The sequence below is a fragment of the Malania oleifera genome, chromosome 12 (genome assembly GCF_029873635.1).
Source record: "Malania oleifera isolate guangnan ecotype guangnan chromosome 12, ASM2987363v1, whole genome shotgun sequence".
In the NCBI taxonomy this organism is placed as follows: domain Eukaryota; kingdom Viridiplantae; phylum Streptophyta; class Magnoliopsida; order Santalales; family Ximeniaceae; genus Malania; species Malania oleifera.
In genome coordinates, this window is record NC_080428.1 from 42,225,319 (window position 1) to 42,297,407 (window position 72,089).

Sequence of the window (72,089 nt, forward strand, 5' to 3'; positions counted from 1 at the left end):
GCAAGCAACCTCTTGGTCACTTGATTTATTATCGGAATTACTTGTACTCATATTGTTCCAAGTAGTAGCTTTTATTGCCTTTTTCTTTTTCTTTTTAGAATCTTTTTTAAGTTTTGGAAAATCTGGTTTTAGATTTCCAACTTCTTACAATTATAGCATGTGTGGATTTTATTCTTTGATTTCTTTTTGATTGGTTTCTTCTTCATCTGAACTTGGGTTTTGAATTTTTCTTTTGAATTTATTTTTCCTTCTAAGAATTCTTGCTGGCTTCTTGTATATGTAGGCTAATTCATTTTCCCTCATTGCCATTTCATCTTCATCACTAAAGTTTTTATTTGAGGCTTTAAATGCAACAGATTTTTGGGCTTTAGATTTTCCACTTCTTTCGTTCATAGCCATTTCATATGTGAGGAGAGAACCTATGAGTTCATCTAAGGAGGTGTTTTTCAAATTTCTTCCTTCAGTTATTGCAGTGGCTTTTAGTTCCCATATAGGTGGTAGCCCTTTAAGAATTTTTCGGATCATCTCATAAGTGGTGTAAGTTTTTCCTAATGCATTTAGGGAGTTTATTATATCAGTGAACCTAGTGTACATACTAGTGATGGATTCATTCGGGTTCATTCTAAAAGCTTCATACTCTCTAGTGACCATATCGAATTGATTGTCCCTTACATCAATAGTACCTTTATAGGTTACTTCTAATTTATCCCAAATTTCTTTTGCAGATTTACATCCCATGACTCTATTGAATTCATTCATATCAAGGGCACAATACAATACATTCATAGCACTTGAATTTACTTGTAACATCCTATGGTCATTGTCGGTCCATTCTTTTTCTTGTTTGGGTACTTCTTTGCCATTTACAAGTTTAGTGGGGATTAAGTCACCATGTGTGACTACCTTCCATACTTTCCAATTCATGGTTTGTAGATAATTCTCATCATTTGTTTTTAAAATGTATAGTTTAAGCCACAAAAGATGGGAGGCCTAGTAGAGGATTGACCCTCTCCAAAGGGAGCTACTCTTAGGTATGTCATCTAGATCTTTATATAACTATTTGTTAGGATTTGTTATAACCCCTCTTTGATACCAATTGAAAACTAAGGTGTAGTCTCAAGAGCGGGGGTGAATTGGGTTATTAAAATTTCTTCTAAATCTTTTTATGAATTCTTAACCTTTTTTAAATTCTTTCAAAGATTTCTTGACTTCTTGTTGATTTAGCAATCACACAAAATTCAATGTTCTTTTATTCAATTCTCAAAAACAATATTCAATCCACAACCATTCACCAACAAAGTAACCAATTGATCAACCAAACTTTAAACCATTCAACTACAATATATTCAATCAATCAAATATTCAATTAAGAAAGCTTTATAGAAATTCTTAGCTTTTGTTAATAGCCCCGTGTATATAAATTTGATTTAAGCCTTATAGTAATGAAATTTGTTTCTTTAATGCAAACCACAACTCAAATTCCTAATATCTCAGAATTTAAATAAACTCTTAGTTAATTTGTCGTTGGGTGTTAACCAATCAACGTACTCCCTTTGAGGTTTCTGCAAAGTATTGATAAACCAACGTACTCCCTTTCGGTTTCCACAATCCCAAAACCAAATTAAACTTAAGTTTGTTTAAAATCCAAATTACGTAGTATATATGGTTAAGAAATTAAATCATTCATGTAGTTTACACGTTTGTTGGAATTTAAAGAAAGTAAGGGAAAGAGAGTGACATCGGGTTTTTACGAGGTTCGGCTTATCCCCAGCCTACGTCCTCGCCTTAGGAAAACCACCTAAGGATTCACTAAACCACTTCCTTTCCGAGCAAAATAAAACCGTTACACACTCCTTCAATAGGCTAGAGCACCGCCTCTCCAAGTGATACCCCACACTCGTTCACTCCTTCAATAGGCTAGAGCTGCACCTCTCCAAGCGATACCCCATGCTTGGTTAACAATCCAAACACCTTGAATCATCCAAGAATTACAAGAAATATGAAATAAATGATGCGTACAAGAATACTCTCAAACAGAGCAGATTAGTACAAATTCAATACTATGTACTTCAAGAATTTAAATATCAAGATGAAATAGAATTGAAATTCAAGTATAGAATTCCCTAATTCCTTCTCTAGATGAGAATCAGAAGTAAAGACAAGAGTAGGATGGGTTCAGCACTTTAGATTATCTCAGAAAATATGTTTTGCAATGAGTGAGCAAGAGAAGATTGAATTTAGAGAGCTTGAATGCTGATATTATTCTTGGGTAATTAATTCCTTGGGTTAAAGGAGTATTTATAGACTTTTTTTAGTGAGTTTCCTTCTTTCCCAAGTTACTTTGAGTGTCCACCAAGTTTTTATAACGCTCACATTTGAAAAACTAATTTTTAGAATTTTCCCGTTAAAGTTCAAAATTTGAATTCCCGTAGGGTGGTCAGTCGGCTGGACAGGCGACTGGGTAAGCATTTTTTACAGGGTCAGTAGGCTGGACAGGCGGCTGAGACCTTTCTATCTGCCAGAAATTAATTTCATTATTTTGTCAGTCGGTTGGCTTTGTCAGTCGGCTGATTGATCATAGTTCAAAAATGGTCAGTCGGCTGGGCAGTTATACAATTGTTATATTTTTGTCAGTCGGCTGAGAAATTTCAGAGCATTCTGGTCAGTTGGCTGACCAGTCAATTTTTTCAAAAATTCTATTTTTTTTAAGCTTTTAAACCTTTTGTTATTTGAAAAACTTAAATGTGGCTTTTCAAAAATATTTTCCAGGGTTTTAAAAACTGGTGTCTAAGTCGTTGTTGCATCCTAATTAGCTTCAACATATTTCAAAAGATATTTAAAATATAAAGTACTTACATAAAGATTTCTAGGACTTTGGATATTCTTGGCATTTGAGTCTTCATGCTTGTTTTTCTTTGAGCTTTCTTGCTTTTCTTTTCTTTGGCTCTCTTGCTTTTCTTCAAGCTTTCGTATATTTTAAAATTTTAGCAAGTCCTTATGTAACATCCATGCTTTCATGTTCTTCAAGCTTTATTTGATCAGCTTTGAATCCATGCTTTGACTCTTCATTGTGATCTTTGTATTCTCTTTTGTAAATCCTGAAATATCATTACTCAACCAAATATGTTAAGTTTCTCTTGTTTGTTAGCATCAAAACAGGATGTTAAGCCTTGTAAGGCCAACAAGCTCTATCTGAGAGAATCTTTTGTACACAAGAATCTTTTTTTGTTTCCTTGTTTTCTTTGACGGTTCAGGGTTATTCAATCGTTGTACCGAGCATGGGTTATCACTCGGAGAGGGGGCTTCACCCTAATTGAAGGAGGGATTGTAACAGTTTGTTCCGCCCGTAAAGGAACGCTATAGTGGAATCCTTAGGTGGTCTTGCCTAAGGCGAGGACGTAGGCTGGATATAAGCTGAATCTCGTAAAAACTTGGTCTCACTCTCTACCCTTACTCTTTAATTTTTTCTGCATTTATAAATTGTGTGGTTGTGTATATAAGTGCAGGAAGCTGAAAGATTGAGAAAACTTTTAATTTAAGAGAGTATGTTGATTAATCTTTGCGGAAACCTTAAAGGGAGTATGTTGATTAATCGTTTGCGGAAATCTTGATTAAAAGGAAGTGCACCAATATTCATATATACAGGGCTTTATTTAAACTCTAAGCTGGGTTTTGCAAATGCTGAATCAAGGAAGTGCTGCAGCTCATATAATTGGTTAAGTATCTTGTGGTTGATTGGTTAATTGATAAACATTGTTGAAAGTATTTGGTTTGTATTGATATTAAGTGTGGATTATGGTTGGTTTAATTAAGCATTAAAAAAATTATTCTTGTGTGTTTGCTAAACTTACAAAAGGTTGTGAATTTGTAAAAAGATTTAAAAGAAAATTTTAAGAACCCAATTCACTCCCCTCCTGGGACTACACCTTTGTTTTCATTGTGTTTGATTCAATCCTTAAGAGAGTAGTGTGAAGAATTTTTTGGAATTCATATTTGCTTATTGTGAGGAGCATACTTTTGTATTTACATCATCTTTTGAAAGGTTCATATTGAACCAAGTTGTAAGGTTCTTTGTGAACCGAATTGGTGAAGGCTCTTTGTGAGCGTGTAGGGATTTATTCTCGAGTGTAGGGTTGTGTACTTGAGTTGTAAGGCTTGCTCCACTGGGGAAGGAGCATTTATAGTGGATTTTGGAATCCTTGGCTTGGTGTTAAGGCGTGGACGTAGGCTTGATGCCAAACCATGTTAAATCCTGGTGTTGATCTTCTCACCGTATACTCTTTACTGTAAGTCTTGTGCATGATTTACTTTTACTTATATTGTGATATAATTACTTCAAATCTTAACAAGAGTTTTATTTTTGTAGAGAAATTTAATATACGCAAAAAGAGCTAGTCACCCCCCTCTGACTCTATATTGCATATCCGTTGTGGGGCATATCGTATATATATATACTCCCGGGTGGGACGTTTAACAAAAAATTGCAAACTTGAAAACACTTTCAAAAATCATATTTAGAATGAAAAACTTGGTTTTTTATAGAAAAATCATGAAAACCTCTAATAATTTAGCAATCAGACTCGACCAATCACACTTTAAAGAGTGTTTAGACTCAAAGAACCATGAAATCCTAAAGAAAATCCAGAACAAAAAAATGTAAAAATGTTCATTATTGGATTCAACAATCGAGTGTCTATAGAAAACTTGTCGACCATCTTATAGCCCAACAACTACTTTTTTAAATTTTTTTTTAAAAAATGCAAATTAATGATCCAAAGAGCACAAACCCAACATGTACAAGCTTAGCACACAATCAAGACTTCAAATATCAAACCAAAAAAAAAATCAAAAGAAAATAAAGAAAAAATAGAACACGTAGTACTCTAAATTAGAAATTGACTTACTACCGTAACTGGATCAGCGACAACAACGCCAAAATTTGGTAGGCTAGCCAAGGCTTGGGTCCTTAACTGCAAAAAATAATATTTATAATCTAACTAAGCCCAAGTTCAATAGAACAAGGAGTGAGTTGGGTGTCGAACTTCATGGACTCAGTGTCGTTGTTTACCAATTCTAGCCTAATTTACTACGCTTTGTACAAAAGGTAAAAAGATGAGTTTGTTGATGTTTCTATTAACTACAAAAGAAAATAAATTATATTAACACTACTCCTAGAAAGCAAATCTCAAATCATGAATCCAACTTAGAGGGTCATTTGAGATAGCTATGTCCAATCAGTTATCCGTACTAGGTTAGACAGTCAAGTGAACCATTCGAGTGACATAGGGTAGCGAAGGTGCACCAATCATCCAGAGCACAATCGGGAACAAGAGTATACCCTATCTAACGAGCACGAGAACACCTTATAGGAACCATAACCTATTACGTATAAGTGACTGAATCCCTAGCTATGTTATCCTATCCCCTAGGGTTTCATCACAATCAGAGAAGTAAAAGTGCATGGAAATTAAAGACAGGGTATTTAAAGTTCCGAATTGAAATCAAAGTAGAGTAAAAGAACATGTATTGAAAACGACTTCAATTGCAGCTCGAAGGACTGTCACTAGCAATCGGGATTACAATCAAGAACCAACTATCTACGTGGCAGGACTCAGATTTCGAAGGTTGTCACAGGCCTTTGAAGAATCCAAGCACAAACCAAACATGGAATTGAAAAGAAAGCTGTAAATCTAATCTAAGTGGATCCCAAAGACACTCTAAGTCTGTCATTAACCAAATAGGGGCCAAAGGGGAACCCTAATCATATATTTGAAGCTAGGTTTTATGCCCAAAAGGGTTTACAAGAATTTGAATTCAAATCATGAAAGTTTTAGCAAAAATCTCGTGAAGAAGTTTACTGGGCTCGCGCCTAGGTCGACCTAGTCGCACCCTAGATGAGGCTCTTAGAAACTCTAAGGTTCAAACTTCAGGCTTCCTTGACCTAGTTGAGCCCTTGGTCGAAACTTGCAGGATCTTTGCTTTAGTTAGCCTCATGTTCAGCGACTTGGTTGCCCCTCAAGGTCTCTTGGTTGTGCCAATGGTCGAACCTCTTAGCATCTCAATTTTAGTTTGAACTTTGGAGTCTATATTTTGTGACCTGGTCGCCCCTTGTGCTTACTGGTCACACCACATGGTCGAGCAAGGTCTTGTTTGCTTTGATGAGCTAAGGCTTTAGGGGCTTGGTTGAGCATCTGATTGAGTCTTGTGCTTCCCAATTACTTCGTTGGCTTCTTACATTGTTTAACTCCTGGGTTTTGATTTCATTTTCCTGAAACATGAACAAACCATGCATAACTCCGAACTATGATAAGAAGGGGTAAATAAAAGATAAATGAGAACAAAACATAGGTAAATAAGGGCTTAAAATAGTGCATTTTAGGAACACATCAACATCATATCATGGAATAATATCACCATGACTCTCAGATAAGTAACTCCAATAGTCTTTAACCCAAAAGGAGTTACTTTGTAGCAAAACGTGCCCCATTAAAGATACCAATAAACTTGTTGCAACGAGCCACCTTTGTATAGGGTCGATACACTACTTCTAAAAAAAGTACTTATTTTCCTTAGAAAAAAAAGTTTGGAAAAGTAATTTTTTGAAATAAGTACTTGTTTCAATGTAAATCAAATATTACTTATTGATGCAAGTACTTAATCTAAGTATTTTTCATAATAAGTACATATTTTGAAAGTTATGCCAAATAAAGGTTTAACATTGCCTCTACACTAGAATATGCCGGAGATGGTGGTTTTCGCTTACTAAAATTGTTGATTTTTCCAAAAGATTTCATGGTTTATTTAAAAGCTTTAAAATTTCTTTAAAATAAATTTTTAAAGTATTTTTGGGAACTACATACAAGTGGCTTGATCCTTTTTTTCAAAGGGTATGTAAGCAGTCTATCCCATATACATGCAACAACTTTGAAAAACAAAAAAAACACAAAAACAAAAAGATGTCTTTCTTTTTTCTTTGTTTATGCGTCTACGTGTTTTTGTGTTTTTTTGTAAGGTTTTCCTTAAAAGCACCAAGTACTGAGATCTCTACGGGCTCTAACCTCTGCATAGACAGCATGAAAATTTTTTCCAAGGGTTGGGTTGACTTAATATTTTTCTAAAATTAATAAAGTAGAAGAGTGGTAGCCGTGATTGACTACCCATAAGGGAATAGTTGAATGATCTAATTCGAGAGTAATATAGGTCGATCAATCTCTTAGTGTGTTTGACAGGTCTCTGCCTTCTCTAAATTTTTTTCTTTGTAAAAATATTTAAAATCTCAATTTTAAAATGTAAAATATTTTTAAGGGAGCATACACACAGGGTAAGGGCAATAAACATTTTTGAAAAAAAGAGTATATTAGCCTTGCACTTTTAAATATACCAGGAGTAAATGAACAGACTCATAAAGATTTGTTTAAACTTTCTCACATTCTAAAATTTACTAGAATATGATAGGGAGTTAGGAAGATAATGAGATGTTATAAATTTTTTTTTAGATTTAAAAATAAAAGATAATTTACTAAATTACTTAAAAGCAAATGATTTACAAATATTGTAGTTATAAGATAGCTTGTAGATTAAGGGCATTTTTGAAAGATGATTGAAGGGGGAAAAAGATGATTGAAATAGCTTAAACTTCTCCTATTTAATAGTAGATGTCAACACGAGATCTAAATGACTCGTTTATTATCTACATGTTTGGTGATCATTAAAAAAAAAAAAAAAAACAAGTGAAATAGATCAATCGAACCATCAGTTCGCTAATTCACCTTTTTTTTTTTTTTTTTTGAAAATGGATGCCATTTTATTTTATTTTTAAAAAGGTAAATAAGAAAAATATTTTTGGAACGAGATTAGGTTCGAAAGTCCCTTTATGAAAAAAGAAGGTATCCCTTTAATTCATTAAAACAAGTATTAATATATTAGTGCCTTACAGTGGTATATTTAATAACATGAGGCACACATGTAGGGTGTGATAGAAACTTGAACTAGAAGACACCCATAAATATACATATGCAATTATTTAGCAAATACCAAATAATTTAAAATCATATCTCTAGAAAAAACAACTTCGAAATACTACATGCTTTAAAATAATAATCACTACATCGAAATAAGGATAAATATGTGAATTTATCTTTTTATATTTTCGAATAAAACATTTTCATCATTTCTCATTTTTTTCTAAAAAATAGAAAATTGCCCCTACAACATGGCATAGTGGAAAGACATCAGTAAGTAAGAAGGAACATCGGGAGTTCAATTTCAAGTAAATACACTCACGGAATCAGCAGTGCCTGTGGATGATGAGAGTTTACTCTGTGAGCCAACAAAGACCGTGGATGGTGAGAGTTTGCTTTGTGAGCCAACGGGGACCGTTGATGGTGAGAGTTCTTTATGAGCTAGCGGGGATCGTAGATGGTAATGCAGATGTGTTCCGGGGGTTGAGTTGGCCGAACATCCAATTGATGCATAAAAGTCGTGTCCGCATCCAGACTTTACCCTGATCAGCGAGACCTGGGGGCGAATAATGCTGATCCGTAGATTTGGTGCTGCACTAGGGGGTTCAAAGGGTTCGTTGGTGGCCGAAATTCCTATGTAATAAAAAAATTAAAAAAAAAAAAAAGAAAAGAAAATTGATAAACTAGTTATAGATTTGAATTTGTAAAGTATCTTGCCTATAAGTCAAGTTTATATGAAGCATTTATTAATGTTAAATTATTAATTTTTTAAAATATCACTTGCTATCTTATTAAAAAGTTTACAACTATTAAAACAAAGATTTGGAACTGAACAAATAGGAATTTAGCATTATGTTAATTGAGGAATATGCTATCTTTAATTAGTAATAATTTTTAAATTAGAAAATATCGAACCATTTTTTGATTACTTAACCTAAATAACAAATAGTCAAGATCGTCTAAAATTAGCAATTCAATAATGAAAAATGAGTGGTAGGTGGTCACCTTCTAGCGCTGGCACGCGAACCCTAGGCCGCAGAAAGTAAAGAGTAGGGAGTTGGGTCAAATGCTTGGTGGCCACGGCTAATGTTGGCCCTTTGGGTTGTCTTACGTCTATAAAAGGCAATGAGCCATGAACAGAGTCGCAACCATAATAGCTCATTTCCTTGCTCAACTGTCAGTTCTCCATTCCATCTTTCTTCGCTGCTTATATAATCATCTTGCTCCTCCAACAACTCATTTTGTCATCTTCTTGAAACCGCGTCACCCCCCTTCCCCCCGATTCCCCCTCCTCACTCCTATTTTCTCTCTCTCTCTCTCTCTCTCTCCCTACCCTGTACGTCTCTCTCTCTCTCTCTCTCTCTCTCTCTCTCTCTCTCTCTTTCAAATCATGGTGATTGATTGATTAATTTATAAATGCAAATGATTTGTATTGGTTTTGATTTTTTGTGGGTAATTTCTGATTGATCAATGCGGGGAGTTGTTTATTGGGTTGATTTGTGTGAATGATAGATTGGACAGTTTCGGAGGGAGACATCGATCGGAGCGGATTGAGAATGGGAGAGGAAGGAGAAGGAGGACCCAAGATCGACCAAGCCAGAGAAGGGAAATCATCCGCGGTCAAGAAAGGAGATGTTCAGAAGGTGCCGTTTTACAAGCTTTTCGCCTTCGCCGACCGCCTCGACGTAGCGTTGATGGTCGTCGGAACCGCCTGCGGCGCCGCGAACGGGTTGGCGCAGCCTCTCATGACCGTCATTTTCGGCCAGCTCATCAACTCCTTCGGCGCCTCCGATCGCTCACATGTTGTTCATGAAGTTTCCAAGGTACGCACTCGATTGAACTTTCGTATCCGTATCTGATGCGCCAGGGAATATATTTTCTCTCTCCTCCTCCTCTCTCTCTCTCTCTCTCTCTCATTTAACCTTTTTTCCTCGGAAATTAGTTGGAGAGCTTGACGTTCCAACTGCAGAAACGTGACCAAATGATTATCCTTTAAGAGATGGAAAAATCGTTCGATTAATATATATATATATATATATATATATATTCCATTTATGAGTAATAAAGAAATCAAGAAGAAGCTAAGGAGGTGAATAATGTTATATATGCATGTTTTGTTTGGTTGTCGAGAAAGTGGATAAGGCTTGAAGAAATTTACAGTAGTAGGGTTTAGGCTGCAGGCTGTAATTGAACTCCCAAATTTTGATTTCTTTTTCTTCACTACCTCAGTCAAATGTAGCTTTAGCTTAATATGGAAACGCAAGATTGAGAATCAACTCATCTTTGGTACGGTATCATAGTCATAATTGTTTGTCTTTTAATTAATAATTAGTAAACTTTGTTTTCTTTTTCTTTCACTTTTTCACAATTAACGCTCTACACTTTTGTATTATAAGTTTCAAATTCATATCTTTAAACTTAAAAAAAGATGATAAAATATAAAATAGGAAATAAATTATTCTTGGTGTATAATTAATAATTGTGTTTTAGCTAACTTAGCTTTTTTTTCTTTTTATTTTTTATTTTTTATTACCTCGAGACCAATAAGGAGTAGCACAGAAATTTTCCTATATTGTCCATCAACTATGCCACCCAATCTTAGGTCCTACTCACCCTCCATAAATGAATCTTACCAAACAAACTAAGTATCTTTTACTAAATTTAAAGGGTTTTGAGTAGTATTAGACGGTAGAATGAATGCCTCAATCCAAATTTAATACATACCTCTAATAAATAGAGAAAACTCATCTATAAAATAGAAATTAATGAACATATTTAGTATTTATAAGGAAATACAAAATTACTTATTAATTTCGAAAGAAATATTTTACTTAATTACTTTTTAAATAATCTTTGTGCACTGACCTGTCATTTCTTTAAACTTAAAAAGAATGATAAAATATAAAATAGGAAATAAATTATTCTTGTTGTATAATTGATAATCGTCTTTCAACTAACTTAGCTTTTTTTGTACCTTGAGACCAGTAAGGAGCAGCACAGGAATGATAAATTATACAAGGGACCTTTTCCTCCATGCGTTTGTCTGTCTGTTTCCTTAATTATCTAGTTACTGAAAATGGATCCTTCTTTGGTGAGGCCAATTTGTCACATGTCCAATATTAAGAAAATAGATATAAGGACACGTGGAGGGAGTGATCCCTTTATAATTTCTCCACAAGAGTTTTCCTATGTTGTCCATCAACTATGCCTTTTGACTTCATCTTAGGTCTAGACTCACCCTCAATAAATAAGTCTTACAAAAGAAACTAAGCATCATCTACTAAATTTGAAGAGAGTCTCAAGTAGTATTAGACAGTAGAATGAAAAGAAAGAGGCACAAGCTAAATTACCTCAATCCAAACTTAATACATATCTCTAATAAATAGAGAAAACTCATCTAAAAACTGTATAGAAATTAATGAACATATTTAGTCTTTAAAAGGAAATACAAAATTACTTACTGAAATAGATAGAGTAATATTAACTTCGGAAGAACTATTTTACTTAATTATTTTTTAAATAATCTTTGTGCACCTCGCTACTTTTTTTTTTTTGGGGTACCATTGTAACAATGTTAACAGCATAGGAAAGTGAAAATTTCTTTCCAATTTCACTATGAGAGTTGAGGAAACCGGTGGAAGCTCTATCCACCCATGTTATGCTTTGTGCATTTTAAAAGAAAACAAAGTGCCAAAGTCGCAAATCAAAGCGTGACGACGCCTTCCTGTGCTTTTGCCATGACCAAGCTAGCTGTTAGGCACCGAAAGAGTGGTACCAGTGTGTCGGTAGCAGATGGGACAAGTTTTGATGCATGCCATGCGTAATTTGGGCCTCTGATTAAAGTATGAACTTTGGAGGATTGTTGATTAAACCATGAGAATTATATATATTATGGTATCTCTGCTTTGTCCTTTATTTGGGAGTATGGGTCTTTCTCAGTTATAATATTGCCCCCAACTCCCACTTTAATGGCCGACAATATTTGGAACGTCATTTTTGTTCTTTGGGGGATTTTTTGTAAAGTTGGTGGCTTGTATCATTACCCCTACCCATCAGATAGAAACTAATCAACCCAAGAATTAATGAACAACAGGAACAGACCCATTTTGGACTGTAGTCATGAGATCTCGCTTGGTGCTTAGCCCATCTATTTTATAAACTTTGATGTTCCATTTAATAAATCATGTGTGTGTTATTTTTCAGGTTGCCATAAAGTTTTTATACTTGGCTGTTGGCGCCGGCATAGCTTCTTTGTTGCGTAAGTACAAAATCATTCTTTAGTTTCTGCACACTACCATTTATGAGTTCTATATATATTTAAAAGTGGTGCACGTAAAATGTTAGCTGATGTAATATCCAGGTCTGGCGTCGTGGGCAGAACATAGAATTCGTCTTGTACGGTAGGTGTGGGAATTCATACTGTGAATATAAAACAAGACTGTCATAGTCAGAATTCTTTTCTATGGAATCTAAGGACCAAGCTAAAGGGCGCATGCAAAAGCCTTGGCCTTGGTCTAAACTTATAAAATCACAGATTCACGTTAAAAAATTAAAGAGGCATGCAGAGGCTTCGGCTCCACCATCAATCTAAAGCTGTGTATATATAATATGTGTGTGTGTGAATATATATATATATATATATATATATATATATATACACATATGTGATAATTTAATATTCATACATGTTTTATTGAACATTTTTATTATGTCTTTTATTTTGGCCCATTCAACCATAGAATCCATGCTTAGTCAATGTATAGATAGGCTCAACTGCGATTTTTTTTGAGGAGCAAAATAAAATATGTTGAAAATAATATGGAACTTTATATTAAAAAAAAATAAACTTGATTGCGACAAATAGAATTTTTAAATGTGATGGTTACTAACACACTTAACTCCTCTTGTGGTAAGATAGAATGAGAGAAGTTTTTTGAACTTAAAAGAAGTTGGGGTGGGGGGGGGGGGGGACCTTTCAAAATTTTAAAAATTATAAATAATGAATTAATTATTATAATAAAGAATATATAAAAGCATAAAAGAAAATATAATAATAACTACAGTAGATATAAAGTAAAATATGACAGTAATAAAATATCATAAATAATATAATGTAGTGTACAGTAATAAGAAATAATTACTGTTGCTATTACTAAGGGTAAGATAGCAACTTTAATATATTCCATCCATATTGATCTATGGAATAACACCCTTTCTACCCTATTTAATTCAATCCTTATGAATTGCTTATTTCATTTCACTTTATTTTATTACTATGGAATAACATTCTATTTTGCACTACATTTTTGCGAAATTTTTTATATTATACTATTTATACATCTAAAAAATTTATATGTATAGAAATTTTTATATCATACTACACACACAATTTAATATAAACAAGAGAAACACCAAAAGGAACAAAATATTTTTTTAGATATAAGATTAGAAAAGAACTTCGTGAAGGGGAAATTTTTTTTTTTTTCTCCAAACAAAGACAAAAAAAGTTGAGGACAATTGCTATTCTTCTTTAAAAATAATTTTCTTATCTTCTGTTGAAGAAGATACTTGGGCTAACGATTCTGTAAGAAATTGTATAAAATATGTAAAAAAAAAAAAAAAAAAGTTATTTGCATTGCTAGAAGATAATATGTTCCTAGGCCCGTGTCATGCAAATGCTAGTGAATGAATTTGTACAATTTAATATGAGAATGTTCACATTCTCATGTGTAATAGTCTAATTATCACTTAGTTTCAAGGAGTGGTGTGTCTTCTTGTTAGAACTAAGACAAGAATGCTGATCATTAGTTATGCACCATGCAGAGGTCGCATGTTGGATGGTTACAGGGGAGAGGCAGGCAGCTCGCATTCGAGGTTTGTATTTGAAAACAATATTAAGACAGGACATTACATTCTTTGACACTGAAACAACGACTGGAGAGGTCATTGGGAGAATGTCAGGGGACACTATTCTTATTCAAGATGCCATGGGTGAAAAGGTAAGACTTATTTTATTTGAATTGTAACACTTGTGTAATGCACCATTGTCATGGTGTGGTAATAATATTAAGGTTATGTTTGATTTCATATAATGGAATATATTATGAATAAGATGCGTACAAGGATAGTTCACTTTACCCAAATGAAATATTGAATGAACAGATATTTTTATTGGAATTGTATAAACTTAGTTGAAATCATCGACTTTTACCAATTTTATTTTACAAACTGTTGTACTCAAGTCATTAAAGTTGTTTGATTCCTATCCTGTTTCATTCCCTTGAATGAAATGTCACATAAAAGTTCAAATAACGAACCAAACATACCTAAAAAGTTGCTTTTGACAGGTTGGGAAGTTCATACAGCTCATGTCAACATTTTTTGGGGGTTTTATTATTGCCTTCACAAAAGGATGGCTGCTTGCACTTGTTCTACTTTCTTGCATTCCTGCTCTTGTCATTGCTGGTGGATGCATGTCAATGATTATGTCAAAAATGTCGAGTCGCGGACAAGTTGCGTATGCAGAAGCTGGAACTGTTGTAGAGCAAACGGTTGGAGCCATTAGAACGGTATTGCATCATGTTCATTTCACAACAGCTCCAAATATACATGTAGAAACTAGCTATTGTTAAAATCAATTAATCCTAACTTCAGTGATTCTCTATGGAAATTCAAGGTTGCAGCCTTCACAGGGGAGAAGCAAGCAATAAAAAGCTATTATGACAAGTTGGTAATAGCATATGCCTCCACAGTCCAACAGGGGCTTACCTCAGGCATGGGACTTGGTGTGGTTCTGTTAATTATCTTCAGCACTTATGGACTTGCCATATGGTACGGTTCTCAATTGATCATAGAGAAAGGATACAATGGTGGGCAAGTCATTAACGTCATCATGGCAATCATGACTGGTGGCATGTAAGTATGGAATTGAATTATACTGAAAGATACCATTATATTTTGCAACCTCAAACAGGTTACCATGTCTATTTTGTTGGGCTGGTTCGAAGCTTTATCTCACATTCTCTATGTTCTCTTGGGCTAGGTCACTGGGCCAAACATCCCCAAGTTTGAATGCATTTGCTGCTGGACAAGCTGCAGCATTTAAAATGTTCGAGACAATCAAAAGAAAGCCACAAATTGATGCCTATGAAACTAGTGGACTAGTATTAGAGGACATCAAGGGTGATATTGAACTCAAAGATGTGCACTTCAAATATCCAGCGAGGCCAGATGTGCAGATATTTTCAGGATTCTCATTGCAAGTCCCAAGTGGGTCAACTGCAGCCTTGGTTGGGCAGAGTGGAAGTGGGAAGTCTACAGTTATCAGCCTGTTGGAGAGATTCTATGATCCAGATGCAGGTGAAGTACTTATAGATGGTGTTAATTTGAAGAAGTTGCAACTCAGATGGATAAGGCAAAAGATTGGGCTAGTTAGTCAGGAACCTATTCTGTTCGCTACTACCATAAAGGAGAATATCCTATATGGGAAGGAAAATGCAACTGATGAGGAGATAAGGACGGCAATTGAGCTTGCTAATGCTGCACGATTCATTGACAAGTTGCCAAAGGTATTCCCACCTTTTTTTTTTTCGTCTTATAATTCAATCAGATGACATTCAATTCTACCAAGCTCTCAATGGCTCCTGTCATAACCACACCCTTAGGTTTTGCATACGTATACACAAAAAATCAAAAGAAAACAAAAGGAAAAATTGAGATGGTAATTTATGTCATTTGGCGATGTATTTATTTTAACAGAACCCCTGCAAAAATGTCAACTTATACCATCGACGAAAACTACTTAAGGTTTCGATCACCGAGACCTTCGAGGGGTCCCTCGCCCTCACCCTCACATGAAACCCCCTTAACTGCAAACTTTAGGGGACCGCCCTGGTCCCTTGCACACTTTAGCGACCACCCTTGTGAATTTTAGGTACAACTCAACATCTACTACATAAAAGTGCACCACCACTGGGCATTAGTCCATTTGAAACATGGCCTTCATACTTGTAAATGGCTTGTTGACAGAACAATTATTATTTTTTATTTCGGATTCTAAATTTTTATTGAGAAAATAGGACCTATTGCGGTGATTTTCAGGGGCTTGACACACAAGTAGGTGAGCATGGAACTCAATTGTCTGGTGGACAAAAGCAAAGAGTCGCAATTGCAAGGGCCATTTTGAAGGACCCAAGAATTCTTCTTCTTGATGAAGCAACAAGTGCACTGGATGCAGAATCAGAGCGCATTGTGCAGGATGCACTGGTGAAAATCATGTCAAATCGCACTACTGTTGTTGTTGCCCATCGTTTAACAACAATCAGGAATGCAGACATTATAGCAGTGGTGCAAAGTGGAAAGATTGTGGAGCAAGGTATATAGCACTAAGCATAGTATTTCCATTATTAAACTTTGAACTTCCTTGTCTAATTATTATTTTCTAAAATTAATTTTAGGAAATCATACGGAGTTGATCAACGATCACGAAGGGGCCTATTCACAGCTAATTCGTCTGCAGGAAGGATCTAAGCAAAGTGAAGATGGCCAAACAATGGACCCAGATAGAATAAGTAGTGCAAGTTTTGATATGGAGAAGAGCATGGGCAGGTCTGGGAGCCAGAGACTATCTATGAGGAGATCCATAAGCCGAGGTTCATCTAGTAGCCGGCGCTCCTTCACAGTCAGCTATGGTTTTCCCAGCTCAGTTGGTATCTATGAGGCTGAAGTAGATGGGAATGAGACCACAGAAAGAGGTGAAAAGGGCAATGAGAAGCGTCCTAAGGTTTCCATGAGGCGGCTAGCCTACCTGAACAAGCCTGAACTCCCAGTTTTGCTGCTTGGATCTGTTGCAGCCGCCATTCATGGTGTAATCTTCCCCATTTTTGGACTCCTACTTTCCACGGCCATCAAAATTTTCTATGAACCTCCACACGAGTTACGAAAAGATTCCAGGTTTTGGGCACTTATTTATGTCGGTTTGGGCATTGTTACTCTAGCCGCTATTCCAGTGCAGAACTACTTTTTTGGAGTTGCAGGTGGTAAATTGATACAAAGGATCCGTTCCTTGTCATTTGAGAAGGTTGTGCATCAAGAGATTGGCTGGTTTGATGACCCTGCAAATTCAAGGTATACTAACCAAATGCCATTCTCATATACTCCTATGCTATGATTCTAATTGTAAAGTTTGTTGCTCATTTCAGTGGTGCAGTTGGTGCACGGTTATCTACTGATGCTTCATCAGTGCGAAGTCTTGTGGGTGATGCTCTGGCACTAGTTGTGCAAAACATAGCAACGGTAATTGCGGGGCTTACCATTGCATTCACAGCAAACTGGATATTGGCTTTCATAATTCTGGCTGTCTTGCCCTTGGTGGGTTTGCAAGGATACCTTCAGATGAAATTTTTCAAGGGGTTCAGCGCAGATGCCAAGGTTGGTCCTAATCCTGTATAACACAAAGGTTTTGCATTTATAACCGTGTCATTTGAAGGATAGAATAAAAATTTTCAAATTGTTTGTAGGTGATGTATGAAGAAGCGAGTCAAGTTGCAAATGATGCTGTTGGTAGCATTAGAACTGTTGCATCATTCTGCTCCGAAAGTAAGGTGATGGATTTATACCAGAAAAAATGTGAGGCACCCATGAAAAACGGTGTCCGGCTTGGTCTTATAAGTGGAGCTGGTTTCGGCTTCTCTTTCTTTGCACTCTACTGCACAAATGCCTTCTGTTTCTACATAGGATCTATTCTTGTGGAGCATGGGAAAGCTTCATATGGAGAAGTGTTCAAGGTAAATTTTGAGTTAATTTATTTCTTTCTTGCATTTTTACCCTATAAATTTATGATTCCTTGCTCTAGTCATAACCTTTTCTATGCCAGGTCTTCTTTGCTTTGACAATATCTGCAATGGGGATTTCCCAAACTGGTGCACTGGCTCCAGATACCAACAAAGCCAAGGATTCAGCTGCTTCTATATTTGAACTCCTTGACAGCAAGCCGAAGATTGATTCAAGCAGCAATGAGGGCACAATACTCACAACCATAAAGGGCGACATTGAGTTGCAAAATGTCCACTTCAAATATGCAAGCCGACCTGACGTTCAAATTTTCAGAGACTTGTGTTTAAGCATCCCCTCTGGAAAGGTACTCTTGCCAGCCAATTTTTATGCAGCATATTATCGTTCCTTTTTCACCAGAAAAACTAAATATATGAACGGCAATTGGAAATGGGCAAAAGCTGAGCACATAAAAAAATTGAGAATGCCCTAGAAGCAGCACCCAACAGAGATATCGATACCCCAAAACCCATACAAATATCCCAGCTATAAGAAGTGCCCAGAAAAATACCCAAATACTTGAACCTTAGTAAATAGTATCTACTGAAATAAACAACACATACCCTTCATAAAGAATCCTACCAATAAAAAAAAAAAAAAAACAAAGACATGATTTAACCTACAAGACTGTCCTAGTTAGAACTTTGAAACCATGGAAAAATATTGTGTTTACGAGGCCAAAAATGTTGCTGATTCCAACAACTTGAGACTTAAACATCTCCCTCAAAAATCTACCTATTCTTCTTTGCCTTTTCTAACAATTACACCATTTAACATTTCTACACTTTAAACCCCAGGGTAGGATGCCCTCTGTCATTTGTGAAACTAGTGCAGATCCTTCCAGGTTGTCGTCCTCAGCATCCTCAAGGCAAACAACTCCACAACCATTATCTTGTTCTTCCTTGTCCTCTTGCCAGTAGATGATTCTTACATAAAAGCAATATAAAGACATGTATACTATCATCCTTGTGATTGCAATTGTTTCATGCACACATAAGAAACGCCCTCGATATGACCATGTTTAAGTGCATACCTTCACTATCATGGAATACAACATTTCTCAGACCCACCACACACAAGCTTCAAATTTGTCCCGTCACAAAGAAGGCCTGCGTTGGATTTACTGATTTCATGCTCTTCATCACGTGGGATCTCATTGCAATTCTAACATCTCCCAGTTTTCATCAAACTTTACTACGCCCACCAATCAAAGCTTCTTTCCGTGAAAAATTTACCCTGCCTGACGCTGGAAGAGAAAAAATAAAAAATAAAAAATAAAAAAATCTGAGAATATTTTCCAATGTTGAGGGAATTGCACATATAGAGATTCAAAAAAGAATTGACTTGATTCAGGTTATACTTCATATGGGATTCCAAAAGTTATTATAGAGGATAGAGGATGGGGAATCAAAGAATAACGAATGAGCATTCGAAAATAATTAAATTATGTGAACGAAAAACTAGAGTTGCTGAAAATTTTGCACTCCCTAAACCTGCTTGAAGGCTTCCATGAAAATTTTCCATTGATCTCTATTAACCTGCAGCAAAACTCTGTAAAAACAACAGAACAACAGTGGCGGAAAAGCAGAAAGTAAGGCTAATACACCGCTCGATCAAAAAGAAACAATGAGAACAGCAAAACCCGGCCGCGGTAACACCCATTTCGCCATAAATCCACCTTCGATCTGCTCAATCCAAGCCAGAATCGATCACATCCAGTGTCGAAAACTAACTCTCTCCCTCTCTCTCTTTCTCACACATTGATGTGGTTTTGTCTGCAGACAGTAGCTCTCGTCGGGGAAAGTGGGAGTGGGAAGTCAACGGTAATCAGCTTAATAGAGAGGTTCTACGATCCCGACTCCGGACGCGTACTGCTGGACGGAGTCGACATCCGAAGCTTCAAAATAAGCTGGCTGAGACAACAGATGGGTTTGGTGAGCCAAGAGCCCGTCCTCTTCAACGACACCATCCGCGCCAACATAGCCTACAGCAAGCAGGGCAGCGCGACCGAAGACGAGATCATCTCCGCCACGAAGGCGGCCAACGCCCACAACTTCATCTCCAGCTTGCCTCAGGGCTACGACACCTCCGTCGGCGAACGAGGGGTGCAGCTCTCCGGCGGCCAGAAGCAGCGGATCGCCATCGCCAGGGCCATTCTCAAGGACCCAAAAGTCCTGCTGCTCGACGAAGCCACCAGCGCTCTGGATGCAGAGTCGGAACGCGTGGTGCAGGACGCTCTGGACAGAGTCATGGTGAATAGAACCACGGTGGTGGTTGCCCACCGGCTTTCCACCATTAAAGGGGCTGATGTCATTGCGGTGGTGAAGAATGGTGTGGTTGCGGAGAAGGGGAGACATGAGGCGCTGTTGAAGATTACTGATGGTGCTTATGCTTCTCTGGTAGCACTTCACGCGACTTCTAATAAGTGAGGAAGGGGGTTGAGAAATTTTGGGCGCAAGAAAGCTCTGCTCTAGTCTCTAGGATTCTACGTAATTCTCAACTTTATGAATTTCTCCAGCCGCAGCCAGTCAACATGACGTTTGATTTGCAGGGAAGACTCCATGCCTTTTGCACAACAATAGCAGAGGGAGGGATCCATCGATGATTGATCTAACCGTTACAAGACAAGCTCAACATCTTTAATTTTTTTCCTTCTAAGTGCAATGTTATATAATCTTTTTCTTTTTTTTCGAAGATAATATGGCTATTTTGCAAATTTTTTTTATATATATATATATATATATATATATATACATATTTATATATACACATGTATTAATGGTTAGCTGCAATCCAGCAAATGCATGTGAATATATCACAAGTTATAGAAATTTATTTGGAAGTTGTAACTAGAGTTGTGGGATTGGGAAACTTTTATCTTGTTTAAATTTCACATTTATTGGCAAATGGAACCACCAAAATTGTTTCACTTGTTTTCTTGATTTCTATTTCACTTCTATTTCTTTTTCTTACTCATTTTAATATATATATATATATATATATATATATATATATATCCCCCACCCAACCCACTTTTATCTAATTTAATTTATTTTATGAAATAAACAAGTTAATTTTTTAAAATATAACATATTTGAATTTTGCATCAGATGTTTTTTATTTTCAAAAATTTATGATTTGAAAGTTTTCATTGAAGTTACTTTTTGGAGGGTATGAAAACATATAGGATTAGGAGTTACCAAACTATTTAGGACCCATAGTTTTCATTTTTCATTGTAATTTCATAAAAAAATTTATTAAAAAGTTAGCTAACTTTTTATTTTTACCACATTTATATGAAATAAATGAAAAATAATAAATAATTTTGACACTATTTACTCGTGAAAATAGTTTTATTTTTATTTTACAATTTTCAAATAATTACAAATATTTTATTTTATTTTTCAATTTTTCAAATTTATATTGAAAAGTTGGAAAATATGTTTGATTATTTTTTTAGATTTCAAAATCTTACTTTCTACATAAGAGTATGGAATTTGGATCTTGAACTTTGATTTGTATAGATTATGTATAGACTTTGTTTTTGAATTCTCCCAAATTCAAATTTAAATTTTAAAATTGATAACTCCAAATATTATCTCATGCAAATTTTGAAAAAAAAAAAAAAAGTTGTATTTTTGTGATTATATGAGATTTAGAAATAAAAAATAAAAAATTATTTTGCACATTTAAACAGATTCTTTATTTTCTATTTTTTAAGACAAAGCTTGAAAATTTTAAAAATAATCTAATATTTTTATAATTCTTTGAAAAACTAAAAATTAGAAAATAAAAAATAATTTTTTCACAATTAAAATGGCCCTTATTATATGTTTAAATTTTTTATAATAAGTCAGTTCACAACATATATATTGGTCCTGCACAAAAATATGCAACAACTATTTATGTTTTCTCTTTTTTTTTTTTTTCTAAAATTATAATTCTAATGAATAAAGATTTGGTACAGAATTACGAATTGCACAAATTTATAAATAATGAAATAGGTTCACTCAATTGTTGCAAAGTTTCAATAATGGGAGACTTTGCATTGGTCCCTCTCAATACCCATATGGCTTATTAATTTCAAGTGAAAGTAATGGAGCTGTCACACATTCCATTTATAATATAAGAATTTAATTGCAAGAATATAATTAACATTCATAAAATTTTTCAAGTTATATAAGAATGTAATCATTTATATAATAACAGTTATACTTTATATTTAATATAATGTCAATATTTATCTTTCTAATCAACGTCTATATTAAGGATGAAAAGTATTTGCATGCCGATAAAATGATTAGCATATCAAAACCTCACTATAAATTTATAATTTAGATTTTGTAACTTGTAATAATAATTAAATTAATATTTTTGTAACCATTTATATCAACTTATATATGTAATCGGTTTATTTTTCATTCATTGATTCTATCATATGTCACTAGATATTATTATTTTTGTTCTTAATTTTCTAAGAATTTCATGTTTAGGGGGTAATATATAATGTTAATAGTGCTTGTGAGTTTGTATGCATAGAAATACCTTCTATTAATAATTGAATTAGTAATCTCAACAAAAATAATAATTAAATTAAATTTTTGTTCACAGTTAAAGTTATAATTTAATGTTTTAACTGTTATTATTAATTTAATTGATGAATGACTAATGAAATAGTTTCTATAACCATTGTTAATAAAATAATTAAGAAACAATAACTAAAATAGCTAATATTTTAAAAACCCTCATGAATAAAATGACCAGCATTTTAAAAACTTCCCATTGTTTTTTAATCTAATTTTTGTAACCTCTAATAATAATTAAATTAATTTTTTTTGTATCCACTAATAAGAATTTAATTTATTAAATTTTTTATTCACTTATTGATGTTACCTTTCATTGGATATTATTTTTTTTTTATTTTCCTAAAATTTCATGTATAGACAATCATATCTTGTAGTGATCCTAAAAAGAAAAAGATTTAAATTAAATTAAGATTAATTATAATTAATTAATTAATTAAACATTATAAAATTGAATTAATTCAATATTACTAAATTGAATTCATAAAATAAATAATAGGGTAAGATATATATATATATATATATATATATATAAGAATTAAAGTAAAACATGTGTATATATATAATATAATATTATAATATAAATTATAATAAATTATATATTATATATAAGTTTAATATATATTACTTAAAGTAACTTGAAGCTTCACGAAGAAGAAATTTGTTTTCATTCAAACAAAGAGGCCACCCCCCTAATGTCTCCTTCGCCACTCCTCTCTCACCTCATTTTCTCGGCCAATATTTGGCCAATCGCAAAACGGAAGATACCATTGGGTTCCTATCTCCACCACTGACATTTCTACCGGAGTAGATTTATCGTAAGAGTAGTTAGAAATCACTCCTAGGAAAAGGTATACTTCATCTCTTTCCTCAATTTTTCCTTAAATTTTCAATTAAATCGACAATCGGGCATCATCACGAGGTTCTAGTCTCAATCATCGTCATTTTGGTTGGAGTAAATTTTCAATTTAGGGGTCTTAGACACCACTTCAAAGCGAGAGTGAGATTTAAGGAATTAAGAAAATTGGTTATTTTTTGGAGTTTAATTGTTATTTAAAATTTATGGGCCTAGGAAATGTTAAAATAGTATTTTATTTGGGGTTGATTTGATTAAATTAGGGTTATTGAATCAGGGTTCGGGTGAACACTACAAACATCGTTTTGGGGTCTCTGCTGGTGTAGTTCAGGAAACCAAGTAAGGGGAATATATTAAATCAAGATTTTTGAGGAAATAACTGGTGAAAAATAGAAATATTATATATATATATATATATGTATGTATGTATGTATGTACGTAAATGATTTTCATGTGGATTCTGAAATGCCAACCGTTTAAATTGTAAATTTCTAAGCCTAGGGCTGTGGTATTAGATATTATTTGTGAAAATGGAAAGTTAAATGACATATTTTCTAGTTAATTGAGTAAGAGATTAAATGTATATTTTCAGTATATGAACAATGAATATGGGTTGACTTATTTTCAGTAAACGTATGAAATATGTTGTTAAATTGTGTAGCATGAGTAAAATGAAATTTCTGTGTTAAACTATAATATATGAATGAGATGCATGAAATACTAGAAATGTATTGAAAATTAAAAGGTAATATGAATTATTTTGCATGTGTTTGATAATGTTAAATTACAATATATGGTTTAAGAACTCCGGTGGACCAAGAAAAAGGACATAGTACTGTTGCGGATATGCATGGAGTGCTAGTGCACCCACACGTCTTAGATAGAGTGTGGAGACGGGATGGTCGATTGTGCTAGGAAAGGATAGTGTCCCCCTGGAGTCTAGACCAGTGTGGGAACAGCCAATCATACCTACAGACTATAGAATGTGGTTGATTTAACTTTAGAGGGTCAACCAAGGTTAAATCCAGCCTTCGGGCCACACAACTCGTCATGGGGCGGAAGCATGATTAGGATTTATCACTGGTATAAAGGGTTCTAAACGTATAATTGTAAGTTAACCATGGATAATATGAGAACAATGGATATGAAAATAGCAGTTATGGATGTAATGGATATAAGATCAGAAGACGAAAATGACATGAAAATAGAATATGTAAAAACGAACATGAATATAGAAAGAAATAATGAATATGTGACACATGAATATAGAATATGAAAGTGAATGTAATGAATGACAAGAGTAATGTAGTAAGGTATTATCAATATTAAATATAATAGTATTACTTATATTTGGGGGGGGGGTATACTCTTCACCCGATGGCTTGTTGAGAAAGGCGAGTGCCCTAATAGGTATCAGATGTAGTTGTGGGCTGCATAACGTGCTAGGACAGAGGAAAACTACTTGTATGGGCTGGTAATCTTCCCTATTCTTGTGAACTTCTGTCAGAAAACTTTTGTGTGAATGTGTGAGTACGAGATAAACTAATCACCTGGGGGCTTACTGAGTAAGGTAAGGGCCCTGATATACTTTAGTTGTGACCATAGGTTGCTTAGGGTATCAGAGCAGAGGGGTGCTTCTTGTATGGGCGGTTAATTACCTATATCCTTGGGAACTCTCGTTGGTAAAATACCTTATTTATGTATAAGTAGGAACAAAGAACGATTTCTTAATTGTGGTTTTATTTGAAAATAATGAATATACATATATGTTGTACTTTAATCTCATGATTGTCACACGCTGATTTAATGTATTCCATCCTTACTGAGATGTGTCTCACTCGATAGTTGAATTTCATCTTTTTAGGACCTTCGCGGGATCGAGCTTAGAGAGCTCAGACTATTGTAGCATTTTTTAGAGAGAGAGAGAGAGAGAGAGAGAGAGAGGGCATGGACTGATGGATATGTATATTTTCTTTCAGATATATTTATGTTTTTAGAGTTGTGAAATGCTGAATGTTAGCTTATGTTTTTGAGATGTAGATAGTTGTAGAAACTCCGGTATAATATGGAAGAATTGTTGTTATTTCCGCTGCGTAATTGATTTAGAGTCAGGTTCAGGTAAATGGATCACGTGGCACCCAGAGCCCACTTGGCAGGTTCGGGGCATCACGAGATCGTAACAAAGATATATTTCAAATAACATTCCGGACCCTAGTTTCAGGTTCGGGGCGTTACATATCTAATGCAAGAGTGATTTTGAGTTTATAAGCATTAAAAGAACTCTATTTATTAATTAAATTAATAAATTTTCTAAGTATTAATAATGCATTAAAATTTTTATAATTTTATTTTTTTACTTCAATTAATAATTCAATTGATGAATACTAATTGAGTTAAATAATTTCTATAATTATTGTTCAAAAATGAATTAATTTATGAAATAATAAATAAAAAATTAATATTCTTAAAATATCTCGTAAATAATAAGGCTAATATTTTTGAAATCCCATGATAAAATTATAATTTAATTTTTGTAATTTATAATAATAATTGAACTAATATTTTAGTAATTGAATATATTGACTTATTTTCTCACTCATTAGTCCTATTAAATGTCATTAAGTGTTGTTATTATTATTATTTTTTGATGTCTTAAGATTTCAATTTTAGATAATGATATCCACTGAGAAATGAATTAATTTTTTATAATTTAATTTTGAACTAATATTAAAAATTGAAATTGAGGATTAATAGTTGAATTATTACCTTTTTTAACATTTATTTGTCGACACCCCAATTTTAACCAGACTATCCCAAAGAAACCTAGCAAAACAGGAGTTGACTTTAAGCCCCGAATGACCCCACGTTCTGAAAATTAAGGCCCTGACCTTTCACTCGAGTCCTCTTGATCTCCGTCGAGTCTCTAAAAAAAAAAATGGTTTAAAGTTGAGTTGCACAAATGGCCGAACCAAGTTTTGTTTTTTATTCTTGAGCCAAGTGCTAGGTTTTTTTGTTGGTAGGTTTAATTAATTCTTTTTAGTTGCAAGATTAATCTTCATTCCTATACAGGAACCCCTTAGTTACGAAGATAGTTCCCTTATTTTTAGGGCATTAGGGTCTAGAGTCTTGGAAGTTGTTGATCTCATCTAAGTCAAGCGCCTATAAATTAATTGATCTCAAAAACAATTTTTTTAATTGGAGCCCCCAATGTTTTCCAAACTCATTGCGGGCTAGTCTTTAAAGTTCTTGGATTTTCAGAGTATTGAAGTTGGTAATTTTAAAGCTCAAAGTCCTAAAGTCTAGCCAAGAATCTCCAAATTAAGAGGGGTCATTCCATTTCAAATTCTCTGTTCCTTTTAAGAGGTTTGGGATTTCAAAATTCAAAGCCCAAGATTTTGAGTTGAAGCCCTCATAATAAATTGAGTCATCTGTTAAATCCAATATCTAGTCTCCTCCTTTGAGGTCTGGTTTTTCTAAGGGCTAATTTAGTTAATTGATTCCTTTTAAGTTTCCATAAGTCTGGGAACTTTCAAATTCGGATTTAAGTGTTTAGAATCTTAATTCGTTTTTGGATTAGGTCATTTGATGTGTGACGACCTAAAGAATAATGGTAATTAAATAATAAAGAGGGAGGGAAATGGAAACAGAAATAGAAATAGAAGGAGGCAGCAGACTTCGTTGACGACATTGCACTTTGGGAGCAATAACTGAGGAAATTTATAGGCCCTCGTCGACGAACACAAGGGATTCATCGACGAGGGTACAAGAGAGCCTCGTTGACGAAGACAAGTTTCGTCGACGAGAAGATATTGAAAGAAAATTTTGGGGAGATCTGAAATTCTTCGACGAAGGTGCAGGTTCGTCGACGAACTTTTTACAAGACTCGTCGACGAGGTGACGTGTCTCGTCGATGAATCCATCCCTATAAATAACCCAAATCCCAGATTTAAACGCAGAAATTAATAAAAATCACTCCCTTTCTCTCTCCCTTCGGTTTCTCTCTCTTCTCTCTTCGATTTCAGCTTCGTTGTTCGTTGGATCGACGATCTGAGGCCACCACGACGCTCCTAGGGAAGTTCTTTCCAAATCTACTAGAATGGATCGTTGGTGGAAGCAAGTTGAAATTCATCCTTGGGTTGAGGTAAGACTTTTTATGCCAAATTTGATCTTTTCGCAGTTATAGGAAATGATATTTAAGTGAAAATACCGAAGTTTAGTTCTGCGAGTTATTGTTTTTAGGGAGTTGAACGGAAAACCCTACGAGTGCGGGACCGATATTTTGGGGGGTTTTCTTTTTAGTACCAGGTAAGGGAATAAATTAAATCATTTATTTTCCATGCAAATTATTATTATTTATCAGTAAATTAATTTTCAGGAAAGCATGTATTATATAAGTATATTACGAAGGAAATGCACATTTGGGAAAATACTGCTATTATGTTGAAATGTATATATATGTATGTATGTATGAGATGCCAGAAATTATGATTTTAGAATATGAAGTATGGTTTTATACAACAAATGTGTGGAATGAATATTACTTTACGTGAAAAGTATTATGATATGACAATGTTATGAATGAAGCATGTTTTTAGGAATATGAAATAATACAGTACAAAATGATGTCGAAAATACATGATAATTGATTTATTATTCAGAATGATATGTATGAGATATTTGGCATAAGGCCGTGATTGATAGCCAGCGCAAGGCCGTGTTTTACGTATGATTTTGGCGTGAGACCGTATTTATTAAATGTTCGGCACGAGGCCATATTTATAAAATGTTCGGCGCGAGGCCGTATTTATAAAATTATAGAAAATGTTATCAATCCATTTATGTTAAATGCTATATTATCATGTATATATGTTATCAGAACTTGGATGTTAGTTTAGTTCAGTTCAGGAGCACGGTACCGTAGCTTATAGATCAGATATCTATGTTAGATTGGTGCTAACCACCCCACGAGGGGGTGGGAGATGGATAGTCGATGTGGCTTTCAATGTAGAGTTGTAGAAGTCCACCTAGAAGTCTGGACCAGGGTGTGGTGGGCCCATCGTACTTACAAACATTATTGACTCGGCAGTGGTCGGACTGCACAACCCGTTATGGGGGGTAATATATGACATCAACTAGCTATTCATCCTGGGTATGTTTTCAGTATTATTAGCTATACCAAACAGTTATTATTAGTATGATTTATTAGAAATATGAAAGTATATGTTTTTGCAGTTATTAAATGATGAATGTTTTCTGATATGAAGATTGTATAGTATATCCATATTATCATTAAGTATTCATGTTGTTACACAACTATATTTAGTTTATTTTCCCTTACTGAAAAGTGTCTCACCCTCGAACATTAAATGATTTTTAGGAAACCCGAAGAGACCGGCTGGTCAGGGCTGCCGCTGAGTGAGTTGAGCTTCCCTGCTAGAAGGGTAAGTTGTGATCTAAGATCAGGAGATTTTTTTTGTAAGATCCTATGTTTATTTTGATGTTTTGGAGATTGTATATAAACACAGTATTTTGGAGATGTAGTAGACTCTCGTATTATGTAATTTATGGTTGATGAATGTAATTTATATTTACTGGTGCCTGGGTTCCGCTGTGTATGATAGGTGTCCCCGCTACCCACGGGATCGGGTTGACTATTTTATTTATTATGTTTTATTGTATATTAAGATAAGCAGGTCGTTACATGATGAATAAAGTCATATCCTGTTTGAGTAGGTCAAAATTGGTCAAATTCAGTCAAAATTGGTCAATCAATTTGGTCAAAATCGGTCAACCGATCCGGTCAAAATAGATCAAACTTGGTCAATTGAGGGTGGTTAAATTCCTTTTGTCAAAATTTGTCAAAAGGAATTTATGACTTGGAAATGTGATGCATGCAAGAAAAAAATGTCCCAAAAAGGCAGAGGACATGTAACAAAGGACACAGTACAGGCCGCACAGGGGTGTATACACATGGAATAACAAATACATAATAATGATTACAAAAATCAAAATACAAAAAAAAAAAAAAAAAAATAACAAGTGTTGGAAGAGCTCCAATCCAGGCTTGCCAAGCTAGGACATCCAAAAAGCCCTCCTCTCCTATGCTGACATCTGGATCATCTCAGCTACCTGTGCATAGAGAAGTAAAGCAAAATAAAATTGGTTAGCAACAGCAAAAGGAAATTCCAAAATAAATAAATAAACCAAAGATACCTTGCCCTCAATTTCGGTGCTGCCACCTGGAAACATCCCAAAAGCCCTCCATCCCGGTGCTGCCACCTGGAACCATCCAAAAAGTCTACAAATCCTGTATGAACACCTGGACTTTCATCTATGCACAGAAGGGGAAATTGGCACAGTTAGTTATCAGTAGAAAACAATAATAATAATAAAATAAATCAAATGAAATCACATGAAATCATTCCCTGACAATCCGTTAGTGGGGAATTCTGTTGGAAGAGGGCCACGCAGGGAATTGGCGCCAAAATGCACTCGTGGACTCCCTATAAATAGGGAGTCCTACCACTGTAGCAGGACATGGCCGAGAGGGTAAGAATACTCTGAAAAAATTAGAACAAAGAGGAGAAATTAGAGAGTCCTTCCAGAATTGAGGAATTAGGAGGAGGACGGGAGGTTCTGCCAGTTTTTTTTTAAAAAAAATGAGGACGATAAGATTCTGCTGGAATTGAGGAAATTAAGAGTTTAGAGAATCTCTGTCGAAATTCAGAGAGCGGAGAAGGAGAGGAGAGAGGAAAAAATGCATAGAAGGTAGAGGAGCAGGAGAAACAGAATTCAAAAGTACACCAGGCCAGACCAACCGGACACTCAAACAGGGGGGTAGAGAAGGAAGGCCGAAGGAGCAAAGAAGAAGGGTAACTATATGTAGCCGCGATTTGTTTCAAATTCTTTTTTGTATGCCATGTGTGTGACTGTAGGTACCCCCCAGTTCCTCTCTCAGGTCTTGAACCTGAGCATGAATTCCTGAACCCATTTCCCTGAATCGGAATCCCAATTCAGGTTCAAACCCTTTAATCTAACTCTGGCCCAAACCTAAACCCGGGTTTGGATCCTTCAAATGCTCACCAGACCAGAACTCCAATCCCAGACCCGCATTCGGATTCGAACCTGCTCCAAATCACACTCGAGAATCGAGCCCTCTTTCCCATTCGTTTTTAAATCGAGCCCAGAAGCCCATTTCAAACTTTCAAAGCCTAAGCCCATTTTTAAACTCACCTAGGTCTATTTTTAAAAAATCCACCTCGGGCCCTGTTTTAAAAATGGAAGTGGGTCGGCCCTTATTTAAAAAACCCCGGCCCTTGTTTTAAAAATGGAAGTGGGCTGACCTTGATTTTAAAAAGAAACCCGGGCCTTGTTTTTGAAAAATTGAAATGGGTCGGCTCGTTTTGTGACTCAAGACCATTTTCAAAAATCTTAGGGTCCATACGTGACCTGAACACATGCCAATTACTCACCCAAATAAGCCCACTTAAACTCACTCAAGCATCATTCAACTCACCTAGGTTGACTCGCACGAGTCAACCCCTGTTTAACTCACACACTCACCAAGTTAAGGGTGAGTTGACTCGTCCTTAACTCCACTAGTTCACTTGAAACCCTAATATGAACAGACTCACAAATTCAGATCATCACACGCACCCCATTCACATCACACACATCACTAGCATTTCTTTTCGCAGCAAAAAAATCGATGAAAAAAGGAAGAAAAGAGAAGAGAAAGCAGAAAGCATAAAAATAAAAAAAAAAATTAAAAGAAAAAAGGAAAAACTTATCTTTCTGAGAGTTCCTCTCCCTTTCCGCCAGACGTGAAGTCAACCTGAGGTCTCCTGAGGTTTCCTCCATTTCCTAATCATTAGGGTCCCGAGCCTCATTCTTGCCTACTTCAGAGAGAGTGAGAGAGTGAGGGTGAGGAGACAGAGAAGGCTTTGTCCTGAGAAAAGAGAGAACGGGAGAAGGACTGAGAGACAGAGAGGGTGAGAAAAGAGGGATGATGGAAGCTAGGGTTTCAGGGTGTTAGAACAGAGGAAAAAGAAGATATGAGAAAGATAGGGATAGAGAGATGGGGAGAGAAGGACAAAGGAAAGAAAAGAGAAAAGAGCAGAGAGAGAAGAACAGAAGAAAGAAAAAAGAAGAGGGAAGAGAGAGAGAGAGAGAGAGAGTATGTGAGAGAATGGCAAGGAAAAAATGAACAGAACGAGAAAATTTGGTTTAAGTATCTTAGGCTTAGGAACCGTAGGATGCTGCCACATAGAACCTCCATGACCCTCAGATCCAGTTCGTGCGCAGGCAAAATCAGGACCATTGGTCCTAGATTCGTTTTGAATGATCCAGATGAAGCCACCTTGACGAAAGATCTGCCACCGTTCGAGCTAGTTCTACTTGAAGGGCCACAATTTCACCAATTAATATCTCTAACTTGTTCAACCCTCGCCATTCGATCCCTACAAAGCATCAATGGCCTTGATCATCTGCGTCAGAGGCATCAATTTCAACCTGCTCCTACAAACGGTGCGTGGCGAGCCAGTCACTTCCATTATAAATGTTAGGAGGCGCTTCATCTCCTAGCCGTCTGATCTTCAACACATCAACGGCCAAGGATTCGTGCGAGTCAGAGGATATTCATTGCACTGGTCCCTTTCATTCGCTCGTCGCCACGTGGCACGAATGCCCCCTCGGGTTTAATGCTCATAGTAAGCCGTTGGATCTCTTTTCTCCATGAGTGGCTATGATGAGGCCATGTCAGTAATCCTCACCCATGTGCGTTCTCCATCCGCCACGCGACACGTGGCCACCCTGTTCCCCTTAGTTGTCGGATCATTGCTGTTTAGTGGACACCCAAGATCGAGCCACGCTGGAGATTTAACCCACACGGTCTCATCCACTTGTAGCCCGCCACGTAGTGCCGTTGGCCTTGATCGACCTTAAATGGGTCTTCCTGGACCGATCAACGTTTGACCGATCCTACCCTCCTCCCCAAATCGGTTCTTACCGGTTTATTTTATTTTATTTTATTTTAAATAATTCCTTTTAAAATTTTCAAATAAAATCCATAACAACTCATAAAATTTCAGGAAAAAAGCCAAAAATTCTAGAAAAATAATAAAAATTCCCATAAATATTTTAAATCATAATTCCGTTACACATATTCATTAAACACTCTCATACCCCCCTATGCACACACACATGCATGCATGCACATGCATGTACGCCCCCACACATGTGCACTTGTGTTCATACATGTCCACACTCACTTATGCATGCACATGCATGCAGTCATGCACATAGCCACACATTCATATTCATGCATACACATGCATGCGATTTGACTCATATGCACCCATTCATATACCAATGCATGCATGCATGCATGCAGTCACACACGCCCACACATTCACATTCATGCATGCGCATGCATGCAGTCACACTCAAAACACACACATTCACGTGCTCATGCATGTACATGCATACAATGCACATAGTCACATACTCATACACATACGTGCATGCAATCCACTTCATGCATCCCGATATCACTCATGACATGATCATGTAGGTCATTGTCCATTCATACATGCATGCACGAGTAATCTAGTCCATGCACACACATCCATGCGTATTCATGTGCGCACTTACACACACCATGCATGCGTGCTTATTCTCGTCCATGCATGCACACATGTTCATGCACGTACACATCCATGCATGCACACACATTCATGCACGTACCCGATGCACACACATTCATGCACGTACTCACTCATACATGCACTTGAACACACACAACCCATGTGGAAGGCAACGCATGTTAACTAATGGTCTCAGTTAAGACCTTAAACTGGTTTTCCCCCCTAGACTGGTGGGTGCTTAACCGACTCCTTCCCCGAACCGGTTCACCTTGGTTTTCTTCATCTCACTTGTTTATCATTATTTAGATATCCAAAAAATTCACAAAAAATCACAAAATTCTCAGAAAATCCCAAAAATATTTTCATACTTTGATTTCCATGGTTTTTATTTTGTGCTTTTCTGAAGTTCAGGAAAAATCACAAAAATCACAAAAAAATGTTTTCACACTTAGAAAAATCATAAAAATATTTTTAGGCCCAGAAAATCATTTTCGTCTCGAACAAATTTCAAAAACCTCATGGAATATTACTTTTCCTACTTAGAAAGGTCCTATGAGATTTCAAAATCCAAGAGAGTATTTTGTACCTTATTTTCTTGATTTTCCATCCCGGTGATTACAACAAAGGGCATGGACTCTTCGGAGTATTGAATTGCCCCGATTCTGAGGGAATACCTATATAGTATCTATTTTGTGCATTTTATTTGATTTTTGGAAGGGAGTAATTTTGAAAGGCTTATTAAATTTATTTTGGGATAATTTTTTATTAATCTGGTACTGTTCGTAAGAACAGGTGCGTAAGGGGTGCTAATACCTTCCCCTCGCGTAACCGTACTCCTGAACCCGACTCTAATAACGCAGACTGATTCTACCCCTAACAGGGTAGCAATCAAGTGTTCTAACTGCACTTCAAAAGGTTAGAGGAGACTCCATCATACATTGTTTTTCCACGAAAAATACTTTTCAAAATCACACATCCATTTTTCCCAGTTCGCAGCAGCACCCATTTTTGCCAGAGTGGACTCTGGCGGGGTCCGAGACGTCCCGACAGCTTGGCAACTCTGCTGGGGACACTTAAGAGTCGATTCAATGACTAATTGAGGATTATCCCAAAATCCAAATCTAATGAGCCTTCTTGATTGTTCCTTCCCTATTTGTACACATTGTCCATATGATTATTTTGTTTGCAGGTACTTCGCAAATAAATCACAGTAAGTAATTAAATAAATGCTCGAATTTGCTTGTGTTTTCATTATCTACTGAATAAGCATGCGATTAACTGTGAATGCCTTGATTTAGTGTGAGATGATAAGCATGTGACTACTTGTTTCCATGAATTGTGTGAATAAAGAATGTATTTAATTTTGAATAATAGATGGATGTGGGGTAAAGGGTGTAGGCTAAAAACTATTAAACTCACACACTCTCACAACTCTATACCCGAGCTTTCATTTTTAGGAGTATAAAGGAGTGTAATAGTGCCAGTCCCCATGTGGCTGGGTCTATAGGGACCCGCGAACCACTCCGTTCAGTGCGAGCTTCGTCCGGACCTCTGTGAGGGAGGATGGAGTCTTAATCTAGGGACTTTTGTCAGTAGGGATTAGAGGTTATCCACACATGGTTGTCCAAAATCCCTTTGCCTAGATAGAGCCTCAGAGAACCTTGTATATATCCAAACTTACCTTGGGACTGGGACAGAGGCTCCATCCTTCTCCATATGATCTCATATGTATGTGTCGTGTGCTTTAAAATATGTTGCATATTTACTGACATGCTGCATTCATATAGGCATCCCCATTTGTTTTTCTAAGGTTCCAGTAAAAAATCTAACTTATCCATGGAGAACACGGTGGTCCATCATGAAACAGAGTCAGCAGTGCGACTATATTCTGAAAATCAAAAAAGGAAGTGGGGCGATAGTGCAAGCAAGGGATCTGTGGTTGAGATATTAGACAGGGTTGACATCAATGCTCAATCCAATTCCCTGAAGGAGCTGAGAGACATTTGGAAGGGATGGACGCCCCAGAGTAGTTTGACCTTTTCTCAAATATACAGACCCATTGTCTTTTTGTTGCATGTATCTTTAAACCCTCACGTAATTGAAGCATTGGTGGAATTATGGAATTTGTCCTACTACTTCTTTACTCTGGATGGGGTAGATCTGGCTCCCACCATGGAGGATTACATCTCACTGTTGCATCTAGCTAAACTTCCGATACCCTACAAGACATATGTACCTGCCCGAACATCTATCTCTAAAGAATTGTTTAAAGTCACTAGAGTTAAGGTCCAGAAGCTGGGAGAATCAAAAGTCACCTGGGAACACTTAAAAGAGTTGATAAAAAAGGAGGAAGGGGAAGATGCCCAGCTGCACTTGTTGCCACTAGCCATCTATGGTATGCTTATATTTCCAAAGGAATTGGGGACCATTGACCATGCAACCATTGCCTTCGTGGCGCAGGTGAAGGAATGGGTTAACCCGGTCCACGAGATTCCGGTAGAAATGTTATGGTCTCTTAACAAATGCCGGACCAAGAGGCATGCTAGGTTGACTTGTTGAGTGCCATTATTGTATGTTTGGATAATGAGTCAATTACTGTGTATTTAGGGGTACTTTCGTGCTTCCTTCTCAACAGTCAGGATCCCTTTAGCAGAATTTGAGGCAGCTCAGTGGGAAGAACATGCTAGCAAGATTGAATGGAAGAAAAGGCTGCAAAATCTAGTTAATAAGGGGATCGTATGGCAAGCACCATGGATGGACCAGTCGAAAGTGGTATACAGATATGGAAACCTACCTTGGGTCCCATTGCTAGGCCCCTGGGGAGGAATATCCTATGCCCCCCCTCATGTTTAGAAGACAAGTGGGCGAAGTGCAGTTCATACCCATGACCCCACGGATTGGCAGATGCTCAATTTGCATACGAGGATGATGATAGCCAAAAGAGGGTTCGAGAGTTTGTTGTATCTTAGAAGCATATACACGTGGTAGAATCCAGCAATCAGAACTCTGAATACCAAGAATGTTATTAACTATGGAGGTTTGACAAAGTAAACCCTTGGGGTCAAACGGGAGACAAGAGCACCAACAGCAGAGAAATAGCTGAAAGAAAGCGTGCATTCATCTAAAAGGAAGGCTTTAAAAATAGCAACCAAAGAGTAGTCACCAAGGAAAAGGAAAGAAGATCTAGTTGATCCTTGACGCAAGCCAAATAAATGACCAAATATCCAGAGCTCATAGTCAGGAGAGGAGGTGACGGTTCTGAGAAAGGAAAAACAAAAAACTTCAGATGACACTTGGTCGAAAGACCCAACTGCTGAGGGAGTCCAAAGCGGAAATGGAAGAAAAATCTCGATACATACAGGAACTAGAGGAACGGTATGACAACCAGAGATACCATTATAACAAAGTGCTGGAAAAGCTGGAGCCTTGCGTTACAAAGGCCAATTACTGGGAAGCCCGATACGGAGCATTAAAATAGAAGGTAGACAGTGCGCACTCAGGAAGTCAAAACCAGCTTCGGAAGATTTGAACTACCTTAACGGGAGAGGACCAGGAAATCAGAATCCAGCATCAGTGTAGACTATTCGAAAAGTTCCCTGTATTTTCTACCAAAAATTGTACAAAAAGTGGTAATGAAATGATGATAATTTTTTCCAGAACCTTGGTCAAGGCGCATAAGACTGCATAATTGTACTTTTTTTCATCCATGCATACCTATATAAGCATTCATTGCATGCAGTTGTCTTAAAAGATGCGGGTTTCTTGTTTAGGGGGAAAATGGCGTGACTGAGATCCGACAAAATTGAGACAAATACACACCCCTAAAACAGTCGTAGAAAAGCCAAAGCCCTGGCAGAACAACTGGAAAGTTGTGTTTTGAGTATTGAGCGAGGGCAAGAAGAACTAAGCAATCAGATGAAAATAATATTGGATCTGCTGCTAAACAAAGGAAAGACAGTCCAGGATCAGGATCATGAAGAAGAAACAGATCCTATCCATCCACCAAGCTTCATGCCGATTCATGGGCAGTCATCAGGACCGCCACCATTCACCTCGAAGAGACCACCTCCAAGTGTGCCCCCTTGTTCTAGTAGCGACGATTTCAGGAATGGGAATGCCTTCTTCAAAAGACAAGTAAGACTATGACAAAATACCGCTACGATGAGATTAAAGAGCGATTAAGAGCCATAGAAGAAACTCGAACCTCCAATACCACCAGACCCTTAAATTATTGCCTGGTGCTCGATGTAGTGCTCCTTCCAAAGTTTAAAATGTCCGATTTTGAGAAGTTAGATGGGACTACATGCCCCCGGACCCACATGCTCATGTATTTCCAGTCAATGGCCACTTATACTGACAATGAGAAATTAATGATGCACTGCTTTTGGAACAGTCTTAGGAGCAGCGGCTAGATGGTATGTCCAATAAAACCGGGCCTGAATCCACACGTGGGGGGATTTGGTAGATGCTTTTGAGGAACAATACCGTCATGTTTTGGAAATGGCTCTTGATAGAATGACTTTCTTCGAAATGGAGAAGAAGCCTATAAAAACGTTTAAAGAATACACGCACCGGTGGAGGGACGCAGCCACCCAAGTAGAACCCTCGGTAGGCGACCAAGAAGCAATCACGTTGTTCGTAGGGACATTAAAAGATCCCTACCATTCACACCTGGTAGGATCTACACCCCACAACTTTATGGATATTGTGGCAGCAGGGGCCAGAGTGGAGGAAGATGTTAAGGTTAGACGGATAAAGGTTAGCAGCACCGATAGTGGCCCGAGCAAGAAATAGGTCAAAGGGAAGAAGGAAGAAGAGGCCTAAATGGTACAAGGGTCCCTCAGGAATCAAAATCAGAGAGGCAGAAACTAGCGGCCTAGGAAAAATTTCTATATTGAATCGATGGTGAACCAGACACTGAATATGGGCGCAAGGTCCTAGTTCATGGCTCCCCAACCAAGACCGGCACTAATGAACGATCAAGACTGAGAGAGGAATATGCCTAGGAATACCAGGAGGATTGATCCGATCCCGATGCCTTATGCATATTTGTTCCCTCAGTTGCGTGAAAGGGGAATGGTGACAACCGTACTAGCCATCCCTGTCACCAACCCACCCCCGCGTTGGTTCGATCCCAAAGCCCACTACGCTTACCATGCAAACTTTCCAGGTCACTCCATCGACCAATGATGGGCTTTTAGATATAAAGTTCAGTCATTGAAAATGCGGGGTGGCTCACCTTTGATGACAAACCAGCAAGGATCCAAGGAAACCCTTTGCCAAACCATAGAGGAGACCATGTTAGAATGATCGGGGCAAGAATCAGAGGGACGCAAGAAGCGAATCTGGATCGGATAACTTTGGATTGGATATACAAAGAGCTCAGGGAGGCAGGCCTAATGGAGTCAAAGGTCACCTACCCTGAGGGTGCACACTGTGAGTGCCAGAGTTCGTTGAAAAGGACTGTCCAGAGCTGCAAAACCTTCAGGATGTTTCTATGCAAGATGCTGAATGACAAAATTATAGAGGTCAACTTTACTCAAAAAGATGAGGAAGTCTCAACTATAGGAGACAAAGAACAAGAACATTCCCTATGCATACGCTGACCTTTCATACCCTCAGCAAAAGGAACCAGCTATGTCCCCAAGGTGCCAACTCGGCTGGTTATTTCAGTGCCCCAACCATTCTCTTACCAAAATGACAAGGTGGTACCATGGAGGTACGATTTCCAGGCCTAGGGCAAGAAAGATACAAACGATGTCGCAGGAATAACCCGAAGTGGCTAGGTATATGCGCTAGAACGGTCAGAGAATCCAAGTACCGAATAGATAAGGGAGTTGAGCAGACGTATTAAGAAGCCCATACAACAGCAGGAGGCGGAAGAGTTTTTTAGGCTTATCAAACATAGTGAATACAGTGTGGTTGACCAATTGAACAAGATGCCAACACATATATCCATTCTATCTTTGCTTTTAAACTCAGAAGTTCATCGGGAGGCATTGTTGAAACTACTTAACCAGGCATACATTCCCCAAAATATCAGTGTAGAAAAGTTCAGCCACGTGATTGGGGGCTTGGCCACAACTAATTATGTTACCTTCAGCGATGAAGAGATTCTGTACAAAGGGAGAGGGCATAATTAGGCACTGCATATATCAGTCAAATGGAGGGATCGTATGTTAGTGCGGGTGCTAATTGATAATGGATAATCCCTTAATGTTATGTTGATGGCCACTCTTCAGAAATTATTGATAGATTCCTCGTATGTCAAGCAGAATAATATGGTAGTAAAAGCTTTTGACAGAACCCGTAGGGAGTTGATAGGGGCTATCGAGATTCCTATGTAGATCGGGCCTGTTATTTTTGACATTACATTCTAGGTTATGGACATCATGCCGTCCTACATCTGCTTGTTGGGAAGACCATGGATCCATAACACCGGAGCGGTCGCATCCTCATTGCATCAAAGGCTGAAGTTTGTGGTAGGAAATTAGTTGGTCTACGTGTATGGTGACATGGACGTTATGATAACTAAACCAACTTCCACTCCCTACGTGGAAGCCGCAGAAGAGGCACTGGAGAACTCATTCTGGGCTTTTGAGATTGTGAATGCCACAACTGTAATAGAAGGATCTCCCATCCCTCGTCCTTAGATCTCCGTCGCAGCATGTATGATGGCGTCTGAAATGATTAAGTAGGGGTACCATCTATAAAAGGGGCTCAGGAAATACTTATAGGGAATCTGAAAGTCATTAATGCTTAAAGAAGTGAAAGATAGATACGGTCTTGGCTACGTACCCACGGCAGCAGACTGGAAGAAGAAAGTAGAAGAAAAGAAGATGCAGAGGGTAGAGAGGCTTACTGGCGAGACAAGTTCCAAGGGGGCTTTGGTTGTCTCATCCATTAGCCAAACCTTCATAAAAAGCATCCAATCCAGCCTGGAGGCAGAATTGCGACAATTAAGCATATCAGTGTTGGATTTTGAAGTCCCCTCATGCACCTCCGCAGAGTGGGCTCGTCGTCTCTAACCGAGAGTACAACTTCAAAACTAGAGCTCTTTTGATTTACAGATATCATCATGTAATGATCTTTGTTCAAAATTTGTTTGGTTTTGTTTTTGTAACCCCTGAACATTGAAAAACCGGGGAGGTTTCTTAATGAAAATGAACTATGTATTTCTTGTCATTTACGTGCATCTTGAAAATCAGTTGCCAAAATTTTTTTGTTATTGATTTCATGCAGGAATAAAGGAAATAACAACACCAGAATTCCTCGCCAAGTAATTGACATTAACTTTAAAAATATAATTCATGAAACTGAAGTTGAAAAGCAAGAAATAAATTTATCCCCTGAAATGGAAAGAATGTTAAAATCAGACGAAAAACCAACCCTGATTAGTAATGACCCCACCATCATGATCAATCTGGGAACCAACGAAGAGCCCAAGCAAGTAAAAGTTGGCACACTACTAAAGGGTGAGGAAAGGAACAAAATGGTTGAGTTGCTAAGAGAATACCGGGATGTGTTTTCTTGGTCGTACCAGGACATGCCAGGTCTAGACACGGACTTAGTAACCCACAAGATTCCCCTTCATCCTATTTCTAAGCCGATAAAGCAGAAGCTGAGAAGAATACGGTCAGAGATGTTGCTCAAAATAAAGGAAGAGGCGCAGAAACAGTTCGAGGCAGGATTCTTGGAGGTAGCACAGTATCCTGAATGGATGGCCAACGTTGTCCCAATAATAAAAAAGAATGTCAAAGTACGAGTCTGCGTTGACTACTGGGATTTAAATAAAGCAAGCCCTAAAGATAACTTCCCACTCTCGCACATCGATGTGTTAGTGGACAACACTGCAGAGCATGCTTTATTTTCATTCATGGACGGATTTTTGGGATACAGATTAGGATGGTGCCTGAGGACAAGGAAAAGAAAACCTTCATCACACTATGGGGGACTTTCTATTATAAGGTCATGCCATTCAGACTAAAGAACGCTGGGGCCACTTACCAGAGGGCTATGGTAACCCTTTTTCATGACTTAATGCACAAGGAAATTGAGGTCTACGTCGATGACATAATCGTTAAGTCGCAAAATGAGGGGGACCATGTAATAAACTTGGAGAAATTATTCAGGAGACTCCGAAAATGCCAATTGGAGTTAAACCCCAAAAAATGTACCTTTGGTGCCACTTCTGGAAAGCTACTAGGGTTTGTAGTGAGTGAGAAGGGGATCGAGGTGGACCTTGACAAAGTTAAAGCCATTCGAGAAATGCCTAGCCCAAAGTCCGAAAAAGAGGTACGAAGTTTCCTGGGTAGGCTCAACTACATTCCCCGGTTCATATCTCAACTGGCTGCCACTTGTGAACCCATCTTCAAGTTGTTTTGAAAGAATAACCCAAAAAAGTGGGACGAAGAGTGCCACGCGTCTTTCGAAAAAATAAAAGAATACCTCTTGGCCTTCTCTCTCTCTCTCTCTCTCTCTCTCTCTCTCTCTCTCTCTCTCTCTCTCTCTCTCTCTCTCTCTTTATATATATATATATATACCCATTTGCCAAAATTAAAGGTGATTAGCAATTTCAATTAGCAAAAAATCCTCTGAATTTCCTAGAGCATATTTTTTCTATACTAAGTCCATAAACTCACTCTTTGCTATTCCCTTGATAGATCAAGTCTCTAAAGAGTGTTTTTGAGTGTTTCTAGTGCTTAAACTCTCTTTGTTATTTATTGCAATATTATTTTTGATTGAGAGTTTTAGCTAGGGTTTTTCCCCCGATTTAACTAATAAATCTTTATGTGGGAAAACCCTTGTAGCTAGTGAGTCTTTGCATTTTTATTGTAAGACTAATCAAGCTTTTGATTTTTGATTTGTAAAATATTTTTCCACAAGCTTATTTATTTTTTCAAATATCTCTTGAGCTATTATTTCGAGAAAATCATTTCTGAGATATTTTGAATACACTTGTTGGAACTCTTTGAAACTTTCTGTGATTGATTTACATTGATACTTTGTTTCAAAGATTGCTTGGAAATACACTCTAGGTCTTGATTATAAATTTACATCAGATTGAGTGTTTAACACACGTTATTGGCACTGACCATATTTACAATCATTTGTGTGTGCATAATTATCTGGACTTTATTGTGGTACATCTTTGCTTGTGTAGAAGCACTTTCTTTGTACGCAAGAATCATATTGATTATTGTATTCTAGGCATGGGCTTGAAGAGGGAGACTTTCCCTAGTAAAAGTCTCATATTAGTGTTGACCCAATTAGGAAAGCTAGGTGCACCATCCTGGTAAGGTGTTGTATTAGGTGCCACTCCACCCATTAAGTGAGTCGTAGTGGAATCTTTGTGCTTGTGAGTCAAGGTGAGGACGTAGGCTGGATTGGGCAAACCCCGATATCATATTCGATTGAAAGTTTACATTTTCTGGCATTATATTCTGCGTTGTGCTTGATTTAATTTCCTTACTGAATATAATGCAAATTTGATTGGCACGATATTGCATTTCATTGGGAAATACTGGAATTGCGTTGTATGTTCTGAAAATTGTTTAATATATCATATCTACAATTTCATATACATTTAGATTGCCCCTAGGTTGCGTAATACCGTTGCTAGACTGGTTGACCTAGGAAGAAATTTTTAAAATCTCCAATTCATCCCTCTCCCTTCTTGGGATTGCACCAAAGTCAACAATTGGTATCAAAACCTTGTTACCTAGACTAAATCATTAGTTTGTACAAAGATCATGATGACACGTGTTGGTGCATCCCCATCTTGTGAAGGAAGGTTATTTACGAACCCTCCAGTGTTTTACGGTGAAAATTTCACCGTATGGAAATTTAGAATGACTATATTTGTTAAAGCCTTGAATTGGAGGTTTTGGAACATCATTGTCCAGGTAGATAGTATACTAGTTAAAGTCATTGACTATGTTGATGTTCCTAAGTCTGAAATTGAGCTAAATGATAATGATAGGAACTTAATGCAAATAAAATTTAATGTTATGAACACCTTACTACATGCTTTAGATTCTAACATTTTCTGTGAGGTTATGACATGTAATAGTGCTAAAGAGATATGGGAGGAACTTGAAAAGAAATATAGAGCAACTACGCAAGAAAAGGTGATCACTCCTTGTGACTCAAGCTCTACTAATCTTGAAGGAGAAAAATGGTACTTTATAGCTTTAACCGACGATGAGGTAAATTCGTCCCCTTCTGCTTTAGCAGATAATCCAAGTAATGATTCATGTGATATGTCAAATGATGCATCTGATACTGAATCATGTGATAGTTCTGGTAGTGAAAATGTGCTTAATTATGAAGAATTGCAAATTGAATATGTTAGGATTCAAAAGTCACTTGTTAAAGCTAACAAAAGATATATTGCACTGAAAAACAAGTATGAGGCATCTTTGAAAGAATGTGAGTCAAAAATTCTTGTTGAAAGAGAAAGATTTCAAAATAAAAAATTTAGTAGACAAGAATGAAAAATTGGAAAAAGAGCTGAATGCCTTAAGATCTCAAATTTCAAGTGATAATACAAAGGTTCTTCTCATTTCATAACTTGAGTGTAAAGCAAACACAATGTCCAATGAATTCATAAAATTACAAGGTATTTGCAAAGACTTGAAAGATTCGAAAACTCAAGGCCTAGAAAGAAGAATTGAGGACCAAGCCAAAACCATTTATACATTTACTAGGGGCAAAGAAAACTTAGACAAGCTTCTAGGCTCACAAAAGATGACCTTAGACAAAGAAGGTATTGGTTATAATGGGATTGAAAATAAGAAAAGAAAGAATCTATACATGGGGTACTTAGTAAGAGCATCAAAGTACTATGCTAGTACCTCCTCTAGTCCGTATACTCACACCACATGCATCTTGTGTAAAAAGAAGGGGCACATAAAATTTGATTGCCACTTAAATGGAAAGGTGTAAAATGCAAACAGGTCTGGAGAGTCAAAGTACCACCTAGTCCTAACCCATCAAGACGTAAAGATAGAAAAATGGTATGGGTTGTAAAGAAAGGAAACTCATTAGAACTTAAGGAGGAACAAATTCCAATTGGAGTTACATAAATGCTCTTCTTAGGTTCTAGGCTTTGGGGGAGTGATGTATATTGGCATACAAAGTGATTTGTCCCTAAAATGTCAAATCTTAGCATATTCATTCCACCTTTGGTATACTAAGATCATTTAAGGATCAAGTCAATCTACAAATCCAAGTATATAACCAATCTGAACTTAATGCATATATTCATTGGTTAAAATATGGAATCATTGACTATAGCTTAATTAAAATCGACTTCCAAATGGAGAAAAGCATCCTTGCTTGGTATAAAATTCTTAATGCTTAATCCATGCTTGAATGTACAAATCTTATGTTAAACACACTCAATCCATTGTGTAAGACTGAGCTTTAGGAAATGAATCATATTTTAAGCATCATTTAATCCTAAACTCATCTTGGAGTCTAAAAAGCCTAATAAAATTTTTGTCATCTCTCTAGGCTTAGTACTATTGATCATAACTCCTTATTCATTTAGTACTTATTAATAGACATCCCTCTTGAAATCAAAATTAGTGGCATTCACTAAGGAATTCAAGTTTTATTGTCAAATCAAGATATTTTCTTTGAACTTTAAATGTAAAAATCCCCTAATTTTAGTTCATCTCCTTCATAGGACCCTTTACCATACCATGATCACATCAGGTAAAGATCCATCCTCTCATCGGTTCGTATCCTCGCTCCAAAATTGTGATCATATCTAAAAGATACATTCCAATCACCAAAAAGCATCAGTTACTAGTTATTCATATCCTTCACAATGCTTTTTGCTGGAATAATTTAGGACATATTCTTTAGAATGCTTATCTTGCACAATGTCCTGCTACTACCAAAATAGTCTTACAAACATAATAGAGATTAAAACTTTAAGAGTATTTATTCTAATTCGCTTCACTTGCTCTCAAACTTTATATAAAATCATTTAGAACTTCATCCTCATGAATTAAGTTGAATGGCTAAATTGGTTGCCTAGCTCCTAATCTTGATGAATGCATATATCTTAAAGTGACCTATGCACATGTAATTAATATCGAAAGTCATTCCAACTGGTGCCTCTCACGCATTGAAAATCATAAAGAGGTAGAAATAAGTTTATGACCCTAAAGAAGTATTATGTATGACTTTTTGGTCTGATAAGCCTAAGAACTCAAAGCCAAGCTAAAATCATTGAAAATATTATAACTCTTGGTTATTGAACTTGAAGAGGAAAGAAAGGCATAAAATGAGTCGAGTGCATAACTCAGGGGGAGCATTTATCTTTCATGGTTATAAATTGAAATGCTCTCTTGATATCATATCTTTTATGCTCATATATCTTTTTGAACAGCATTGCAAATTGCTATCCATAATGCATTAAATGATTGAATCTCTTTTATGGATGATTTATATATTACATGATTTATTTTTGAGCTACCTGATTACATGCTTGTGTTGAATGCCTCCTACATAGTGGATGCAGTTAATGTGTATTGCATGCTGGTAGTGGTCTTAGGTTCTCATGTGCCTTGAATGGAATTATAAATTTCTTGATTGAACCTATCAGGTACAGGTTTTATGGGAAAATGTCCAATTTACATATGACATGCTGCCGAAATTTTGAACTTTTTCCAAAATAAAACCTTGTGCTAAAGATGATTATAATAAAATTAATGTTAAAATATTTTTGAAAGGATGAGTGAAACCTAATTGAAAATTAAATTTCATCCTTACATAATCATCAAGAACATTTAGAGGAGTTAAGCTCCATCCCTAGAAAAAGAGCATAAAAGAACTTATATGCATCACCTTTATTTGTTGAAATATTGAGGCTCTTCACTTTGAACATTATATCCAGTACTTAAAGCTTGATAATCTGATATGGACTCTTCTTGGTTTATGAGCGTCATATTATGCCTTGATATCACTCTCCTGATGCACATATGATTTGTTGGGATAATTATACTGGTTGAAAAATTTTTAAATGTTTTAATCAATATCCAGTATAATTTGTAAGAGACTTATACTATTAGGCATAATGAAATAAATCTTGATTTGTGTAAGCAACTTGTTTCAACTAAGTCATATCTTCAAATTGTTAGGGGGAGCAACTCAACTTAAAATTCTCCGGCTTTGAAATTCCTTAACAATTCTAGCACTTTCATTCATGCTTTTAATGTATATATTGATATGTTTGCTTCATATTGATCATGAATGTTGGATGTATTTGAATCATGACAAGCACTATTTTGAACTATACTGAATATCTTGCATGCATTGATAATGAGCTATTCTTGTAATCATTCAGGTCGTTGATTTATTTTTGGGAATTGCTCTATTTTCAAACGGCATGCTATCGAAATTTCAAAAATTTTCCCAAAATTGAATCTTATATCTGAATGTCTTGTGTTTACTTTCCTTCATTATCCCCTCCTTGCTAATGTCAAAAAGGGGGAGAAGTGTCTAATGCCAAATTGGGAAAGCTAAATGCACATTAGTTTATATTATCACTTCATACTATTTGATCAAATGCATACTTTGTGTATGTTTGTCTTCATTCGTCATATGCTTGCATTTCAAATTTAAATTATATGCATATACTTAGGGGAAGCCTGTTGGCTTTGCCCACTTTTGAAAATTATTTTTGTCATCATCAAAGAGAGAGAGGGAATGATGACTCTATGAGTCAGATCCTGTTTTGATTATGACAAAACCAATGTTTCTCACCTGTGCACTGAGCTTCTTGAACAGGTTTATCCTTGCATGCATGATGGTAGGAAGTCAAGAAAGTCATATGGACTATGAAGATCAAGCTTCATTTATGGAACCTAAAGAACTGAAAGAATGAAGACCTATTTGCTATTTTATTTGCATTCATTTTTTGATCTGTAATATAATATGGTCTATAATAGTTGTATCACATGCATGATAGGATTATATGCTCTAGACCATAGAATGACATTAGGGATCACCCTTCGGTCGACCGGCACCGGATTTTTGGGACTAAGTAAAAAGTCCTTAGATAAACCCTAGGTCCTTACACAAACACTTAGAAAAGTCCTCATTATCACATTTGTTATTAGGGGAGAATTTTGAATTAAAACAAGACTTAAGGTATAAAAATAGTGAGGCTTTGGGCGACCGAACCAGGCAAGTCAAATTGCCTCGATCGACTAAACCGTGGACTGGTCAAATAGTTTACCTAACTTTGGGCGAGCGAACCAAAAAGGACTTCACCATCCTCGGTCAACTGAACTCATACCCTTACTTTTCCATCGTCTCTTGGCGCCTGAACTTATAGTTCATTTTCATCTCGGGCGACCGAACTTGGCAATTCGGTAGACTGAACTTTGGTTCAGGAAACTGAACCTTGGACATAATGGAAAATCTCCTTGGTCAACAAACCGTACCCATATTCAGGCGCCCGAAGTTCAAAATTCACTTTTCCTATTGTGTCTGTTCGGGCGACTGAACCTATGACTCGGTCGATCGAAACTCTAGGGTTGACCAAATTTTTACCATAGTTAATTAGGGTAAAATAGGGTTAATTTCTTGAACTCATTTAAAACTATTTTAATAATTTCTTGTACATCCCAAACAGTTATATTTTTGGTCTTCTCTATATATATGGACTCATTTGCAAAAATTAAGGGTGATTAGCAATTTCAATTAGAAAAAAAAATCCTCTGAATTTCATAGAGCATATTTTATACTATGCCCATATACTCACTCTTTGCTATTCCCTTGATATATCAAGTCTCTAAAGAGTGTTTTTGATTGTTTCTAGTGCTTAAACTCTCCTTGTTATTTATTACAATATTGTTTTTTATTAGAGTTTTAGCTAGGATTTTCCCCCCGATTTAACTAATAAATCTTTGTGTGGGAAAACCCTTATAGATAGTGAGTCTTTGCATTTTTGTTGTAAGACTCATCAAGCTTGTGATTTTTGATTTTTAAAATATTTTTCACAAGCTTATTTATTTTTTCAAATATCTCTTGAGCTATTATTTTGAGAAAATCATTTCTGAGATATTTTGAATACACTTGTTGGAACTCTTTGAAACTTGTTGTGATTGATTTACATTGATAATTTGTTTCAAAGATTGCTTGGAAATACACTCTAGGTCTTGATTATAAATTTACATCAGATTAAGTGTTTAGCACACATTATTGGCACTAAGCATATTTACAATCATCTGTGCATGCATAATTATCTGGACTTTATTGTGGTACATCTTTGCTTGTGTAGAAGCACCTTTTTTGTATGCAAAATTCATATTGATTATTGTATTCCAGGCATGTGTTTGAAGAGGGAGACTTTCCCTGGTAAAAGTCTCAGATTAGCGTTGACCCGATTAGGAAAGTTAGGTGCAACATCTTGGTAAATACTGGAATTGCGTTGTATGTTCTGAAAATTGTTTAATATATCATATCTGTAATTTCATATACATTTAGATTGCCCCTAGGTTGCGTAATACTATTGCTAAACCAACTAACCTTGGAAGAAATTTTTTAAATCTCCAATTCACCCCACCCCTCTTGGGATTTCACCAAAGTCAACACATAACCAAAGCTAAGAAAAATCTTAACCTTTTTCAAGTGCAACCTCCCAATATTTAGCCTTATGCAACTCATTTCTCCCTCAAACTAATACGCCTATGGGCTGCTAGCCTTCTCATCCAAACTTAACACCATTTCCTACACAAATTATGCCTACATAGTAGCCAGTGCATCTGCTACTTCCTACCCATACTTGCGAAAACTTAGAAAAATGACTAACTCAAGCAGCCCTTACAACTACTGCCACTACTTTCATGCAAACATAGCAAAGGAGATCACCCTAACTACCCTAATGGCTATGACCACTATTGCTTCATTCCATCTCATGCACACAATTGAAAAGAAACCCTAGCAGACGCCATAGCTACTGCTGCTGCTGCTATTAAACTTTTATTCAGTTCTTATGCAAACTTATCAATAAATGAATGCAAACATAACAAGAAGGCTGCCCTAGCAGTCGCCACAGTTGCCAAGCTTGTTATTACTTCATATGCACACAAATATACCGAAGAAGCAATGCAATCACAATGAGAAAGTTGCTCTAGCAACCGCCATAGCTGCAACAACTATTATTATTCCATACCGACACAAACTCATAAAGGAAACAACATAACCATGGTTATTTTAGTCTACACTCACAACACATTCTACTCACAAAATTGAATGAAATATTAACAAAAGAATAATAAATAAAAAAAATAAAAAACTAATTAATAAATTTACCATTCCTCCATATATGCACAAATTCATCAATAAAAAAGAAATTATTCAAATATATATACTATTCACACATTAATTGAAAGAAAAAAAAAAAAAAAACAAACAAAACCTAGTGGAAGCAGATCCAGCAGTGGCGCGCAGAGGGAGGAGATCGCGACTGTGTGCGTCCAACGGTGGTGGTGGGTAGCGGCAGCGTAAGGAGGAGGGAGGAGGGGTTTGCGCGAGGGAGCTGGGAGAGGGAAGGAGGAATTTTGGGTTCTCGCGTCCGTGTGCGTCCGACGGTGGCGATGGGTATTGACGGTGCAGAGAGGACAGGTTTGCGTGAGGGAGCTGGGGGAGGTAAGGGTCCTTGCGGATTTCAGCATAAAAGGGAAATAACCCTTCTACATAAGGGTTTTAGTGACAGTTTCAAAAACTGTCATTAAAAGTCTACTATTAGTGACGATTTTTAAAGACCATCACTAAAACATAATTATTAGTGACGACGTTTAAAAACCGTCACTAATAGTCCATTATTTGTGATGAAATTTTTCGTCACTAATACCTAAAAAGTTTTTTCTAATATTTTTCCACAATAGTTTGAGATGCAAATCTACTTTTAGTAACAAAAGTATTAGTGATGATTTCATTTTCATCACTAAAAAAGCATAATTAGTGACGGTTTTCAAACCGTCACTTAGAGATGTTGACTATTAATTTTATTTTCGTCACTAATGGCTCATTATTAGTGACGATTTTAGCTCTGTCAATAATAATTTCATTAATAAAAAACCATTTTTTTGTAGTGAAATAACTGTTATTAGGACTAAATCACTTTTTAAGAAATATTAAAAAGTACATGCACTTACATCTTTGCATCTTGTCTTCACGAAATGATTTCCAGATCCAACACTAGTAAACAACCTAAACATTTTATTTCTAACAAACTGATGGTATCAATAACTTTAAAATTTTGTTCACAATAAAAAATTTCTTTAGGTTAGGTGGAAAAAATTATGCTAAAATATATTTTTACAATGAAAGAGTGCAATGAAAAATTATGGCGTTATTGTGTACAATGTTACGTTAAATTAGTTAGAATTGAATTGTGAAACCTTACAATTAATAGGGTAGCTAAATTATATTATATCATACTTGAAGGGTATTAATGAATAGATGTAGTGAAAGATTGTGAACGAACAGATATCAATGTTATGGATATGATAGCACAACTAACAAAATGTCTCTTCAAGAAATGTAAAATCATACAAAAAAATCATTAAGATTGGTTCAATTGTCATATAAATTGTTGGCCTAACAAGGTCTTTCAATTGGTTTTGGTGATAACACACAAAGGATGATTTAACTTGAAAAAGGTTGAGTTTTGATGTTTCAGGAAATATGGATCAAGTGTGGCTCAAAGCAAAGCTCAAATATAGCTCAAGTGTGGTTTAAGAGAAGAATAAGCATAAGTCAAGTAGGAAGATAACTTCTTAGTGATCCAAAGAGGGTCTAACATATTTGAAGCTCAAACAAACTGTTCAAAGAATCTCAAACTCAAGCATGAAGGCTTAGGAAACATATTTGTAAGTATTTCAAAAGACAAAATATCTTTGAAATATATTTTGAAGCTTTTTCTAAGAGATTATCAAGGTCTAAAGACCTATTTAAATATATTGAATTGATTTTTTTATAAAAATCATGGGAGAGCAAAACAATTTTAAAGAAAAATATTTTTTAAAACAAGTTTTTGGGAGTTCAGACAACTGAACTTTAAGTTCAGACATCTGAAATATTACTTTAGATGTCTGAAGAATAAGTACAAACGTCTGAAGAATTTCCAGAACAGGCAGAGAGTTGCAGCAGCAAGTTCAGACGTCTGAACTTGCGACTTCAGACGACTGAACCTGCGACATCACACGTATAAACCCTGACTTCAGACATCTAACCCTGTATCCAGTTCTATTTTTTAAGGGTTTAAGGAATTTCAGACGACTGACCTCGATACTTCAGACGTCTGAACACTGTTCAATGGGCAAAAATTTTAAAACTTTTATTTTTAAATTGTAGCCGTTTGAGAACCAAATTTTCTAATATCTTGGGAAACTTTTTAAGGAAACTCTTACAACAAGGAAACTTACTTAGAAGCCTATAAATACATGGTTCTTGTGAATCAAAATTTTATCCCAAGCATTGAAATTCTCTCAAAGCTTTCTTGCTCTCAAAATCTCTTTTACTCAATCTCTTGCAAAGCTGAAAGAATTGTTGTTTTGATCTTTTATTCATCAAATCCTGAAGAATTATTGATTTCTCATATGGAGAAAAGGATTTTGGTGAATTCTTTGAAAAGCTTCAAAATTTTATTTCATTCTTGATATTTTATCTTTTGAAGTACATAGTTTTGATTTGTACTAATCTGCTATTTGTGTGAGCTTCTCTTGTACACCAGATTTTGATATTTCTCTTGTAGACTTTGGACGATTCCAGGATGTTGGAACGTTGACCAAACAAGGGCATATTGTTTTGAGAAGGCAGGCTCTAGCCTTGATCAAAGGAGTGATTGTAAACAGGTGTTGTTCCATCCAGTAACGGAACTGCTATAGTGGAAACCTTTGGTATTTTGCCAAGGGCGATGACGTAGATTATGCTGAAGCCGAACCTCGTAAAAAATCTTGTGTCTTTCTCTCTATTTTATATACTATACTTGTTGTGTTGTATGATTTCAAAGTGCAGGTAACAAGTTCCAAATAGAAAGAAACCAAGATTCTTGGTATTTAGAAAGTACGTTTTGATTAATCGTTTGCGGAAACCCAAAAGGGAGTACGTTGGTTAATCTGCGGAAATCTTAATCAAGAGAAGCACATACTAAAAGCTAATTCAAAGAAGGTGATAAACATTCACAGGGAAATCAACAAAAGCAAAATTATCCTTGATTAAGTGATTGAATTATTTTAGCTTTATTGATTGTCTTGTTTATTTAAATTACAAGTATGCTAAAGTGTGCTTATAAATTATCTGTTGTGCTTTCTTTAGTAACTTAAAAGGGATTAAATATCATCAAATTAAAAAGATTCTAATTCACCCCCCCTCTTGGGAAGCTATTCCTAATTTCAATTGGTATCAGAGCCTAGTTATAGAAATTCCTAACAAGAAACTATAAAAAGATCTAATGGCAAATATTGGAGTAGCACCCTTTGGTGAAGGCCAATCCTCAACCCGTCCACCAATCTTTTGTGGACACAATTATACCTTCTGGAAAAGGAGAATGGAAATATATCTCCAACACATGGATTGGAAAGCTTGGGAAGTAGTTATGGATGGAAATCTCATCCTCGCTAAAATAGTTGATGGAAAACATATTCCAAAAGAAAAGAAAGATATGACTGACCTAGACTATAAAATGCTTCAAATAAATGCAAGTGCTATAAATGCGTTATATTGTGCATTGGATGCAAATGAGTTTAATCGAGTCATGTCTTGCAAAACAGTTAAGGAGATTTGGGATAAACTAGAAGTAACCTATGAAGGAACCGTTGATATTAGAGATAATAGGATAGACATGTTAACGAGTGAATGCGAAGCATTTAAAATGAATTCTGATGAAACGATATTAAGCATGTACACTAGATTTACTCACATAATAAACTCCTTAAGTGCCTTAGGAAAACCTATACTACTTATGAAATGATCAGAAAAATTCTAAGAGGCATACCCTCTATTTGGGAACCAAAGGCCACAGCTATCACGGAAGGAAGAAACTTAAAAACTACTTCATTGGATGAACTTATAGGTTCACTTCTCACATATGAAATGGCATTGAAAGAAAGAAATCCTGAACCTAAGCATAAAAGATCCATAGCTCTAAAAGCATCTAGCCATAGCACTAGTGAAGAAGAATGCGAAACAAGTAACTTAGATCAAGATGAGCTGGCCTTCATTACTAAAAGACTAGGAAAATTCTATAAAAGAAAGAAAAGGTTTCCTAGAAAGTTTAATAAAAATAAAACTGAAAAAGGAGAGACAAGTAGGAAAGAAAGTAAAGGTAAGAATGAACTACCAATTTGTTATCATTGCAAAAAGTCAGGGCATATCAAACCGGATTGTCCATTATTCAAGAAAGACAAGAAGAAAAAGAAGAAAGCAATGAAAGCTACTTGGGATGACTCGAGCTCTAGCGAAACTGAAATAGAATCAAGTGAACAGGAGATGGCAAATATATGGCGAACAATGAAGAGGTAAATTCTTATTACTCTTCATTTGAATCTCAAAATGAGTCTTGTGATGAGTCATGTGATAGCTTGCCTTCTTATAAGGAATTACAAACTGAATTATTCTCACTACACAAAAGATTTAGAAAAGTGTCTAAAAGAAATATAACTTTGAAAGATCAAAATCAAGAACTAGTAAAACTTGAATCATTCAAAGCTATTGAAGAAGAAAGATATACTTATAACAAGCAGTTGGAAGAAGAAACAAACATAGTAAAACAAGAGTTAGATAAAACTCATAAAGAAGGCTTGAATAAGAAAGATTTAGAAATAAATGAACTCAAAAAGGTAATTGAGGATAAAGAAAAGATTATCTATGATTTTACCAAAGGTAAAGAAAACTTTGAAAAGATGATTGGATAACAAAGGCTTCATGGAAACAAAGAAGGAATAGGCTATAACGGTAAAGCAAATAAAAGGAATAAAAAGTTGTACATGGGATATTTTGTTAAGGAAGCTAAGTTTTATGCTAGTACTTCATCAAATAACAAACATGAACACACCACTTGCTATATGTGCAAAACTAAAGGTTATGTGATGTTCAATTGTCCATTAAAAATAAAATATGTTAAAGTTCAAGGAGAATGGAAAGCAAATAGTGGAACTAATAATAAAATAAAGAAAATTAAAAGAATTTGGGTACCAAAAACTAACATATAGTATCCCTCATTGTAGGTTTGCCTTAGGACAACAATGACAACGGACAAATGGTACTTGGATAGCGGGTGCTCAAGGCATATGACCGGTGATAAGACCAAGTTCACTACTTTAAAATAAAAGGATGGGGGATACGTCACCTTCGGTGACAGCACCAAAGGTAAAATTGGTAAAGAATCTTCACTCACTATAGATACTGTGTTATTAGTGGAAGGACTAAAACATAATCTTTTAAGTATTAGTCAATTAAGTGATAAACGTTTTGAAGTAATTTTCATGAAGGAAAAATGTGTTATCCAAAATCTCAAAAACAAAGAAATCCTGTTTATGGCTTATAGAATAAATAATGTATATTGTATAAATCTTGAGAAAATAGCAAATCAAAACATAACTTGTTTAACAGCTATGAATGAAGTAAGTTGGTTATGGCATGGGAAACTAGGTCATGCTAGCATGGATCTACTATCCAAATCATCTAAGAAAAATCTTGTAAAAGGACTACCAAATACTAAATTCATAAAAGACAAGTTGTGTGATGCATGTCAAAAGGGAAAACAAGTAAAAACTAGCTTTAAAAGGAAATATATATATCCACTAAAAGACCTCTAGAACTCTTGCATCTAGACTTTTTTGGTCCAACTGGAACCTTAAGCTTAGGTGGCAAGCAATATGCTTTTGTTATAGTAGATGATTATTCAAGATTTACTTGGGTAATTTTTTTAGCAAACAAAGATGAAGCTTGTAACCAATTAATAAACTTATGTAAGAAATTACAAAATGAGAAAGGTTACAATGTAACAAGCTTTAGAAGTGACCAAGGAAGAGAGTTTAAAAATAAAGAAGTTGATAAATTTTGTAATGAACATGGAATAACTCATAATTTTTCAGCGCCTAGAGCTCCACAACAAAAGGGAGTTGTTGAAAGGAAAAATAGAACTTTACAAGAAATGGCAAGAACAATGCTAAATGAAAATAATTTGCCTAAATATTTTTGGGTAAAAGCTGTAAATACTGCATGTTATATTGTAAATAGGGTATCAATAAGGTCAAAAATAGATAAAACACCATATGAACTTTGGAAAGATAGAAAACCTAATATTTCCTACTTTCATGTATTCGGTTGTAAATGTTTTATATTAAATACTAAAGATGATTTAGGAAAATTTGATGCAAAGTTAGATGAAGGTATCTTCTTAGGGTATTCGAAAAATAGTAAAGCTTATAGGATTTACAATAAAAGAACTTTTACAATCATGGAATCAATTCATATATCTTTTGATGAATCAAATAATTATGACATTAAAGATATGAATGATGAAAAAGAAGTTATGTCTCAAAAAGAAAAAGACATTGAAATAAAAGAGGAAAAGAATAATGATGCTTCAAATGAAAACTTCACAGAAAATTTGAATCTTCCTAAAGAATGGAAATATAACAAAAATCACCCAAAAGATCAAATACTTGGTGAAACATCCAAAGGGATAACAACTAGAGCCTTACTAAAAAATATTTGTAATCATTATGCATTTTTGTCTCAAGATGAACCTAAAAATATTGAAGATGCTTAAATGATAATTCTTGGATTATAGCAATGCAAGAGGTATTAAATCAATTTGAAAGAAGTCAAGTATGGGAACTTATACCAAAACCTAAAGACAAATCAATTATAGGAACTAAATGGGTGTTTAGAAACAAGAAGGATGAAAATGGAGTTGTTATAAGAAATAAAGCTAGGCTAGTGGCTCAAGGGTATAATCAAGAAGAAGGAATTGATTATGATGAAACTTTTGCACCTATGGCTAGGATGGAAGCTATTAGGATGCTTTTAGCGTATACAGCCCATAAGGATTTTAAGTTATATCAAATGGATGTAAAGAGTGCATTTTTAAATGGATATATAAATGAAGAAGTGTATGTCAAACAAGCTTCAGGTTTTGAAAATTCTAAAAATCCAAACCATGTATTCAAATTGACAAAGGCTCTTTATGGTTTGAAACAAGCTCCAAGAGCTTGGTATGAGAGATTAAGTAAATTTTTACTTAAAAATGAATTTACAAGAAGAAAAGTTGATAGTATCTTATTCATTAAATCCAAAAACAAAGATATGCTAATAGTTCAAATATATGTGGATGATATTATATTTGGAGCAACAAATGTCTATGTAAAGAATTTGCCATATGTATGCAAAAAGAATTTGAGATGAGTATGATGGGGGAGTTAAATTATTTTCTAGGACTACAAATAAAGCAAGCTAAAAATGGAACTTTCATAAATCAAACTAAGTACATCAAGGATATGCTAAAAAAGTTTGACATGGAACAAAGTAAACCTATAGGAACTCCTATGAGTACAACTACAAGTCTTGATAGAGATGAAAAAGGAAAGCAAGTAGACATCACTCACTATAGAGGAATTATTGGTAGCTTATTATATTTAACTGCTAGTAGACCGGATATTATGTTTAGTGTGTGTATGTGTGCTAGATTTCAATCAGCCCCCAAGGAATCACACTTAACAGCTGTCAAAAGAATTCCTAGGTACTTGGTAGGATCACTTGATTTAGGGTTATGGTATCCAAAGGACACGGATTTTAATATGATAAGTTATTCTGATGCTGATTATGACGGATGTAAGATTGATAGAAAGAGTACAAGTGGCACATGTCACTTTCTAGGACAATCATTGGTGTTATGGTTTTCAAAGAAACAAAATTCTATAGCTTTATCAACCGCCGAAGCTGAATATGTAGCCGCAGGAAGTTGTTGTGTACAAATCCTATATATGAAACAACAATTAAAGGATTTTAATTTAGAATATAAAACAATTCCGATAAAGTGTGATAATACAAGTGCCATAAATATATCTAAAAATCCAATTTCACACTCAAGAACTAAGCATATAGACATAAGACATCATTTTTTGAGAGATCATGTCCAAAAAGAAGATATCATTCTTGAATTTATAAATACAAGTGATCAATGGGCTGATATTTTTACAAAACCTTTAAGTGAAGAAAGATTTATACATATTAGGAGGGAACTTGGGTTAATCCACAGCAGAAAAGTGTATTAGAAGTAAAAATCCAAAATTTATATGCACTTCAGACATCTGATGTTCATACCCCAGACGTCTGAACACTATAGCAGAAGAGTTCAGATGACTAAACTTAGGACTTCAGACGTCTGAACTCATACTAACTTTTAAACTTACAGATTTTTAAGACTTCAGACGTCTATACTTATCATCAGACATCTGAAGTCGTGAGATTTATATATTTTCAATGCACTAAACCCTAACTTCAGACCTTTGAAGTTCCTTGCTTCATTCATCTGAACTTCAAATACTTCATCTTACCTTACTTTCCCTTCACTCCGAAACCTCTACCCTACTCAGATTCACAACACGACATCTAGGGTTTCTAAAAGTCTGTATCTCCATGCCTCGAATCAAGCATACTGCGAACAAAGGTTCTTCCTCAGGGAGGAAAACCCAAAATATCGATAAATGGTTAGTTGCTCCTCGAGCTCGACTTCATTATAAAAATTCCTTAAGTTCTGTAGAATCAATCTTAGGTAAAATCTTGGATGTATCATTCTTTGTCACTGAATTTCCGGATATCCTTACCTTGTTTCGTGATATTGGATGGAATGACTTTATCACTCAACAACCCAAGGGTTGTTTTCCTCATTTAGTCAAAATCTTCTATGCAAATATGCAATATGAACATGGGATTTTCTCTTCAGAAGTTAAAGGAAAGAAAATACTATTGAATTTTGAAATATTATCTCACATTTTCAAAATTACTCCAGGAGATTTAATAGTCCTATGTTTGCTCAGTCTTGGATCCTAGAACAAGGATTCACTCCCGCATAATTTCTTCCCATGATTATGGAACATGAGCTTGTTTATTTTGCACATCCTCCACTGTACAAGCAATTGAATTTAGAAGGCCAAATTCTTCATAAGTTAGTTTCAACTAATATCTTACCAAAACAAGGTTCTTTTGATCATCTTTCTTATATTGAATTCTTTTTTCTTTGGTGTCTACTTAAAGGCAAGAAATTATATCTGGCTAGTTTGGTTGTTCGTTGGATGTGGACCAAGTTGGAATCCAATCGAGTTATTCTTCCTTATGGAGGAATTCTTACTCTCCTCTTTACTCAACTTAACATTACCAATGTTTCTGAGTTTTTCATAAAAAGGACTCGATATGATCTTTTTAATGAAACTTCTCTCAAACAAATGGGATATGATAAGGGAAGTTCCGGATGGTCGTTGAAAGCTACAATGACTACACATGCACCACCTGCATTTGCAGTAGCTTCAGCTTTAGCTTCAGCCTCAGCCTCTGCTCCAGTATCAACAGCTGCTCACTCCTCTTCCACATAAGAACTTGGCTAATCTTTAGAAGCACCTTCTTGGTTCTTATCATTTCAACAAGATTTCTCTAGTTTCTCTTCTGAAGTATGCACTGGTCTTCAGAATATCAAAGCAAAGGTCACATTGCTTGACAAACGAGTCACGCATATAGAAAAATACCATGCCAAATCCTCTAAGAGCAGTGATCCCATGGACATTAGCTCTGCTCCTTAGAGTGATGATGATGATGATGTTGATGATGACGATGATGCTTCTATAGAAAAAGAAGGAAATTTTGAAGATGAAGGTGATGAAGGAAATACTGAAGAAGAATGGACTCAAGAAGAAGGAGAAGAAGAAGAGAAAGGAGATGGTTCTGAAGAAGAAGACTAGGAAAGCTAGATGTTCTCTAGTTTAGGTTCCTATGTAACTTTTTGTTTAAAAGATTCACAACTTATGTATCTTACATTATCTGTACTCCTGCTACAATGTAACTTTTTGTTGAATGGATCATATCTATATCTTTTCTTTAGAGAATGATTTTTTATGGTTCTTTATAATTGACTTATTCTTTTTAATTAATGACAAAGGGGGAGAAAGAGTAGTGCTTAGTAAAGATAAAAACTTAGTAAAGATCAAAACTGAAAGTAAATGGTAAAAGTACATGTGAACTTGATAAAATGATACTTTCAGGCTAGCTTAGTAAATGCTATGAGTGAACTTGATACTGCTAAATGAACTGCAATCATATATGTGAAATTGATCTTGATAAATAAATTTTAAATTTTAATCTTGATGGATAAACTACAACATATCTTGTGAACCTGGTTCTTGGTTATATATGAACTACATGGATATATGAATTACATGAATATATGAACTTATAATTTTCTATGGCTTTTAGCAAGGGGGAGTATTTTTGAATTGCTTGTTAATGTTCATAGTAAGGGGGAGTAATTCATTTTATATAAACCTTTTATCTTTACTCCTTGTTTTTCATCATAAAAAATGGGGAGATTGTTGGCCTAACAAGGTCTTTCAATTAGTTTTGGTGATAACAAACAAAGGATGATTTAACTTGGAAAAGGTTGAGTTTTGGTGTTTCAGGAAATATGGATCAAGTGTGGCTCAAAGCAAAGCTCAAATATAGCTCAAGTATGGTTTAAGAGAAGAATAAGCATAAGTCATGTATGAAGATAACTTCTCAGTGATCCAAAAAGGGTCTAACATATTTGAAGCTTAAGCAAATTGTTCAAAGAATCTCAAACTCAAGCATGAAGGCTTAGGAAACATATTTGTAAGTATTTCAAAAGGCAAAATATCTTTGAAATATATTTTGAAGCTTTTTCTAAGAGATTATCAAGGTTTAAAGACCTATTTAAATATATTGAATTGAGTTTTTATAAAAATCATGGTAGAGCAAAACAGTTTTAAAGAAAAATATTTTTAAAATAGGTTTTTGGGAGTTCAGACAACTGAACTTTAAGTTCAGACATCTGAAGAATTACTTTAGACGTCTGAAAAATAAGTACAAACGTCTGAAGAATTTCCAGAACAGGCAGAGAGTTGCAGCACCAAGTTCAGACGTCTGAACTTGCGACTTCAGACGACTGAACCTGTGAAATCAAACGTCTAAACCCTGACTTCAGACATCTGACCCTGTATCCAGTTCTATTTTTTAAGGGTTTAAGGAACTTCAGACGACTGACCTCAACACTTCAGACATCTGAACACTGTTCAACGGGCAAAAATTTTGAAACTGTTATTTTTAAATTGTAGCAATTTGAGAACCAAATTTTCTAATATCTTGGGAAACTTTTTAAAGAAACTCTTACAACAAGGAAACTTGCTTAGAAGCCTATAAATACATGGTTCTTGTGAATCAAAAATTTATCCCAAGCATTGAAATTCTCTCAAAGATCTCTTGCTCTCAAAATCTCTTTTACTTAATCTCTTGCAAAGCTGAAAGAATTGTTGTTTTGATCTTTTATTCATCAAATCCTGAAGAATTACTGATTTCTCATCTAGAGAAAAGGATTTTGGTGAATTCTTTGAAAAGCTTCAAAAGTTTATTTCATTCTTGATATTTTATCTTTTGAAGTACATAGTTTTGATTTGTACTAATCTGCTCTTTGTGTGAGCTTCTCTTGTACACCAGATTTTGATATTTCTCTTGTAGAATTTGGACGATTCCAGGATGTTGGAACGTTGACCAAACAAGGGCATATTGTTTTGAGAAGGCCGGCTCTAGCCTTGATCAAAGGAGTGATTGTAAACAGGTGTTGTTCCATCCAGTAACGGAACTGCTATAGTGGAAACCTTTGGTATTTTGCCAAGGGCGACGACGTAGGTTATGCTGAAGCCGAACCTCGTAAAAAATCTTGTGTCTTTCTCTCTATTTTATATACTATACTTGCTATGTTGTATGATTTCAAAGTGCAGGTAACAAGTTCCAAAGAGAAAGAAACCAAGACTCTTGGTATTTAGAAAGTACGTTTCGATTAATCGTTTGCGGAAACCCAAAAGGGAGTACGTTGGTTAATTTGCGGAAATCTTAATCAAGAGAAGCACATACTAAAATCTGATTGAAAGAAGGTGATAAACATTCACAGGGAAATCAACAAAAGCAAAATTATCCTTGATTGAGTAATTGATTTATTTTAGCTTTATTGATTGTCTTGTTTATTTAAATTACAAGTATTCTAAAGTGTGCTTATAAATTATCTGTTGTGCTTTCTTTAGTAACTTAAAAATGGATTAAATATCATCAAATTAAAAAGATTCCAATTCACCCCCCCTCTTGGGAAGCTATTCCTAATTTCATAAATGATACGAAATCTACATCATTTTAAGCACATGCTAACAAAAACAATTTACATTAACAGGTACATCACAAGTAGGGATGTTCAGGATAACTGACACATCCAAGACGTTTGAATCTAACAAACACAAATATCCAAAGAAACTATTCTGAACAATATATTCATCGATTGGTAGGTTTAGTTTGTGTATAGCCAAAATATATGGGGTCAAGAATGACTTGATTGTGCAACTCGCTTGACTTGGCCCAAATTGAATGTAAATGGAATACTAATAATAATAATAATAATGTTGTAAATGAAATAAAAGAGAAAAAAAGTTTGGAGTTATAGAAATTCAACAGTAAAGTTTCTTCAGGAACTTGATGTTACTAATCATCTTATTATTTATATGTTGTTGTAAAGCATGTCCTTATATAGGCAAATACATTGACATCCCAAAGGTTAACCACATAATGAACCATTATATGGGTATACAAAAAGTTGTAACCTATTATCTAGATAGTCATCCACATAAATATACATGTTTTACAACACTTCCCCTTGGATGACTATACACTATGAATATGCCTCGTTAAAACCTTCGTTAAGGAAAACCCTATGGGACAAAACCTTAACGAAGAAAAAAGAGTACAGTATTCACACTTTCCCTAAAAAATAAAATCAATTAATAAGTGTTCTTAAGTTGTCGCATTCCAATGTTTTGTACAAGCATCTTGAAAATTGAAGTTGCGCTCCGGTATGGGCGGTCAGTAGGTTGAGGCAGTACACATTGTATTACTCCTCCTGGCTGATCTCCAAAATGGACCTGATCAAGTACGTATTTGAAAAGCCCACAGTAACAAGACGAGTAGCATGATGGCAGATGCTGCTGACCGAGTAAGACATTTATTATGTCACCAAGAAAGCCATCAAGGGAAGTTTCATTGAAGAATACCTGGAAGAGTGGGTGGTGGAGGACTACCAACCTATGGAGTTCGAGTTCCTAGACCAGGACATCGACTCCATAACACAAGATAAGAAGGACCCCAAAAAATGGATAATGTTGTTTGACGAGCCAGTTAATGTTTGGGGACTGGAATAGGCGTCGTGCTTATATCACCGGATGGGAAACATTATCCTGTGGTAGCTAAGCTCGTCTTTCCTTACACTAACAACATAGCAGAATATGAGGCATGTATATTGGGATTGCAGGTCGCTATGGATTGAGGTATCAAGCGATGGTAAGAGGAGACTCGGCCTTGGTCATTCACCAGCTGATCGGGGAATAGGAGACTCAGGTTGCCAAGCTGGTACTGTATCGAGAGTACATCCAAAATATGATCGAAGGGTTTGATAGTATCAGTTTCTCCCATATTCCAAGAGAGAACAACGTGATTCTTGATGTGTTGGTTACACTGGCAGCTTCGTTCAAGGTTGATGAAGGGGTAGAGATTGAACCCATTCATATCATAATACAGTCAGAACTCGCCCATTGCACGGTGGTAGAGAAGGCTGACGGAATGCCTTGGTTTTATGATATCAAAACATACATCCACAAAAATGAGTACCTTAAAGGGGCAACCAGTAATGATCGGAAGACAATTAGAAGGCTGGCCATGGGGTTCTTCTTGGATAGCGAAGTATTGTACAAAAGAAACCACGACATGACCCTCCTACGGTGCGTGGAAGTGCAGGTGGCCCAACGAGTCATGCATGAGGTCCACAAAGGAGTCTGTGGTACTCACTCTGGGGGACACTCATTGGCATGGAAAATACTCAGGAGTGGATACTATTGGATGGCCCTGGAGAGAGATTGCATTGACTAGGCTCAGAAGTTCCATAAGTGCCAAGTTTATGGCGATCAGATACAAGTTCCACAGGCCCCGCTTCATGTCCTTTCCGCACCATGGCCCTTTTCAGCCTGGGGCATGGATGTGATCAGGCTGATAAGTCCAAAAGCCAGCAATGGGCACTATTTCATTTTTGTGGCAATTGATTATTTTACTAAATGGGTAGAGGTCGTCTCATATTCTAGTGCAAAAAGAAATGTAGTAAGTCGTTTCATCAAAAGAGAGTTGATCTGCCGATATGGAATCCCTGAAAGCATAATTACAGATGATGCCAATAACTTGAACAATGCAGTAATGACGAAGTTATGCAACTAGTTCAAGGTTAGGCACCACAATTCAGTTCCATATAGGCCATAGATGAATGAGGTAGTGGAAGTAGCCAAAAAGAACATTAAGAACATCCTGGAGAAGATGACATAAACTTACAAAGATTGGCATGACAAGCTTCCCTTCGCTCTGATGGCTTATCGGACTACAGCTAGAACCTCTATAGGTGTTACTCCTTTCTTTTTGGTATACAAAATGGAGGCAGTGGTCCTAGTAGAAGTCGAAATCCTATCTCTGAGAGTCCTAAAAGAGGCAGAACTGGCTGAGGCAGAATGGATACAATTGTGGTATGATTAGCTAAATCTAATTGAGGAAAAAAGGATGGCCGTCATAGCTCATGGACAATTGTATCAAAGAAGGATGATAAGAGCATTCAACTGGAAAGTGTGGCCCCGAAAGTTCCAAGAGGGGGACCTAGTATTGAAGAAGATTTTACCAATCCATACAGACCCTCGTGGCAAGTGGACACCGAACTATAAAGGGCCTTACGTGGTGAAGAAGGCATTCTCAAGAGGCGCCCTATTGTTGGCAGATATGGACAGAAACGACCTTTTACATCTTGTTAATTCTGATGCTGTAAAAAAGTATTATGCCTAATGGCCGTGTACATCCCTAAATGAAACTGATAAAGGATCATATTGGTATTTCATGTGTTCTCTCTTTGCTAATCGTTTCAATTAAATGATGGATGGCCATTTTTGGCCCGCTAGTTTTCCCTTAAAGAACTCAATGTATTTTAATCACTTGAAGAACCTCTTTAAGCTTTAAAATTAAAAAATTTTCTTCAAAAAGTCATTTCCCAAAAATCAAACTGGGTCAAGGTTTTTCAAGGGTTTGGCAAATCATGTGAGACAACAATTGGCTACCAAAGTGATGGCAAACCGTCTTTTCTGCTATCAAAAGGAAGATTGAAGAAATCCCTTGCAAGCCCCCTTGTTCTTAAAAGAATTCAATTCTTGATTAACCCGTCAAGTGATCACACCCCACACTAGGGTAGTTTTAAAAATATTAGTCCCAATTAAGCTCCTAATGAACATGATGCCCAAAAATCCTCCATAAAAGGGAAAACAAAAAATAAGAAAATGCAGAAAAAGTAAAAAAAAAAAAAGAAGAAAGGAAATGAAAAGGGACATGTTTAAGATGTGATCTTTGATCAAGGATTACCCCTTTTGAATTCAGCAAAGTTTGAGTCATAATGCACCCTTTTCTTCTCTAACCAATACCCTAAGCCTACATTATGGTCCAAATAAAATTCTTGATTAGATTGGCACACATTGTTGTCTCAAATGATTTTCTAAAATCAATGTTGAGTGTGAACTACGTAATGACCTGATCCTGAAAAGGTATATAGGCAGTTTGTTCAAAATTAACAAGTTTGGTCAATACCCTATAGAAAACCCCAAACTGGGCCAATAAACGTTACCAAGGGATAGTATTTTGGAGCCTAAGTTTACTTGCTTTCTGGTAGCCCACAACCCTAAGCTTGCATTTCATCCCAAGTCTTAAAGACCATCCAGAGGTCAAAACATGAGCAAAACCCCGAATGAACCTTGAGCAAACAATAGAACTAAGGGAACCACTCAGCCTCACAGCATCAAGAAGGGTCGGCTTCCTTTTAACTGAAACTGGGGCAGTTGCCGCAAAAGGGGACAGTTAGTTTTCATAAATTAATGTCGGTACCATAAGGATAGGAAATGCAGGTGTAAAAGTTATCCTTTTCCTGGAAGTTGGGAGTCCTATGTACCAGGGAAGTTTTTGGGCACCGGTGGGAACGTGAAGCATGTCTAGGGTCAGTGATAAGGAGACACTAGGGCAGATTTTGAGTACCTTATGGGTCTTGAAGAATTAGTGAAAGTACTAACAGCCAGACACTAGGGCAAATTTTGAGTACCTTCCGGGTCTTGATGAATCACTGAGAGTACCGACAGCCAGACACTGGGGTAGATTTTTAGTACCTTCGAGGTCTTGAAGAGTCATTGAGAGTACTGATAGCCAGACTCTAGGGTAGATTTTGAGTACCTTCTAGGTCTTGAAAATCACTGAAAGTACTAACAGTCAGACACTGGGGCATATTTTGATCATTTGTAGAGTCTTGGACATCGCTGAAAGTACTGGCGGATAAACACTGAGGAAAATAATTGAGATGCAACCTCAAGAATTTCACGCATCCTCATGCACTGTATGTATTCATGCATTTTAGGGAAGGCGTTTGGGAGTGCGTTATGCAACATGCATCCATGCATCCCAGCATGCATACATGTAGTAGCAAATCATGCATTCATAGTTGTCTGGTAGGATAAGCTTGTGAATAGTCCTCTGGCTGTCTGATGTTTGAAACTGGGGGAACTGACCCATCAGGACATTGGTTGCTGAATTTCAGATCGGGAAATTTAAAGACAACCAAAGAACCTAAAGATTATTCGTAATTGATCATCCTCAGTATAGCAACCTGTTTTAAAACCTGGAATCCCGCGTTTGAATGCCCAGAGCCCAAGAGATCTTGGGATTTCATTCCTGATTAATCATCCCCAGTGGAGTAACTCTGAGTTCTACACTCAAGGACATTTTCCAAAAGTATCTCAGGATGTCGCACCCTATTGATCATCCTTGCTAGCTAGAGCAATTTTGTATGGACTTAGAGCCCTACACTCGGGGACATTTTCCAAAAGAATCTCAGGATGTCGCACCCGATTGATCATCCTCAGTGGAGCAATTTTGTAAGGACTTAGAGCCCTACACTTGAGGACATTTTTCAAAGGATCTCGGGATTTTGATCCCGTTTGATCATTCCTAGCGGAAAAACTGTGTCAAACCTAAAATACATCTTTCCCAAAGAACCTCAGGGTAGCTAATGCCTGAATGATCATTTATCACTCATGTTGTGGCCCATTACCCTCTTATGATGCACATCCATGGATTGAATATCCCGAGGCACATCATCCTCTCTTGAGGCGCCCAAGACAGGATTGAATATTCAGAAGCACATTACCCTCTTATGATGCGCAAGCCTGGATTGAATATTCCGAGGCACGTCATCCTCTCCTAAGGTGCGCAAGCTCAGATTGAATATTCTGAGGGACGTTAACCACTTGAAATGCGCAAGCCCGGATTGAATATTCTGAGGCATGTCATCCTCTAATGAGGCGCGCAAGCCCAGACTGAATATTCTGAAGCACGTTGCCCTCTTGTGAAGTGCAAGCCCGGATTGAATATTCCGAGGCACGTCACTTCCTAAGGCGCGCAAGCCTAGATTGAATATTTTGAGGCACGTTACCCTCTTGTGATGCACAAGCCTGGGTTGAATATTTCGAGGCACGTTACCTCTTGTGATGCACAAGCTCGGATTGAATATCCCAAGGCACGACACTTCCTGGGGCGCGCAAGCCCGGATTGAATATTCCGAGGCAAGTTACCCTCTTGTGATGTGCAAGCCTGGATTGTATATTCCGAGGCACATCATCCTCTCTTGTGGTGCGCAAGCTCGGATTGAATATTCCGAGGCAAGTTACCCTCTTGTGTTGCGCAAGCCTAGATTGAATATTCATAGGCACATCACCCTCTTTTGATGCGCAAGCCTGGCTTAAATATTCCGAAGTTTGCCATCTCGATGAGAAAGCACGAATTCAACATCTCGAGGTTCCTATACCTATATATGGCACTTGACACCTCGCAACTCCTGCAACTGATACTAACTCCCACTCACCTAAAAAAAAAAAAAACTTCATGCGTGCATTTCCGCATTTCCATCACTCTTTGTCCTTCCTTGGCTAGAAAATGCACCTGAAGGGACTGAATGTTTGAGCAACTTGGTTAAAATAGGTGTCTTTATCTTTGTAGTCTTGTTGCATCAAATAACGTAGGAGAGTTCCAACCATTATGTTAAAGCAACGAAGCCTACAAAGAGGGGAAATTGTCGACACCCCAATTTTAACCAGGCTACCCCAAAGAAACCTAGCAAAACAAGAGTTGACTTTAAGCCCCGAATGACCCCGCATTCTGAAAATTAAGGCCATGACCTTTCACTGGAGTCCTCCTGATCTCAGTCGAGTCTCTAAAAAAAAATGGTTTAAAGTTGAGTCGTGCAAATGGCCGATCCAAGTTTTGTTTTTTGTTCTTGAGCCAAGTGCTAGGTTTTGTTGTTGGCAGGTTTAATTAATTCCTTTTAGTTACAAGATTAATCTTCATTCCTATACAGGACCCCGTAGTTGCGTAGATAATTCCTTTTTTTTTAGGGCATTAGGGTCTACAGTCTTGGAAGTTGTTGATCTCATCTAAGTCAAGTGCCTTTAAATTAATTGATCTCAAAAACAATTTTTTTAATTGGAGCCCCCAAAGTTTTCCAAACTCATTGCAGGCTAGTCTTTAAAGTTCTTGGATTTTTGGATTATTGAAGTTGGTAATTTTAAAGCTCCAAGTCCTAAAGCCTAGCCAAGAATCTCCAAATTAAGAGGGGTCATTCCATTTCAAATTCTCTGTTCCTCTTAGGAGGTTTGGGATTTCAAAATTCAAAGCCCAAGATTTTGAGTTGAAGCCCTCATAATAAATTGAGTCATCTGTTAAATCCAAAATCTGGTCTCGTTCTTTAAGGTCTGGTTTTTCTAAGGGCTAATTTAGTTAATTGAGTCCATTTAAGTTTCCATAAGTTTGGGAACTTTCAAATTCAGATTTAAGTGTTTGGAATCTTAATTCATTTTTGGATCAGATCATTTAATGAATAATGTCATATTCTGTTTGAGTTGGTCAAACTTGGTCAAATTCAGTCAAAATTGGTCAACCAATTTGGTCAAAATCGGTCAATCGATCCGTTCAAAATAGGTCAAACTTGGTCAAAATTGGTCAATTGATGTGGTTAAATTCCTTTAGTCAAAATTTGTCAAATGGAATTTATGACTTGGAAATGTGATGCATGCAAGAAAAAAATGTCCCAAAATGGCAGAGGACATGTAACAAGGGACGCAGTATAAGCCGCACAGGGGTGCATACACACAGAATAAAAAATACATAATAATGATTACAAAAATCAAAATACAAAAAAAAAAAAACAACAACAACAACAACAACATGTGCTGGAAGAGCTCCAATCCGGGCTTGCCAAGATAGGACATCCAAAAAGCCCTCCTCTCCTATGCTTACATTTGGATCATCTCAGCTACCTACACATAGAGAAGTAAAGAAAAAAAAAATTAGTTAGCAACAGCAAAAGGAAATCACAAAATAAATAAATAAACCAAAGATACCTTGCCCTCCATCCCGGTGCTGCCACCTGGAACCATCCAAAAAGCCCGAAAATCCTGGATGAACACCTGAACTTTCAAATTCCTTTTTGTATGCCATGTGTGTGACTGTAGGTACCCCCCTAGTTCCTCTCTCATTTCTTGAACCCAAGCTTGAATTCCTGAACCCATTTCCCTGAACTCGAATTCCGATTCGGGTTCAAACCCTTTAATCTAACTCAAGCCCGAACCTAAACTCAGGTTCGGATCCTTCAAACCCTCACCAGACCCGAACTCCAGTCCCAAACCCGCATTTAGATTCGAACCCACTCTAAATCACACTCGATACTTGAGCCCACTTTCCCATTATTTTTTAAATCGAGCCCAAGCCCATTTCAAACTTTCAAAACCTAAGCCCATTTTTAAACTCACCCAGGCCTATTTTTAAAAAATTCACCCTAGGCCTTGTTTTAAAAATGGAAGTGGGTCGGCACTAATTTTAAAATCCCCAGCCCCTGTTCAAAAAATGGAAGTGGGCCAACCCTGATTTTAAAACTCGGGCCTTGTTTTTGAAAAATTGAAACGGGCCAACCCGTTTTGTAACTCACGCCCATTGTCACAAATCTCAGGGTCCACATGTGACCTGAACACGTGCTAATCGCTCACCCGAATAGGCCCACTTAAACTCACCCGAGTTGACTCGCACGAGTCAACCCCGGTTTAACTCACACACTCACCAAGTCAAGGGTGAGTTGACTCGTCCTCAACTTCACTAGTTCACTTGAAACCCTAATCTGAACAGACTCATAAATTCATATCATCACACACACCCCATTCACATCACTAGTATTTCTTTTCGCAGCAAAAAAAAAAACAGATGAAAAAAGGAAGAAAAAAGAAGAGAAAAAGGAAAGCATAAAAATAAAAATAAAAAAAGAAAAAAGGAAAAACTTATCTTTCTGAGAGTTCCTCTCCCTTTCCGTCGGACGCGAAGTCAACCCGAGGTATCCTCGGGTTATCTCCATTTCCTTATCATTAGTGTCCCGAGCCTCATTCTGGCCTGCTTCAAAGAGAGCAAAAGAGTGAGGGTGAGGAGACAGAGAGCGCTTCCACTTGAGAAAAGAGAGAAATGGAGAAAGACTGAGAGACAGAGAGCATAAGAAAATATGGATGATGGAAGCTAGGGTTTCAAGGTGTTAGAGCGGAGGAAGAAGAAGAGATGGGAAAGATAGGGATAGAGAGATAGGGAGAGAAGAACAAAGGAAAAAAAAAAAAAGAAGAGAAAAAAGCAGAGAGAGAAGAACAGAAGAAAGAAAAAAGAAGAGGGAAGAGAGAGAGAGAGAGAGAGAGAGAGAGTATGTGAGAGAATGGCAAGGAAAAAATGAACAAAACAGGAAAATTTGGTTTAAGTATCTTAGGCTTAGGAACCATAGGATGTTGCCACGTGGAACCTCCATGACCCTCAGATCCAGTTCGTGCACAGCCAAAATCAAAACCGTTCGTCTGAGATTCGTTTTGAACAATCCAGATGAAGCCGCCTTGACGATAGATCTACCACCGTTCGATCTAGTTCTTCTTGAAGGGCCACGATTTCACCAATCAATGTCTCTACCTTGTTCAACTCCCACCATTCGATCCCTGAGGAGCATCAACGACCTTGATCATCTGCGTAAGAGGCATCAATTTCGACCCACTCCTCCAAACGGCGCGTGGCAAGCTAGTCACATCCGTTATCAATGCAAAGAGGTGCTTCGTCTCCCAGCCGTCTGATCTTCAACACATCAACGACCAGGGATTCGTGCGAGTAAAATGACATTCATTACACCGGTCACTTTCATTCCCCTTTCGCCACATGGCATGAATGTCCCCTCGCATTTAATGCTCACAATAAGCCGTTGGATCTCTTTTCTCCATGGGTGGCTATGATGAGGCCACATCAGCAATCCTTACCCATGTGCATTCTCCATCCGCCACGCGACACGTGGCCACCCTGTTGCCCTCAGCCGTCGGATCATTGCTGTTTAGTGGACACCTAAGATCGAGCCACGCAAGGGATTTAACCCACACGGTCTCATCCACTCGTAGCCCACCACGTGGTGTCGTTGGCCTTGACCAACCTTAAAAGGGTTTTCCTGGACCGATCAATGTTTAACCGGTCCTGCCCTCCTCTGCAAACCAGTTCTTACCGATTTATTTTATTTTATTTTATTTTATTTTAGATAATTCTTTTAAAAATTTCAAATAAAACCCATAATAACTTATAAAATTTCAGAAAAAATGTCAAAAAATCTAGAAATATAAGAAAAATTCGCATAAATATTTCAAATCATAATTCCATTACACATATTCATTAAACACTCTCATACCCCTCCCCCATGCACACACACATGCATGCATGCACATGCATGTACACCCCCACACACATGCACTTGTGTTTATACATGTCCACACTCACTCATGCATACACATGCATGCAGTCATGCACATACCCACACATTCATATTCATGCATATACATGCATGCGATTTGACTCATATGCACCGATTCATATACCCATGCATGCATGCATCCATGCAGTCACGCACGCCCACACATTAACATTCATGCATGCGCATGCATGCACTCACACTCAAACGCACACATTCACGTGCTCATGCATGTACATGCATGCAATGCACATAGTCACTTACTCATACACATACCTGCATGCAATTTTACCTCATGCATCTCTATATCACCCATGACATTATCATGTAGGTCATTGTCCATTCATGCATGCATGCACGGGTATTCTAGTCCATGCACGCACATCTATGCATATTCAGGCCGCACTTACACACACCATGCGTGCTTGCTCATTCTTGTTCATGCACGTACACATCCATGCATGCACACACATTCATGCACATACTCAATGCACACACATTCATGCACGTACTCACTCATGCATGCACCTGAACACACACAACCCACACGAAAGGCAACGCGTGTTGACTAATTGACTCGGCCAAGACCTTAAATTAGTTTTCCCCCCAGACCGGTTGGTGCTTAACTGACTCCTTCGCCGAATCGGTTCACCTCAGTTTTCTTCATCTCACTTGTTTATCATTATTTAGATATCCAAAAAATTCACAAAAAAATCACAAAATTCCCAAAAATATTTTCATACTTTGATTTCCAAGGTTTCTATTTTGTGCTTTTCTAAAGTTCTGGAAAAATCACAAAAATCACAAAAAAATGTTTTCACACTTAGAAAAATCAGAAAATATATTTTTAGGCCCATAAAATCATTTTCGTCCGGAACAAATTTCAAAACCTCCCGGAATATTATTTTTCCTACTTAGAAAAATCCTATGAGATTTCAAAAATCGGGAGAGTATTTTGTACCTTATTTTCTTGATTTTCGATCCCGATGATTGCAACAAAGG

The 72,089-nt window shown here is 36.5% G+C and overlaps 1 protein-coding gene and 1 long non-coding RNA gene across 2 annotated transcripts; one reads left to right on the forward strand and one right to left on the reverse strand.

The window, feature by feature from the left end:
* The first annotated feature begins 9,105 nt into the window (after positions 1-9,105).
* On the forward strand, positions 9,106-20,731 carry LOC131145000 (ABC transporter B family member 9-like). Its single transcript, XM_058094014.1, has 13 exons — positions 9,106-9,297; positions 9,474-9,784; positions 12,165-12,219; positions 13,785-13,960; positions 14,309-14,530; positions 14,638-14,876; positions 15,004-15,529; positions 16,062-16,335; positions 16,418-17,087; positions 17,162-17,390; positions 17,480-17,746; positions 17,836-18,099; positions 19,574-20,731. The coding sequence occupies exons 2-13, from the start codon at positions 9,518-9,520 to the stop codon at positions 20,219-20,221; spliced, it is 3,837 nt and encodes a 1,278-aa protein (XP_057949997.1). The 5' UTR covers positions 9,106-9,297; positions 9,474-9,517; the 3' UTR covers positions 20,222-20,731.
* Positions 18,184-20,424, reverse strand: LOC131145001 (uncharacterized). The gene is made up of 3 exons (XR_009133940.1): positions 19,286-20,424; positions 18,826-19,038; positions 18,184-18,718 (listed from the first exon to the last, which is right to left on the reverse strand). It is a non-coding gene; the product is annotated as an uncharacterized LOC131145001 (long non-coding RNA).
* Positions 20,732-72,089: the final 51,358 nt, after the last annotated feature.

Coding starts and splice junctions, on each gene's coding strand:
- LOC131145000 (XM_058094014.1), top strand. CDS start 9,518: ATGGGAGAGGAAGGAGAAGGAGGACCCAAGATCGACCAAGCCAGAGAA. Junction 14,531..14,637: donor CGGTTGGAGCCATTAGAACG/GTATTGCATCAT, acceptor TGGAAATTCAAG/GTTGCAGCCTTCACAGGGGA. Junction 17,391..17,479: donor GGTTCAGCGCAGATGCCAAG/GTTGGTCCTAAT, acceptor AATTGTTTGTAG/GTGATGTATGAAGAAGCGAG.